Source organism: Miscanthus floridulus, chromosome 16, assembly GCF_019320115.1.
Source record: "Miscanthus floridulus cultivar M001 chromosome 16, ASM1932011v1, whole genome shotgun sequence".
In the NCBI taxonomy this organism is placed as follows: Eukaryota; Viridiplantae; Streptophyta; class Magnoliopsida; order Poales; family Poaceae; genus Miscanthus; species Miscanthus floridulus.
The window spans coordinates 76,422,166-76,494,070 of record NC_089595.1 but is presented as its reverse complement, the minus strand read 5'-3'; the positions used below and the strand labels follow the sequence as shown (position 1 = coordinate 76,494,070).

At 47.0% G+C, this 71,905-nt stretch overlaps 3 protein-coding genes across 3 annotated transcripts; 2 read left to right on the top strand and 1 right to left on the bottom strand.

Annotated features, from left to right (window-relative positions):
* Nucleotides 1–3,477: 3,477 nt before the first annotated feature.
* On the top strand, nt 3,478–4,949 carry LOC136510863 (uncharacterized). The gene is made up of 4 exons (XM_066505175.1): nt 3,478–3,636; nt 3,722–3,884; nt 4,065–4,344; nt 4,427–4,949. Exons 1-4 carry the CDS (start codon nt 3,478–3,480, stop codon nt 4,947–4,949), a joined length of 1,125 nt encoding a protein of 374 aa, XP_066361272.1.
* Nucleotides 4,950–37,626: 32,677 nt separating this feature from the next.
* On the top strand, nt 37,627–41,135 carry LOC136512980 (uncharacterized). Its single transcript, XM_066506976.1, has 8 exons — nt 37,627–38,317; nt 38,483–38,577; nt 38,821–38,924; nt 39,025–39,125; nt 39,604–39,704; nt 39,800–40,237; nt 40,335–40,466; nt 40,690–41,135. The coding sequence occupies exons 1-8, from the start codon at nt 38,009–38,011 to the stop codon at nt 40,847–40,849; spliced, it is 1,440 nt and encodes a 479-aa protein (XP_066363073.1). The 5' UTR covers nt 37,627–38,008; the 3' UTR covers nt 40,850–41,135.
* Nucleotides 41,136–42,708: 1,573 nt separating this feature from the next.
* On the bottom strand, nt 42,709–56,794 carry LOC136512979 (squamosa promoter-binding-like protein 9). The gene is given in 11 exon segments (XM_066506975.1): nt 42,709–43,399; nt 44,457–45,017; nt 47,041–47,139; nt 47,141–47,216; nt 48,289–48,424; nt 49,445–49,562; nt 51,592–51,699; nt 51,773–51,847; nt 51,989–52,266; nt 53,604–53,776; nt 55,720–56,794. Coding segments are annotated over 11 exon segments (2,592 nt in total). The 5' UTR covers nt 56,388–56,794; the 3' UTR covers nt 42,709–43,099.
* Nucleotides 56,795–71,905: the final 15,111 nt, after the last annotated feature.

The window sequence follows — 71,905 nt, the reverse complement described above, 5'->3', positions numbered from 1 at the left end:
CGGGAGCGACGGGTCATTGACAAGCCGGCCTCGAGCGATGCGGGGAATAGCTGCCTTATTCGAGGCTGTTCGCACGGGGCCTCGGGCGAGACGGAGATTGGGCTCCTTGCCGAGACCTCTCGCGAGAGGCCTCGCGCGAGGCGGAGATTGCGTCAGGGCGTCGAGACCTCCTGTGCGAGGCCTGAGGCGAGGTGGAGAGCCTGGTGGGCTCGGACAGGGCCGGTGATGAACCCACGGCTTACCTTCTGGCTTCGTTGTAGATGAGATTTAAGTGACTCTTAGTGTATGCTCGGGGTACCCCGTTCTATGGTACCCGATAGTAGCCCCCGATCCTCGGGGGGAGTGCGTGCACTCTCCCTGAGGGTTTGTCGAGACTTGGCTAGCAGCCGCTCCTATAGGGATTGTGTTTTGCTTCTTGAAGTTTCGGTGGGTGCGCGCGAGCGCACCCGCCGGGTGTAGCCTCCGAGGCCCTGGAGGAGTGGAGTCATTCCTCTAGGGGCTTTTTTCGTGTTTTGAGTGAGGAGTTTTTATCGTGTTCGTCCGAGCCCACAAGTACGAGTTCGGGTCGCGGGGTCTCGGCAAGGTTGCAGGAAGAGCCCCCTAGCCTCTGCACGGAGCAAGACGTCCGTCAGGGATTCCCCTGGCTTTTTGTACGACCCTCGCGCGTGAGGGTTTGTTTGCCGAGGCCCCTTTGGGCACGAGCCTAGGTCACGGGGTCTCAGCAAGGTTGTAGGAAGGGCTCCCTAGCCTTTGCATGGAGTGAGAGGGCCGTCGGGAGCTCCCCTGGCTTTTTATATGACCCTCGCGCTTCCTTTTTGCTCAGAAGGAGGGGTGGAATGTGCCAGGCTACCCTCGGTGGGCACGAGCGTTGGCACTTTCGGTGAGCTGTTATCGGGTAAGTCCGAGTGGAGGCCCATGCCCCGTTCGCTAGGGGATGGCTGGCGGTCCAGAGACACACTCCAAGAGTACCAGAGGGCTTCTCTAGTGGGTGCCGAGGCCGTTCGCTGGGCCTCGGTGGCTCGGCGCCTCCCTACGGTGGGATCCCATTCGAAGACCTCCCTGCCGGTCTCGGACACGACTTAGGACGCACCAAGTGACTGTTTGCTCAGGCCTCGGCCATTCGTGGGCACACCCATAGTCATCCCTGACTCTGTTGCCCTAGGGCGGCTATCGAAACCTCAGGGGGCCCAGCCTTCGAACCCCTAGACCGTAACGGGCTCGGTGCCCTTTATCGTATTTGTAACGAAACTTCTAACGCGGGCTTAGGTTGTTTGTCTTTGTCTTGGGTGCAGGAGGAGCCCCTGAGCCTCCGCCCGGAGCGAGAGGGCGGTTAGGGGTCCCCTAGCTTTTTTGTTTGACCCTCACGTATCCTTTTTGTTCGGACAAATGGGTTGTTTGCTGAGCCCATTCGGGTGCGAGCCGGAGCCGCTGGGTCTCGGCAAGGTTGCAGGAAGAGCCCCCTAGCCTCTACATGGAGCAAGAGGGCCGTCGGGAGCTCCCCTGGCTTTTTGTACGACCCTCGCGCGTGAGGGTTTGTTTGCCGAGGCCCCTTTGGGCGCGAGCCTGGGTCGCGGGGTCTTGGCAAGGTTGCAGGAAGGGCTCCCTAGCCTCTGCATGGAGCGAGAGGGCCATCGGGAGCTCCCCTAGCTTTTTGTACGACCCTCACGCTTCCTTTTCGCTCAGAAGGAGGGGTTGTTTTGCCGAGCCCATTCGGGTGCGAGCCGGAGCTGCTGGGTCTCGGTAAGGTTGCAGGAAGAGCCCCCTAGCCTCTGCACAGAGCAAGAGGTCCGTCAGGGATTCCTCTGGCTTTTTGTATGACCCTCACGCTTTCTTTTTGCTCGGAAGGAGGGGTGAAATGTGCCAGGCTACCCTCGGTGGGCACGAGCGTTGGCACTTCCGGTGAGCTGTTATCGGGTAAGTCCGAGTGGAGGCCCATGCCCCGTTCGCTAGGGGACGGCTAGCAGTCCAAAGACGCACTCCAAGAGTACCGGAGGGTTTCTCTAGTGGGTGCCGAGGCCGTTCGCTGGGCCTCGGTGGCTCGGCGCCTCCCTACGGTGGGATCCCATTCAGAGACCTCCCTACCGGTCTCGGACATGACTTAGGGCATCCCAAGCGTTTCGCTTGCTTGGGCCTCGGCCCCGTATGGGCTCGCCCGTGGTCGTCCCTAACTCTATTGTCCTGGGGCGGCTGTCGAAACCCCTAGGGGCCCAGCCTTCGAACCCTTGGACCGTAATAGGTTTAGAGCCTGGTTCCTTCATTTGAAAGGAATGGGGCAGGGGGGAATATCTTCCCCATTGGCTCGGCAACGGCTGGCACGCCTTTTGAGGCAGTTTTTTGGGGGAGGCGGAACGACGCCTACTGCCGCAGTGGTCAGGCGCGACGTGGTGGATGGGACGTAACTGTTCCCATAATTAATGAGAAGGAAGGTGGGCGCGTGGGCGGTAAAATCGGATCGTGGTTAACCATGCCAGATCGAGGGGAAACTTCCCTGATTTCATCACCTGTCCGTTTCACCTTCTCCCTGCATAAATACTCAAAGAGCCTCGCCCCTCCTCACCTTACCTTGCCTACGTTAGCTCTGCCTCCATCGAGCCGTCGCTAGAGCAGCGGGTGCCGGGAAGAAGAAGGGAGAAGAGCGAGCCAGGGAGAGAGCGAGAAAGAGAGAGAGAGAGAGAGAGAGAGAAACTCACCGCCGCATTCGATCCCTCCACCGCATCCATGGCCGGCGACATCGTTGTCATCGAGGCGGACCCCTAGGATCCATCGAACGTCACCGAGGAGATGCTTCAGTCGCTTGTCGACGGCGGACTCCTTCGTCCGGTGATGGACCCCAACAGGCCGGAGTGGATCGCTCCATTGGGCGAGCCGGAGCCGAGGCCTTGCGATGGTTACGTTGTGAGCTTCGTCTCCTTTCACGAGCGCGACCTCGGCGTCCCGGTGGATCGGTTCATGCGGGCGCTCCCACACTACTATGGCGTGGAGCTCCACAACTTCAACCCCAACTCCATCGCACAGGCGGCCATCTTTGTTGCCGTCTACGAGGGGTACTTGGGGATTGCTCCCCATTGGGAGTTGTGGCTCCATCTCTTCCGGGCGAGGCATACCACTAAGCCAACGGGCACATCGGGCATGAGGAAAGCGACGAGGGCCCGCGGCTGCACTCTCCAAGTGCGCCAGGACCGCCAGCACCTCTACATCCTGGCCCAGCTCGCATCATCCAATTGCCGATGGTACACGAGCTGGTTCTACCTTCGCAACGACAATGGAGGACTTCCCCCCTACACTGGGCAGATTGTGGGGAGCTACCCGGAGAGGTGGAAGTATGGTGTCCCGAGGGAGGCTCAGCCCAAGCTGCAGCTGCTTCTAGAGGGGCTGGAGAGGCTACGGGGCCATGGCCTTACTACGGTTGTGGTCATGGCTGCCTTCCACCGCTGGAGGGTGCTGCCGCTGATGGCTCAGCAGCGGTGACTGTTCGAGATGAGGCCGGGTGAGCCCAATGAGGGCATCCAGATGTCCTCCTCCGCCCTTTTTGATGAGGAAATTCTTCATCGGGTGGGGGAGATGGTGGAGGCAAAGCTGAGGGGCGGCAACCTGACCCCCATCGCGATGGGCCTATCGCGGGGGTTCTTCTCGCTGGTAAGTCATGCGCCGCTGTAGCCCCCAAGCCTCCTCCGTTTCTCCTACTTCTCGTTCCCTTATGCGCGTTCGCCGTTTCCTACAGGGGATGAGGGACATGCGCGCCTCTCCGCCGCCCGTTCCCGAGGACGCGAGGTGGCGGGCGACCAACTGGGCGCATGTCGAGGCACAGAAAAAGCTGAAGGACGCCAAGGCGGCGAAGCGCACGAAAAAGATCCTCGCGCGCGAGGAACTGGACAAGCGCCGCCGTCAACAAAGGAAGGATGGCCTCCCATTGGAGGAGTCCCCGTCGCCATCGATATCGACGGATGCCTCGGACGGGGATGACGAAGACGAGATGGGGCGAGGTCCCCTGGACCATCTCCCTGACGTAGTGGAGGTGGTGCCTGGGGCGTTGGCAAGCAGCCTAGCACTCCTGGGATGAGGAGGAGCGGACCTAGGGTCGGCAATTGCCCGTTCCAGGGCCGAGGCCAACACGCCCGAGGCACGGGCATTGGACAAACGCGCCGTCAACCCGGTGGGCTTGGAGGTGGTGGTGGAACAAGTGGCGGCGGAGGCGACGCAATTGCCCCCGCAGAGGACCGAGGGGGCACCGGGGTCTATTGGGGACCAACCGACGCCGATGGACACAGAGGCGATGCCTCTACCGCCGCCACCGCCTTTGCGGACGAGGGTCGCTGTAGCGAAGCGGTTGCTGCCCCGCTCGAGGTAGGTGTATTTTTGGTGGGGGTGCAGTGCCTTCCATTCGTTCTTTTGTCTTGTACTGACCTTGTGATCATCTTGTCCTTAGCCGGAAGTGGCCCACGGAGGTGCCTACCTTGGCGCCCCTTAAAGCGCTCAAGGTTAACCCTGGCTCCACCGCCCACTGGGTGGCGGAGGCACAAGCCGCCCTACATCGTGGCGCGGTGTCGGCGAGGGCCGACCTGATGGAGCCGGCCACTCAAGGAGGGGCTGCTAAGGTGGCCCTGACACAGGAAGGGGAGGCAGTGCCTCTGCCCCGCGATGGCGAGGCCCGTGGGTCGGATGCGGCCGAGGTTCCCTTGGCCGCTGAGACCATCGGGACCGAGGTCCCCGGGGTTTCACAGGCCAGGGCGACGGAGACTTCGGCGCCCGGGACCATCGAGGCCGCTGTGGCGGGCACCGAAGCCCTCGCGACCGCCGAGGCCACGATGGCGGAGGCCAGAGCCCCCGAGACCACCGAGGCCACGATGGTGGAGGCTGGAGCCCCCGGGACCACCGAGGCCACGATGGCAGAGGCCGAAGCCCCCGGGACCACCGACGCTGATGTGATCATGGCGGGGCTGCTAGCCTAGGAAATGGAGATGAAGGCGGCGGAGGCCTTGGTGGCACCCTTGGTTCAGGGCCCGCCGCCGTTGCGAGAGAGCGCTCGGGAGGTGGAGATTCTTCTGATCTCCTCCGATGATACTTCTCGGGTGTAGGAGATGGTCGACGCCGAGGTGGCCAGTGTCGTGGAACAGCCGATTCCAACCCCCGGCGAGGGAAGCTCAGCCCTCGCGCAGGTGTGACCCGAGCCCCGTGGGTGGAACCACCCATGTGTCCTGTGGCAAAGCCAGGATGATCCTGAGGCAGAGCCTCTATTTGCCCTCAAGGACGCGGCCGAGGGCAGTCGCTAGGACACGTTCAAGCAGTACCGCCAGCTGGCGGAGCGGTCTCTACGGATGGCGTTGTCCGTGGTGGCCAACGATTTGCTCGGAGTCGCCTAGGTTCGTGCTTTCTTTTCCCATGCGGTGGTCTTTTTTCATGTTTTCCTTGTAGGGATTGACCCCTGTTTTGTTTCCCCCCAGGAGCTCGAGACCCGATCTCTTGGGAAGTCGGTCTTCCTCCGCTGGGAGAGGGATGTCTGGGACCAGCTTTAGCGGTAGAAGGGCCTTCTTGCAGGCACCAATGAGCTCCTATCAGCACGGAGCGCAGAGGTGGAGGACCTCCACCTTTGTTGTGCCGACATGAAGGTCGAGGCGGCCATGGCCCAGGAGCAGCTCGCCCCTCTGGCGGCGCGGGTCAAGGAGTTGGAGGAGGAGCTCACCCGCGCGGCTAGTGATCAGGATGCCTTCGGGGCTCGAGTCGTAGAAGCTACGGCCTCGGCCATGGCTCTTGCTGGGTAGCTAGGGGTGGAACAAAATGCGCACCAGCTGACAAAAGGCGCTTTGGATGAGGCCCTTGCTGCGGCTGAGGCCTCGCGAACCGAGGCTGTGGTTTGGAGGGGGAAGGCCGAGGGTGAGTCCTAGTCCCTTCATTTTACTCGCTTTTTCTTATGTTCGTTCCCTAACTTCCTCATGTGACGTAGAGCTGGGGAGTGAAGCTTCCAGGGCGGCCGAAGCTTCTCGGGTCGAGGCTCAGCGCCTGAAGGAGAAAGCCGAGGCTTTTCGGGTCGAGGTCCGACACTGGGAGCTTAAGGCCAAGGGTGAGTTCCGTAGGCTTCTGTCCCTATTTAGCTTGTTTTTTCTCTCGCTCAACCCCATTCCGCTTTCCATGGTGCAGAGTCAGAGGTGGAGGTTACCCGGGCAGCTGAGGCTTCCAGCGCGGTGCAGACAGTGCTCGAGACGGAGATCGGGGAGCACAAGGTGCTGAAAAGTGCCGCTCGTGCCGCCTACGAGGCCCTAGTGGTTGAGGGGGTTTAGTCAGGTAGCTCCCTTGGGAGCTGTCTGATTGCGCTGAGCGGTCAAGTGCGTGAGCAGCTCCGAGGAGCGCTGCATATGGGCGTCAAGCGCGCACTGGCCGTCATCGCCTCGCACTACGTTGGTGTTGACCTTCAAGCCATTAGCGATGGCTACATCTTGCCCAATGATGATGATGAGGCCGACGAGGTGGTGACAAAGCTATTGGAGGTGGCGGAAGGCCCTGGCACCGCGCTGACTACGTTGTTTGAAGAGGAGGTGGTCCCTCCCCCACCGTCTGCCGATGCCGGAGGTGCTGAGCCCTGACCTAGGCCCAAGCGGCCATGTAAATAGAGTAGGAATTAACTATGTATCGTAACGTTTGTGGCCGTGGAGGCCTTTCTTTGGAAGTATTCGTGTTTCTTTAATCGTTTGTCTTGTATTTCCGAGCCTCTGCCCTCTAGTTGTCTCCGATCTGATTTCTTTGCAAAAAACCTCTTTGGAGCCTAAGCCGTCCCTGGGACGAAAGGTGGTGAGGGAGCGCCGTAGCCTGGAGGCTTAGGCCGTCTTGCGACTCAACCGACCTTCTGGCCCTGAGACGAGCTTTTGGTCCTTGGGTTTTCCACAACCGATTCGTCAGAGTGTGCTAGAGGGTTTGGCATAGGAATTTTTTCAAAAAATGACTAAAAATGGCGCATGGGACTTTAGGGGGAATCCCCCATCTAGCCCCTGAGGGAGATTCGGTTCTGCGGAGGCAGAGCCGAGTCTCCCTTATAGTGTCATCGTGTTGCCGAGACCAACGATAGGCTCGGGGAATTTCTCGAAAAATTAGAACAACTAAAAAACGGGTTTCAATTGTATTCTGAGAAACAATATATACAATGCTTGGAATTTTAAGGATAAAAGCGACGTAGCTATTCTATGTTCCAAGCGTTGGTGAAGATTTTACCCTTTTCGTTGGCTAGCTTGTAGGTCCTAGGCTTCAGCACTTGGGCGATGATGTATGGTCCTTCCCATGGCGGGGTCAGCTTGTGGCGGCCCTTGTTGCTCTATGCTAGCCTCAACACCAGGTCGCCTACCTTCAAGTCTCGGCCTCGGACGTGCCAGGCTTGATAGCGCCGTAGGGTCTGCTAGTATTTAGCCGAGTGTAGCAGCGCGACGTCTCGAGCTTCCTCCAGTTGGTCGAGGGCGTCCTCTCGGGTGGTGCGGTTGCTTCGTTCGTTATAGGCCTGTAGCCTTGGGGAATCGTATTCCAAGTCGGTGGGGAGGATGGCCTCAGCCCCATAGACCAGGAAGAAAGGCGTGAACCCTGTGGCTCGGCTTGGGGTGTTTCTCAGGCTCCAGATGACCGATAGGAGTTTGGCGAGCCATTTCTTGCCAAACTTCTTCAACCAGTTGTAAATTCTTGGCTTGAGGCCTTGTAGTATCATGCCATTGGCATGTTCTACTTGGCCATTGGTCCTTGGGTATCCTATGGCCGACCAGGCCACACGGATGTGGTGGTCGTCGCAAAATGTCAAGAATTTTTTACCGGTGAACTATGTCCCGTTGTCGGTGATGATGGTGTTAGGGACCCCAAACCTATGGATAATGTCAGTGAAGAACAACACTGCTTGCTCGGATTTGATTCGATTGATCGAACGAGCCTCGATCCATTTGGAGAACTTGTCGATTGATACCAGTAGATGGGTGTAGCCCCCGGGGGCCTTTTGCAAAGGCCCGACCATGTCGAGCCCCCACACGGCGAACGGCCACGTGATGGGGATGGTTTGGAGGGCTAGGGCTGGGAGATGTGTCTGTCGAGCATAGTACTGGCATCCTTCGCAGGAGCGTACTAGCTTGGTGGCGTCGACGACCGCTGTTGGCCAGTAGAACCCTTGGCGGAAAGTGTTTCCCATGAGCGTCCGAGGCGCCGCATGGTGCCCACAGGCCCCTGCGTGTAAGTCCCAAAGCAGGGCTCGGCCTGCCTCGGCGGTGATGCATCGTTGAAGGACGCCGGAGGGACTTTGCCTGTACAATTTGTTATTGCAGAGGACGTAAGTCTTGGCTCGGCGCGCAAGCCATCGGGCTTCGGTCCTGTCACTAGAAAGCTCCCCCCGATCAAGCCAACCAAGGAACGGGATTCACCAATCCACGTCTTGGTCAGTCTGGGGAGCTTCGGTGTTGACTTCCATGACCTCGGGCTTGGTCGAGAGAGTCTCAGCAGTAGAGGGGGCGTCGAGCCCCGTCGTGGGTTCGACAGGTGGGCCCTCCTCTGTTACCAAGGTGTAGTCAATGGAAGGTTTGTGGAGGTCCCTGGCAAAGATGTTCGGGGGGACCAGAGCCCGTGCCGAGGCCATCTTTGCCAGTTCATCGGTGGCCTTGTTGTACTTCCGCGCGATGTGGTTTAGTTTGAGACCGTCGAACTTGTCTTCTAGGCGACGTACCAACTTGCAGTAAGCCTCCATTTTGGGGTCGAGGCAATTTAACTCCTTCATGACTTGATCGACGACGAGCTACGAGTCGCCCTGGACATCGAGACGCCGTACCCCAAGTTCGATGGCAACTTGCAAGCTGTTGACGAGGGCCTCGTACTCAGCCACGTTGTTGGAGGCGGCAAAGTGGAGTCGCACCATGTAGTGCATGTGTACTTCGAGGGGCGAGATGAAGAGGAGACCCGCGCCTGCCTCGGTCTTCATTAGAGACCCATCAAAGTACATGGTCCAGCATTCTATCTGGGCTTGAGCAGGTGGTAATTGGGTGTTGGTCCACTCAGCCACAAAATCGGCCAAGACCTAAGACTTAATCGCTTTCCAAGGCGCAAAAGTCAAGGCTTCCCCCATAAGCTCGATGGCCCACTTGGCTATCCTGCCTGAGGCTTTCCGGTTATGGACTATCTCTCCCAAGGGGAAAGACAATACCACAGTCACTGGGTGAGACTCGAAGTAGTGACGCAGCTTGCGCCGGGCCAGGACTATGGCGTAGACCAGCTTCTGGAAGTGGGGGTAACATGTGTTGGTCTCGGAGAGCACTTCGCTGATGAAGTAAATAGGTCATTAGGTGGGTAGAGCATGCCCCTCTTCCTGCCTTTCTACTACTACGGCAGCGCTGACCACTTGGGTCGTTGCGGCAACATAGAGTAAGAGGGCCTCGTCCCTGGCCGGGGGTACCAGGACGGGAGGATTTGTGAGCAGTGCTTTAAGTCTGTCGAGGGCTTCTTTGGCCTCGAGGGTCCAAGAAAAGCGCTCGGATTTTCTCAAGAGTCGGTACAGAGGCAAGCCTTTTTTGCCGAGGCGCGAGATGAAGCGGCTCAGGGCCACAAGGCATCCCATGACCCTCTGCACTCCTTTGAGGTCTCTGATTGGTCCCATACTAGTTACGGTCGAGACCTTCTTTGGGTTGGCTTCGATGCCGCGTTCTGAGACTATGAATCCTAAGAGCATGCCTCGGGGGACCCTGAACACACACTTCTCGGGATTGAGCTTGATGCCCCTCTCTCTAAGGCACTTGAAGGCTATCCTCAAGTCGTCGACGAGATCCTCGGCCTTTTGGTCTTGACCATGATGTCATCCACATAGGCCTCAACGGTTCGCCCAATGTGGTTGCCAAAGACCTGGGTCATGCACCACTGGTACGTGGCCCCCGTGTTTCTGAGGCCGAAAGGCATAGTCACATAGCAGTACATGCCGAATGGGGTGATGAAAGAAGTCGCAAGCTGGTCAGACTCTTTCATCTTGATTTGATGGTAACCAGAATACGCATCAAGGAAAGACAGGGTCTCGCACCCCGTAGTGGAGTCAACGATCTGATTGATTCAGGGTAATGGGAAGGGGACTTTTGGATAGGCTTTATTCAAACCGGTGTAGTCTACACACATCCTCCATTTCCCATTTTTCTTCCTAACTAATATGGGGTTAGCCAACCTCTTTGGGTGGGACACTTCCTTGATGAACCCAGCCGCCAAGAGTTTTTGCACTTCCTCACCAATGGCCCTACGCTTTTCCTTGTCGAATCAGTGCAGGCGTTGCTTCACCGGTCTAGAGCCGGCCCGGATGTCCAAGGCGTGCTCGGCGACCTCCCTCGGTATGCCCGGCATGTCCGAGGGACTCCATGCGAACATATCGGCATTCGCATGGAGAAAGTCGATGAGCACGGTCTCCTATTTGGTGTCGAGGGTGGCATTGATCCTCAGCGCCCGGTCATCGGGGCAGGCGGGGTCGACCAGGATGAGCTTGATGGCCGCCACAGGCTCGAACATCCCTGCATGACGCTTGGAGTCAGGCGCCTCGCCACTAAGTTGGTCGAGGTTGGCGATGAGGGTCTCGGCCTCCGCGAGAGCCTCGGCGTACTCGATGCACTCGACGTCGTAGTCATATGCATGTTCATACGTGGACTCAATCATGATGATACCGCTGGGGCCTGGCATCTTGAGCTTGAGGTAGGTATAGTTGGGGACTACCATGAACTTGGCGTAGCACGGCCGCCCTAGGATGGCGTGGTAGGTTCCCCTGAACCCGACCACCTCGAAGGTAAGGACCTCCTTGCGGTAGTTGGAGGGGGTGCCGAAGCAGACGGGAAGGTCGATGTGCCCGAGGGGTCGCGTGCGTTTCCCCAGCACGATGCCGTGGAAAGGTGCGGCGTCACCTCGGAGCCTCAACCGGTCGATTTCCAAGAGCTCTAGGGTGTTGGCGTAGAGGATATTGAGGGCGCTGCCTCCATCCATCAACACCTTGGTGAGTCGGGTGTTGCCGATGATCGGGTCGACAACAAGTGGGTACTGCCCGGGATTCGAAACATGGTCGGGGTGGTCATCTCAATCAAAGGTGATCGCCTCCCGAGACCAGTCGAGGTACCGGGGAGTGGCCACCTTGACTGAGAAGACCTCTCGGCGTTCCTTCTTTCACTGCCGTGCCGTAAGGCACGCCGAGGGTCCACCGAAGATCATGAAGGCATTGTGTACCTCGGGGAACCCGTCGTCTTTGTCATCGTCCCGGTCACCAGTGCCCTTCTGCTTGGCGTCATCGTCGGGGAGCCCGAGCCTAGCGTAGTAACGCCGCAACATGGAGCAATCCTCGAGGGCGTGCTTTACTGGACCTTGGTGGTAAGGGCAGGGTTTCTTAAGCATGTCGTCGAAGGGTCTGGGGCCCCTGGGGCCCCAGGGATTCTTGTGTTCTACGGCCGTGACCAGATCGGCCTCAAGGACGACCCACTTCCCCTGGCGATCCTTCTTCTTTCTTTTGGGGAGGCGGGGAACTAAGGCCTCGGGGGCCTCATCCCTCCGCTTCCCCTTAGCGTTGTTCTCGGCGAAGATGGCCCCTACAGCCTCTTCGCCTGAGGCGAAGTTGGTGGCAATGTCAAGGAGCGCGTCACGTTCTGGCCTAACTCTCCAACCAAGTCTTGGCAGGTGGTGCCGGAGAGGAAAGCCTGGACGATCTCTGAATCACCGACGCTGGGCAACTCGGTGCACTATTTAGAGAAGCGCTGGATGAAGTCTCGGAGAGACACATCTGGTTTCTGGCGACAGCTCTTAAGGTCCCAGAAGTTTCCAGGGCGCACGTATGTGCCTTGGAAATTCCCGATGAAGATCCTAACCAAGTTGCGCCAGTCATGGATCTGAGAGGGAGAAAGGTGCTCGAGCCAGGCTCGTGCCGAGTCTGACAAGAGCAAGGGGAGGTTACGGATGATGAGCAGGTCATCGTCCGCGCCGCCTAGCTGACAAGCCAGGCGGTAATCGGCGAGCCAGAGCTCGGGGTTGGTCTCGCCGCTATACTTTGTGAGGTTGGCTGGCTGGCGAAACCGGGCTGGAAACTGAGCGTTGCGGATGGCTCTGCTGAAGACTCGGGGGCCGGGCGGTTTGGGAGAAGGACTGTGGTCCTCCTCACTATCGTAGCGGCCACCACGATGCGAATGGTAGCCCCAGGCGGGCCCCTCACTGTCTTGGCGTCGTCGTTGGCCGACCACCTCGTGGTCACCCTACGCCTCGCGTCGGTTGTTGAGGCGGTCATGGACCGGGGGGATCCTATTGATCATCGGCGCCCGAGCAAGCTCGGGATGAACCGAGGCCTCCCTATTCTGTCGATGTGGTGCTGAGGGGAGGTCCGAGATGGCTCCGTGCCGCCAAGAAGCAGAACTCTCTGCCTGCTGTACCGCAGCGGTCTCAAGGAGATCCTAGAGCTCACCGCGAACCCGTCGCCCTTCCGTGGTAGAGGGCTCGAGCATCGCGCGCACTAGCATCGCTGCCGCCATGACATTCTGGCTAGCGCGATTGAAGATTGGGGGAGGATCGTCCCCTTCGTCGTCATTGATGCGGTGGTGTACATCATGAGCCTATCGCCGGGCTCCTCCACCGTCACTGCAGCCCTACTGCTCCTGCTCGAGAGTGTTTTGGAGTTGTTGCAGAAGGAGCCGATCTTGCTCAACCTTGGTCTGAAGCTCACGGAGCTGCTCCAGGTCCGGGCGTTGAGATTGCCCGAGGGCAAGGTTCACGTTCCGTGCTGCCGGTGGGACAATGCGTGAAGGCGTGGCATCGCCCGTTCCCTGATGAAGCGAAGTGCGGTTGGCTACCCTCTCGTCCTCATCGCCCATGCTCGGCATCCCAAGTCCGACGTGGAAGCACTCACGGGAGGGATCGTAAGTACCTTCATCGTCAGAATTGGAGTAGCCAAAGCAATAGTCGCTTGCGGCCAAGAAGCGACACATGGTTTCATGGTCATGGAGGTCGGAGAAATCTGCTCCGGCCCATGCCTCGTCCTCCTCTGAGGAGTTGGCGTGGGTGTGAGTCGACGTGATGGTGTCGAAGTCGAAAGCGAAGCGCTGACGGCGCTCCGAGAGATCCACGTGAGCGGAAGCGTAGGCGTAAGCATAAGAGGCGGCGGCATTTCTCAACCCAAAGGGGTATGGAGAAGGTGCCATCGCCAGGCTCTGCTTCATCGGGGTTGGCTCCTCAGAGAGTGGTGGAGCGGAGCTTGACGTTGGGGCGTCGCCGGGTGCCATCGGTGTTTTCCCTTGTCCAGGCTCAGGCTAGACAGGTCCCCAACCAGGGACCTTGCGCCAACAGCTAGCCATGGGATAGCGTCGGAGAGCGGTGAGTCGCCCTAGGTTCGTGTAGCATCAGGGTGATCCTGCTTGCGTCGCGCCCGGCGAGCGTGGCGAGAGCGGCCGCCCGGGCGCCGCCTACGCCTAGGCTGCTGGTGCGTGATGTCATCGTCGGCAGGCGGGGCTCAGGGTGTGAGAAGTACCATGTCATACTCGTGCTCTAGAGACATGAACTCCAGGCTCCCAAACCAGACCAACATGCCAAGACGCAGCGGTCGTACGGGGTCTGCCATCCGGAACTTGTTGGGATAACAAAATTGACACGCAGCTGCCCCTACCTGGCGTGCCAACTATTGGTGTTTTGGACCGGGGGTCCTCAACCAACTAGTGAATTTGTTCTGCGTGTTCCTGATTCTGGAGAGTGATGCAAAGAGACACAAGGTTTATACTGGTTCGGGCGATTCATGCCCTACGTCCAGTCTTGGAGATTGATCTTGTATTCCTTGCACCGAAGTGCTTGTAGTAGGGGGTTACAAGCTAGGTGAGAGAGGGAGCTAGTCCCAGGTCTCGGCGGGGAGTGATGTGGGCTACTTGAGACATTGCTCTCAAGCGGCAGGGAAGTGTGCGTGTTACAGGGTATTGTTCTTCGTGAGAACCTATCTTCCCCTCGAAATGGCCCAAGTCCTTTCCTTTTATAGTTTGAAGGGAGGACAAGGGTAGTACATGTGCTAACTATATGGTGTCGTGCGAACAGAGGCGGCGTGTTCGAGCCCTGTAGCCCATTCCTGTGGCGGGGTGGTCGTTGGAGTGGTCCATCCTTAGAGCGCTAGGGTGACGTGCTGGTCACATCCGATCCTGTGCGTTATGGGAGCCCTAGGGCTGCCTCGGAGCGGGTGCGGCAGTCAGTGTGTGGTTCGCTGTGGATTGACTGTACGCGAGACCAAGGCTCGGTTGGTGCCGAGGCCGAACCGCGGTGGGGGGTCTCGGCAGACGTGAATCCCGAGATAGCCGAGACCCTGGCGAGGGGAGGGATCTGGTACACTGATTCGGAGGTGATGATGACCTAATCTAGACTTCCCATGCCGTGTTGTCTTTGGGGTGGGAATTGCGGGGCACAGTGCGGTGCGAGCGCTGATCATGTGCACAACGCCAGAATACAGTGGCCAGTAATCCCCGCCGTGCCCCGTCTCAGCCGGTATGGCGCTGATGCGACTTCTTGTCCTGTCGGCCACTCCGTAGTGTTGAGCCATCGTCCAGCTGAGATTGTGGGAGTGGTTGACACAATAATAGGACGTGACATGCTGTCGGGAAGACTGGTCGAGGCAGTAGCGACGGGTCGTTGACAAGCCGGCCTTGAGCGATGCAGGGAATAGCTGTCTTATTCGAGGCTATTCGCACGGGGCCTCAGGCGAGACGGAGATTGGGCTCCTTACCGAGACCTCTTGCGAGAGACCTTGCACGAGGCGGAGATTGCGTCAGGGCGCCGAGACCTCCTGTGCGAGGCCTGAGGCGAGGTGGAGAGCCTGGTGGGCTCAGACGGGGCCGGTGATGAACCCATGGCTTACCTTCTGGCTTCATTGTAGATGAGATTTAAGTGACTCTTTTGGTGTACGCTCGGGGTACCCCGTTCTATGGCACCCGACAGAATCATTGGACAAGTGGAACGGGTTAGAGGCATGGCAGATGATAGCCGACGAGTCGTTCGACGCTTTGCTTCATAGGATGAGCACTGTAGCGGACCAGGTCGGATCGACGACGGCGCGGATCGCACAGCTACAACAGCGACCTCCACCACCAGCACCAGCACTGCTCCCACACTGTAACAGAACCATTCAATTTATAAGAGCATAAGTACAATAGCAAACATCGAAACGGTCAAACCGTCATACTTGAGCCCATATAAATCCGGTCGTCCGAAGAAATCATGAAGGGTCTTAAATAAACCAACATACAAACCAAGATCGTACATGATTCAACACAATCAGTCACATGTTACATCACAGTTCACAAATAGTTCACAAGTATCTCACATACATCGGAGTTCACATAGTTATTACAAACCAAGTTCAAATAGCGGAAGCAAAGTAGTTTGACATCAATATCACCCTTAGTTCAAATACATGCCAGTACCACGGTCATTTCCAGCAAAAACAGAACATAGGGGATAACTTAGGAGTACCATGCCCATGGTTTAGCCCTCATCCACAGCAGGATGAAGGCAGTTCTTACAGTACCCAAGATACATCATGTCATCTACAATAAGAGAGAATAAACCCTGAGTACGAGAATGTACTCAGCTAGACTTACCCGTCATAAACTAGAAATAATATGACACCAAAGAGTATACAAGGCTTTATCAGTGGAGCTAGCTTGACAACATTTTGCATAAAAACTTAAATAACATAACTTGGAGATTTAATATCTCTAGCATCAATTTGAATACCTATTCAATTATGCATCTCTAGATTAGCACCTGTACTAAAGCAATCATTTGATTAAGCTAACAAGCATTAGTAACCATATCTTGTATAATAATTTGAGCATCATCATAACCATCAAGTTCCATCAATTAATGCTACATTGCCGCTGCTCAGTCAAGTTCTCACTATTGGGGAGAAACGATGATTCGAATTGATTCCTACCCAGCTGGGGAATTATTCCTAACGCAAACCCATACTTTCCCCGTTAGGGTCACATCGGGTCACCTTTGGTATAATTTAGGAACCAACTTCATGGGTCTGATCAGTGCCGCACTCTCAGAGATTCTACCAGTTTACTAGAAAGTTCAGGCCCGACCTACCCTTGGACTCACGCCACTAGTTGTCCGCACATCCTTACTGTCTCCAGTGTGCACACTTTTACTTACCGGGGCCTGGCCTGAATTGAGCTACTCGACTTCACGGTTGGAACAACTTATTCGACAAACTAAGTGCTAGACATGCGTTCAACATGACATAAGGACGTACAGTGAATCGGTCCTTAACCAATACAGACAGGGATAAATAGGCATCAAGACCTCTATGCCTTGTGCTTCTCCATCACAATCCCGCCCTGTCCTTTTTTTATTCATCAACACATGGTTATTTCCACGATAGCAATTATAGCCAACCGTGATAAGTTATCTACCTATATCTTTTAGGTGACAGGAAATCACCTGACCTCTACGGACTAAGAAAGGCTAAGCATATATTCGATCCAGGATCTACAAAGGATTCAAAATATATTTGTCTAGACAAGGATAATATATGCGGCAAGGGTTCCCAATCAACTCCTATAACATAATGCATCAAACATAAAGGGCGCAAGTGATATTTGTAAAAATATAGGAGGCATATAATGGTCTGGGGCTTGTCTTTCAACAACGAGAAAGGTTGATGGTCAGAACACTCAGGAAGATCTTCCAAATTGACTCCTTCTGCTTGAACCTCCTGCTCTTGGGCTGTCTGTTGCTCCTCCTGATGCTCGGGTTCGAACTCGAGTAGAGTCACTCCTTCCAGGAAACCTATTGCATGCATATGCACAAATGAGTATCATGAATGCATAAGAGATGAGATGAGATGATAAATTGTATATGCATGAGCATGGTTATCCACAAGATGTATGATAAGTTTAACATTCATCGACCAAGTAGTTGTATAACTTTCTTCTAGTTGACCGTTACTGAGTAGGTGCATATCTCTTCTATAATACAAGAAATATACACTCATCAAGTTCTAGTAACCTAAGGTACATTTATTCATCATCAGTAAGAGGCTTAGAACCTACTGCTAACAACTAATCTCAATTAGCCTAAGCATCTACACAAACATCACACAAGACAACAATTACAATTGACTTAGTCATTTTCTGCCGTAAACATCAGCTACTTATTTTGGCCATAACTGGAGTTATACTCCATCAAATACTACGATCTTGAACTTTCTAGAAATCTTATAAAACTGCCTACAACTTTATTATAGTCATCTCAAGATGATTCAATGGCTATCAAGGTCAAACAAAGCAATTTCCCAGATATGTTCACAAATTCCAAAGAATATGTATTTATGGAGACCAACTTCTAACAGCCATAACTCTCAAACCATTTAGCCTATTGCCATAAAAATTTTATAGAAGTAAGATAAGTAAGTTATCTACAACTTTGTTATTGGAAAGATTCACCGCAAACATCATTTTACCCATGCAATTTACTTAACAATAAAAATTGTCCAAACAGTCACTATAATTGAATTATAGAGCAATTAATATTTCATTGCATACAAGCAATCAAATTTGGGCACAACCAATGGTATCAACAGTTCATAGACATCATACACACTCTAGAAAACATAATGGTCAAGCCCAAATAAATTATTTAAATGTCTTTATTAATTTATTTGTACACTAAGGTGAAATAAGGAAAAATATATCAAAAGTGTACAATAAATTCTTAGAAAATTACAGTAGCCTACATATGACCCTAAAAGTCTATTGTACAATATTTATGCCATTTGGATAAGTATATCCATCTCTATAAAAATGACAAGTTGCATAGCCTTATTTGAGCCAAAATAGTTTAGCCGAGTGAAAAGTGTCAAACAATAGATTTCATATTTTTCTTACATTTATCCTAGCACCATAACACTATGTAAAACTTTGCATGATCATTAGTTATGTATTTTTACCCCATTTATTTTCACTAGAAGCTAGCAATTATTTAAGATTAAATAGGAAGACCATATTCCAAGTTTTCTTATTGTAGGTTTAGTATTTTTATTAACTAGAGCATGTCAAAACAAGATCAGCAAAATTGTAATTACAATTTTATCACTTTTCTAGCTCAAGTTATGCATTTTACAAAATTGAAAACAATTTGAAAGCACTTATCTAGCTCAATTTAATTCTCCTAGAAAAATATCCCAAACAGTAGGTTTCATACTTTTAACAAATAGTACACTTCATGATGAATCCAACAAAATTTGGTTCACTCAATTTGGACACTTCTAGCTCTAGATATGAATTTTTGAAGCATGCATTCAAATCTGTGAAAACAAATAACAAATCAAAGAACACACATAGACTGACAGATGGGGCCCGTAGTCAACGGGACCCGCTTGTCAACAAAACTGAAATAGAGGACGGTGTTTGACCGGCGACAGTTCACCGACGGCGAGGTCTCCGACAACGAGGTTACCTCCATCGTGTTCCTCTCGTCAACCCATACCTAGGGGTACCCCAGGTTGGGTCGGTGGCTCACTGGAGCAAGCTCACCGACGAGCATGGCGGACGACGGTGGTCGTGCGGTGGCGCGCCAGCCATCTCTGGCCATGGCAGGCTCCGCGCGAGGTTGGTCCTACCTCTATGGTGACCTAGCACAGCTCTAGAGCAAGATTTGGCCACGGTGAAGCAGTGGGGAAGCCTGACCATGTGCACGGCAGCACGCCGGCGCCCAGTGCACGGTGGCGATGCTTGCCGTTTCGACGACCTGGCGGCGATAGGTGGGTCTCCATCTTTGGAAAAGACACTATGGCTTTAGGTGACACGATAACAGGCACCAGAGCGATCTAAGGACAGCCGGTTTAGGTCGGCGGCGGTGAGCTCGTGCACGTGGCCATGGCGGACGTGCATGGCCCGGTCCCGTGTTCCCGCGCGGCGGCGGTGGTAGCGGTAGTGGTAGCGGTTAAATGGATGGTGGATTTAGATTCTAGGACCTACGACGAAGACCAGATGAGGGAGAGAGAGAGAGAGCGGAGGTGCACGGGCTATGGTTGGCCACGGGCGAGCTCGTGCTCAGCGGCGCACCGCGGCCATGGCGGTGGCGGCAACTCGAAATGTGGCCTCACCTAGGCTCGAGCGGCTACAATGGCGGGTCGTGGTGGTAGAGGAGGTAGTGGCGAAGATGTGGGCGAGATGGATTGGATGGAGGTGCTCCGTGCATAGGTGAGCGAGCACGATGGAGGCGAGGGGCGATGGTGACGGTGGCGCTGCTGCGTGCGTGGGGGGGGGGGAGAAGGCGAGCGAGGGTGAGAGAGCGAGAAAGAAGGGAGCAGCAACGTCGCCTTAGTCTTCACTCCGCTTCTGCCCGACCGGCCGAGCCAACGCCGGCGTACGGCCGCCACACGGCGCACGTGGCCTATGGCTGGTCGGCCACTAACGGCGCGGCTGAAAGGTCCTAATGGCTAGAGGGGGATGAATAGCCTATTAAAAATTCTACAACAACACTTAACAATCTGGTTAGACAATTATGAGGCGAAGCAAGTGTTGCGCTAGCCTACTAAAAATACAAGCCACCTACCACAATTCTAGTTTATATAGTTTCTATCCACACAATAGCTATGACACTACACCAAATTAATGTGCTCTCACATGCTAACTAAAGAGTCACACTAACCAAACTAACAAGCTCTCACAACTAGCTACACTAAAGAGCTTGACAACTAGTGTACAGTAAAGTAAAGAGAGTGAGCAATATGTTTATACCGCCGTGTCGAGGAAGAAGCCAATCTGATGAGGACATGGCACCTTCAGATACGAACAATGATTATAAGGTGCGCTCGTTCCTACATTTGCATAGTGGCTTTGGTTATAATTCACTTGGTTCCACATGTACATGTCACTATTTGATTGTAGGTTCAAATGTGTTTCATAATAGAAGTTCATCAAAGTTGAACTTTTGGTTCGTCGGCAGCCCGACAGTGCCTCATTGGGAAGGCCATAACTCATCCATCCGGAGTGCGATCGAGGTCAATGAGCACTTGATGGAAAGCTTGTTTGATAAGCTTTCAAATAAATCTGGTCCCATCTCAATATCACGTCAGCAAGGCCTCCAAATTACCAATATATTCTGTCACTATTTCTGGCGGGAGCTACACTGTCGTCATGGACTTGTTAGACATCCTTGGGACCCAGGCCCAAGTTGGAGCACGCCCCAAGAAGATGGAGAACACCTAAGAGATGGCCTTGGACGTCCTCCTCCTTGGCCACCACCTTAGGAGGCCAGCAAGGATGTCCAAGCCAAGCCAGAGGCCCAGTCCAATCCGAGTTCGAGTCTGCCTCGGCTATCAGGAACAGTCTGCAATAAAACGGACGCCCAAGACGCATCCGAACTCTGTTTTCGATGATCCACATATGGATGGAAAGATAATTTAATAAGGAAGCCAATCCAAGTAGTTTCACATCAAAAGCTCTTCAAAATCAATGGGAATCGTCGAAACAAGTCAGCATCCAGAATCTGTCAGGGTGCTGCGACACCTTCTTTTGGGCCGTTGGGCCTTGTAACGTGTTGGGACACCTTTAGGACGTGAAGAGGGATCCTTGGACGTCATTTAGGCTATATAATCAGTAGCCACCACCTACTTTAGGGTTTGGATTTTGCTTAGATTATTCTGTCAAGAAACAGTTTCGCCGTTTTTCGGTTTGTGAGACCCCAACTCGTGAGATTAATCATACATCTGCAATTTGGTTGCGATCTTTCTTGTTCTTGCTTGTGTTCTTCGTTGCGCAGGCAGGGATTAGCCTTCTTGGCGAGGTCAACCTGTTCCATGACTCGGTTGATAACCAGAGGAGCTGTGGTGCTAAGATTGCAGGGTTCGATCTTTCGATCTGAAGCCGGATCGGTGTGTTATTCTCCGCCACAACGATAGTTACCATCACCTGACGGAAGATCGGGATCCCCGTTCCCATTACAATCAATCACAAGAATAAATACCAATGAAGACCAATCACCTCGAAATCAAATGATGAACACAATGATTTTTTACCGAGGTTCACTTGCTTGCCGGCAAGCTACACCTCGTTGTGGCGATTCACTCACTTGGAGGTTCACACGTTAATTGACATCACATGCCAAACCCTCAATAGGATGCCGCACAACCAACACAAGATGAGGCTCACACAAGCCACGAGCAATCCACTAGAGTATATTTTGGCTCTTCGCCGGGAAAAGGTCAAGAACCCCCTCACAATTACCACAATCGGAGCCGGAGACAATCATCAACCTTCGCTCAACGATCCTCGCTACTCCAAACGTCTAGGTGGCAGCAACCACTAAGAGTAACAAGCGAATCCCGCAGCGAAACACGAACACCAAGTGCCTCTAGATGTAAACACTCAAGCAATGCACTTGAATTCTCTCCCAATCTCACAAAGATATTGAATATATGATGGAGATGAGTGGGAGGGCTTTGGCTAAGCTCACAAGGTTGCTATGTCAATGCAAATGGTCAAGGGGTGAGCTAGAGCTGGCCATGGAGCTTAAATAGAAGCCTCCAAGAAATAGAGCCGTTGTACCCCTTCACTGGGCACAACACGGGGTGACCGGACGCTCCGGTCAGATTGACCGGATACTGGACCCCAGCGTCCAGTCATGCGATGCACGCCACGTGTCCCCTCTCTTCAAATACTGAGCGCTCGATCTCAACGGTCAAGTGATGACCGGACGCAGCAGCTCAAAATGACCGAACGCTGAGCCCCAGCGTCCGGTCGTTTCCAGTAAGCATCTAGAGACGACTTTTCACGATCGGACGTGTCCGATCATGCTCGACCGGACTCACCCAGCGTTCAGTCACACGATGACTCTTCTATGCGCTGCCAACTGTCGGTGATTGCGTGGCTAGCCATCCGAGGTCTGATTTGGAACGCGCAAAGGCCCCTACCTAGCGCGCCAACTGTCGGTGTTTCGAACAAACACCAACTAGTAAATTTATAATTGTTGCGTGTTAGGCTCGGATGGTGTACTAAAGGACACAAGGTTTATACTGGTTCGGGCAGAATGTCTCTACGTCCAGTTTGCTGTTGCTCATTTTATTAGTACCGAAAAAGGTTCGTAGTAGAGGGTACAAACGGTCGAGAGATGAACGGATACCAAGTCTCTGAAGGTCGAAAGGACGTTAAGAGCTCGGTTGCTGCTTGGCTGTTTGTTGTCTGTCAAAAACGATCGGTCAAAAGTTGGTCCCTTTAGTGGGGTGCCCTGCCCTTCCTTTTATAGACCAAGGGGAAGCAGGGGTTACAGATGGGAGAAAGAGGAAAAAACTAAAGGTAGAGAAGGTCCTTCGGGGGAGTCGGGTCTTCCTTTTTCCCGTGTGCCTGCCCTACTAACATGGCAGACCGTGTCAGAGATGGCGTGTTCGCTGATCCTTATAGGGTCGTGCCCTGGCTTCTGTCAGCAAGTGGGTGCGTCCCATCCTTCACCGGCGGATGGTGCGGCGTGTCAAAGGGCCAAGCTATGACCCTTCGGGGAGTAGGCGGGGAAGTGACCCTACGTCAGAGGGCCAAGCTTAGCAGGTGGTGTGTTTGGACTTCATTGAAGGGCTACCCAAGTCCTCCCGGTTTGATACTATACCGGTGGTCATCGATAAGTTCACGAAGTACGGGTATTTCATTCCCTTGGCACATCCATATACAGCTCTTCTGGTGGCTCAAGCATTTCTGGACAATGTTTACAAGCTATATGGTTTGCCCCAGAGCATTGTATCTGACAGGGATCGCATCTTCACCAGCACAGTTTGGAGGGAGTTCTTTCGGTTGACTGATACCCAACTACTGATGAGTTCATCTTACCACCCTCAGACGGATGGACAAACGGAGCGATTGAACCAATGCTTGGAGACTTTCTTGCGGTGCGCTGTCAACTCCTGTCAAAGCAGTGGAGCAAATGGCTCTCAGTTGCGGAATTCTGGTACAACACTTCGTTTCATTCAGCACTTGGGCGCTCCCCATTAGAGGTATTGTATGGACATAAGCCAAAACAGTTGGGCATTATCAACCCTGCTGATAGTCATTCTGTAGAGCTGGATCAGTGGCTTTATGAGCGAAACATGTTGAATGAAGTGGTCAGAGATCATTTGCAACGGGCCCAACTCAGAATGAAGCAACATGCTGATAAGAATAGATTGGAGCGCCAATTCAAAGAAGGTGATCTCGTATACTTGAAGTTGCAGCCGTATATTCAGAGTTCAGTGGTTGCACGCTCTAATCAGAAACTGAGCTTCAGATATTATGGTCCGTACAAAGTCTTGGCACGGGTTGGACCAGTGGCATATCGTTTGGAGCTGCCTTCTGATGCCCGAGTTCACCCAGTAGTTCATGTGTCACAGCTCAAGCAGCATGTGGCGCCCACAGTTCAGGTACAGTCTGATCTTAGTGACTTGACTGTTGATCCTAATCTGGTTGTCAGTCCAGTGGCTTTCACAGACTCAAGATTGGTTCTGCGCGGAGCATCGATGATCAATCAGGTTCGGGTGCAGTGGAATGCCGCAGAACATCCGTTAATGACTTGGGAAGAGCTGAATGGTCTCAAACGCCGTTTTCCAAAAACACCAGCTTGGGGGCAACCTGATTTTCGAGGGGGAGGAAATGTCAGACACCGAAGGAAGGAATGCAAGGTGAGGTGACCGCCGAGGATGAAGGACGGGTGGCTGTGTACGCCGTCAGGTTTCTACCGTCAGTCTTTGCTTAGGTGTAAGTTGGTTAGACGGTCTATTAAAGAGTCATTAGCCGGCGCAGTTTGGTAACTGAATCGGCCGATTGCCTTGGTCTATAAAAGGCGCGGTCTGTAACTGAAGAAACCATCGAATATGGAATAGAATAAAACTCGGCCCCGAACTCAGTTCTTTCCCTGTTCTTCCTCGCGTTCCTCTTGCGATTCTTGCTATTTCTTGCTATTGCTCCCCGCGAGCCTATCTAGTTCCAGAATACAGTCAGATGCTTGATCCGGGGCCTGACATTATACTACTCCGGCATGATGGGCGCGGGTCGCGTGCGCCACGAGCTCTGCGCTCCCCGGCATGCACCGCGTGTGATAGCAGCTTGTGCGCTTGGGGGTTGGGGCTTGGCTAGTATGGTAGTAGTAGCAGTGTAGAGCCATCTTTCCTGTCTGCTGACTGCTGAAATTGATCACGGTGTTTGCCTGTTTGGCACTTGGGCTAGTGTCTCGCCGGGACGAGATGAGATAGCCCACCATGTGTTATGTCGCTTTGTGTCCATGATGCAAGGAAATTGCTTTGTCCCCACGCATGAATATCATAGATCAGTTAGGTTTACTCACTGAAATCCGCAAGAGTTTCGGTGAAACATTTACATGCAAAATAGCACTATAGCAGCACCTGCACGGCACCACGCGTTGCATATTATTTCCAACCGATCTACTACTCTACCATAAACCATATAGGCGTTCCTCAGGGCCAGAGTTAATTTGCGAATTTAGAGATTCGACCACAACACTCCTAGCTTAGAGTCGTCCTGACTAGCAGTGTAGTAGGCTTAGTCAAGAATGTATTTTTTTTTAGCAGAGCAGATAGCCAACAATGTAGTGGCCTGGTGCGTCCATGCGTGGACGTAAACGGCAGATCGGTACGGTCCACGGCTCGTGGCAGCAGTCAGATCGATCAGTTTGTGGCCACCGATGCAAGCCACAAACTCAATTCCGGACGGTTCGGGGAACGGGAGAAAACAAACGTGCACGCATGCAGCAGGCCTAATAAGTTGTTGACGTAGACTGCGTACCAACCCGGCCGGCTCTCTATCTCATCTCCCTGTCCATGACCATGTGACGAGAAACCACGGTATGGGCCGCCCGGGCACCCAATTATCTGCGACTAGGCACGCCGTGCCTCACAGGGTCACGGGTCTGGCCTTCGGCCCAGACCCTATGGGTCTATTTTCGTGCTGAGCCAGTTCACGAAGCACGACCAGAATCACGGGCCGTGCCAGCTCACGGTCTGTTACCTTTTGCATTCACAAACAGATAACAGTTCACATTCACAGTCACATATCACAGATTCAAAGTTTCATAATTCATACATTCACAGTTCACATCATCACAATTTCTTACATTCACAAAATCAAAGTCCAAAACTCCAAATGTTCGATAAAGTCATAGTTTCATACAATCACAGAATCGAAGTCCAAATGTCCGATACATTCACAGATCACAGTTTCATACATTTACAGAATCAAAGTCCAAAGCCGACAGACAACAAAAATAAGTTGTTTAGTGCAATGCTGCCTCATTAAAAACCTTTCTAGATAAAACTCACCCTTATGAGAAATTCTAGAAAGAAAGAAAAAAAGAGTACAACCAGCTCTTAATTAACCATTGTTCAAATGATAGACAAGTCTTTTACAGTCACACACCCTTTCACAGTCACAGATCACACACACACTCAGGAATCAAGTCTCAACCTCAGTACATCACTAAGTATCAGGAGCACCACCAGCAGGTCCATCTTCATGAAGGTACAAGTTCTGGAATGAGTCTTCAAGCTCTTGGTTGTCAACAGCATATTGTTCCTTTTTTTCTCCTAACTCCCAGTCCTTTAAGCAGGTCAGCATCTCCATAGTCTCTGGTGACAAGCGTCGCCGTCGTTCCTCAATTATCCTACATATCAAACTGAAACAAGACTCCAAGGAGACAGTAGATACAAGAACTGATATGATATCTCTAGCCATTATAGACAGGATTGGAAAGGTTAGCTTGTGGTCATGCCACCATAGAAGTAGGTCAAAATCATCATCATAAGAAGTGACATTGTCACTGTCTAAGTAAGCTGATAGCTCACAAACAACAGAAGTAGATGAAGATAAAGTGACAGGGAGAGGGAAAGGACCAACAACACCTGATCCACGGCCAAAGATTCTTCCTCGTGCCCGCTTTTTTCTTACCTGTATGATGTGATGGTTGTACAACCCTTTGAGACCTAGCTGCACCAAACTTGCTCTCATATTTGTTAAACAGTTTATACAATTCAGTTTTGACATCAACATAGTATGAACTGTACTCAAAACTAGTGTATTCACTAAGTAATTGCAGCACATTAAAGAAACCTCTCATTTTAGCTCTAGGATCAAGAATGAATGCATATGAATATAACAAAGGTATGTCTTGCCAATATTTAAGGAACTTAAGCTTCATAGGATATACAATAGCTCTCAGATTATGATCTTTTTCACATGCATGTAAATGAGAAGCAGTCTCTAGGATATGGTGCAGAACAAGTGGACTTGTAGGATAATAAACACCAGACACTACAACAGTGGAGTCATAGAAAAGTTCTAGGAACTCTAATAACTTCTCAGCAAAATACCAATGATTTATAGTCAATAATTATGAACCATAATTGGAATTAATAAACACAGAAAAGACATTCTTGTACGGAACCAAGTGTTTAAGCATCAGGTAAGTAGAATTCCATCTAACATCCATATCCAAGTCAAACTTTCTAGGTCTAACACCCTTAGCATTATAGTATTCCTTGAACAATGCAATTCTTTGATTAGAGGAATTTAAGAAGTTAATTGTAGTTCTAAAATCTTTTGTGTAAGGTTTTAACCTCTTTAATCTAGATTTTACAATGAGATTAATGATATGACAAGCACAACGTTGATGTACAAGACTGTACTTACGGTTACTAGGATCCAAAGGATCAGGTGAAGGATCAGGACCCAAGTAACAAACAAATAGAGGTGTCAAAGTGTTCATAACCCTAGCATTAGAAGAAACATTGTCTAGAGTGACAGAGGAAATCTTGTCAATCAGACAATACTCCTCAACCACAGCAGCAATTCTTTCAGCAATGTTTTCACCAGAATGTTTAACCTCAATCAGCCTATGACCAATAACCCTTTTCTGTAACTCCCAATCAGCATTCATATAGTGAGCAACAACACTAATATAGTCCTCCTTAGCATTACTAGACCAAATGTCTAAAGTTAAAGCAACAGAAGAAGCAGCAGGCAATACAAAATTCTTAAACTTATCACAGCGTTTAGTAAACACCTTACCAAGATCTCTAGTGGAGATCTGTCTAGAAACCTTGGCAAACCTAGGGTTATGAGCAAGAACAATGTAATCCTCCTATGCCTGTGACTCACCTATACCTAATGGAAGGTCAAGCCTAGCAATCAACCTACACAACTCAGAGCGAGCAATAGCAGGATTGTAGTCTCAGTTATGCACAGATCCATCAGGATTATAAGAAAGCCTAGACTGAACCTTAGCAGCATGATCAACCTTTTTCCTACAAGATTTCTGATGCCTAATCAAATGGCCAGTGCCAGCAGAAGATCTAGCAGACAATTTACTCTTACATATTTTACAGATAGCAGCAGTTCGAACCTTTTGACCATTCACAGTGTCATAGATCTCATCAAAATCAACGCAGACACTAGATTTACGCTTACCAAGGCATGAGGTACCATCTGTGCTGTTGGAGCCGACCGGTGTACCTGTCGCCGTCGTCGACGGCGTTGGCTCTGCCCCTTCACCACCGTCGTCACCGTCCAGATCAATCGAAGCAGAGCCGCTACCGATATCGATACCCAACAACGCACAACGTCGTCACAGATGTCGTCGTCGTCCTCTGGGAGCAGCCCTGCCGCGATCAGGTCATCGTTGCCGGTGAGTGGATAGATGACATCGTCGTCATCCGCCATGGCGACCTTGACCGCGGACGACTGATCTCTAGCATAGTTCCTCAATGGTGCGCGCGGCCACCGTGCCCGGTCTATGCCACAGGAAGAGGACGACGAGGCATCGGCAACCAACCTGCACGGAGGAGAAAAACAGAGTCAAAGAGATAGAGGTATAGATCTAGAGTCAGTGGAAGAGACACAAGAAGTGGAGAATACAGATCTAGGGTTAGGGTTAGGGTTAGGGTTAGTGGAGTACCTACGCAACCGGAGCCCGGTGCCGGAGATGACGAGGGCCACCTAGAGGAGAAAGACCAATTAGAGACGACGATGAACGACGGAGGAGGGACGGACGAGAACATGGTCACGAACTCACATAGTTCACCGAGAGCGAGAGAGGAGAGAGGGAGAAGGGAGGAGAGTGGAGATAGGGTTAGATAGGCGGATCGAGGTCACCGGAGTCGGGGATGACGAACGAGATCAGTAGATCACGAGAGAGAGCTCAGATACGCCAGATCGTGGATGCTGCCGATGCGGGCGAGAGAGAGCAGAGATTGCGCCGCGGCGAGCCGGTGAGCGAGTGGGGATTAGGGTTAGGGTTGGGAGCGAACTACGGAGCCGACCGTCGGCGAGACGGCTGGGCGAGCGGGGCTCGGCTGTGCCATGGCAAGCGAGTGGGGAACTAGGGATTTGGGTTAGGGTTGGGAGCAGAGAGCAGAGCGGACGAGGAGGCGAGGCGACTGGACTGAGTGCGACTGCGGACTGCGGAGCGGGCGAGGAGGCGAGGCGACTGGGCGAGCCGCTTATATGCAGGGGCAGGGCGCGGCGCGGAGGGGGCGCGGGGAGGCCGGGAGGCGGCAGGCCAGGCCGCTAGCGGGCCGGCTGCTCTGTAGCAGGTCGTGCCGTGCCGGCCCATGTGCCTGGGATAAGGCCTAGGCACGGCCTGCTCCTCTGGGCCGAGCCAGCCCGGGCTCGCTAGCCTCGATGTCGGGCCGTGCTTGGGCCGGGCAAAAAAATGGGCCTTAGGCCGGGCCGACGGGCTTGGGCTGCATGGCCACATCTGGGACTTTGGGAACCAGGCCAAAAGACTTTACAGTTGCTTTCTATCTTAGGCCTTGTTTAGTTTCTCCTCCTAAAATTTACTTCTTATACCATCGAATGTTTAGATATATGGAATATTAAATATAGATAAAAAAATAACTAATTACACATTTTACGATTAACTTGTGAGACGAATCTTTTAAGCCTAATTAGCCCACGATTTGACAATGTGGTGTTACAGTAACACATATGCTAATGGCAGATTAATTAGGCTTAATAAATTTATCTCGTGGATTATCTGTAATTTATTTTTTTATTAGTATCCGAACACCCTATACGACACACTAGTAAATACCCCAAACTTTACACCAGATTTAGAGAAGACCATTCTCGTCTCCATCGGAACAGGAAGAAGCCTGCACTTAACAAGAAAAAGGAAAGTTTGCTTGTAGGGTGTACAGTAGTCCGTAGACTGGAGTGACGTTACCGTAACCTGTTCATCCTGACCCTGCACTAGCTAGCTCCAGAAGCTCATAGGAGTAATTTGTACGTGTGCGAGAGGGGATCGTCACAGAGCTTTTAGGCGTCCACACAGCTGCTGGTAGCTCATCAGTGATGAGCATCAGTTACTAGTACAATTATTATTGGAATTGGAAGTGGACAGCACTGCTGGCTATGGTTTCACATCGAAAACATTGGCGCACGGGCAATCGCAACATACGGAGTACTCCTCCCAGACGCCAATGATCAATATTGAGAGCTACTCCAGTACGGTTTCACATCGAAATCATTCAACCGGGCAGCTCCCATCAGATCAGAGTCGTCAGATCAGACGCTCTCACCCTCGCGCGTCGATCCCTCAACACCTGATGATTCCTCCGGTACGCTGAAAAGCGGCAGGTGACAAGCGTTCCGCGGGTCGTGATGAGAACGGTCACCTTTCGTTCTCTTCTCTAGTACGTATAATCCACTATACCAACCAGGCAACCACACTGAGATTCTTGGTGTCATGCCGGTCACTCACATCGTACGGTAGGATCGATCGGAGGAGCCCGGGACAGCACCGCCGGCGGCCGGTCCCCGTCCTGCTAGCTGCGGCTTCTACTGGCCGATCTTGTCGGTAGCTGCGGCTTCTACTGGCCTCTAGCTTTAATTAATTAATTTCATCCCACTTGTGTGGATTTACTACGGCGTGCGCATGAGATAAGATGATCGGCTGCTCCAGCGCCAGCGGAGAAGACCACCGCCTCAGTTGGATGTTGCTCTCGCGGAGATCATGTCGGGGTTCCCCCATGGATGCCACAGCCACGATCCGGGGAAAAAAATTCCATGATCTGTTGTCCCGGCCCGTGATACACTGACAATTGATCGAGCCGCGCTGCGATAATAAAAAAAAAAAGTTAAAGGTTAGTATGATAGATGTTGTGGTCAACACATTGCGGCCGCAGTCCCTTGACGAAAGTTTCTCCGTTGGGCGTCGGCCACGCCACGCGTAACAACAAGAACAAGGCCCATCCGTCGTCAAACTAGCTATGCGCACGGGCGACTCACTCAAAGGAGGACGTTGACACTCCAGGGCAGCAAGCACTGGGTGTCTGGGTGCACCAGTCACCAGCGCACCACGCAGCTAGCAGCCTGGCGGCGGACGCTCGGAGGGCCGGGAGCACGTCAACCCCTAGGTAGCGGGCGTCGTGTACTGCCCGCCGCAATGCTGAAATTGGCATCGTTTTTGCAGTCATAAGAGACGTCGAGCAGGACGAACTGGCCGGAGTACACACATCAACTGCCTGACAAGTCCAACACAACAATGCTGTGTTGATAATAAAAGAGGGCGAAAATAACTTCGTTTCCTGATCGGTAGACCGACCCGGCGACCCGCTCCACTAGCAGGTGGCGTTTGGTGGGACCATCGGTCCATTTAAGTAGTGATGATCACTCTGTTCGTTTCGTCGTAAATGATCGTGAATTATTTACTGCTAGCTTCATTTCGTCGTAAACGATCGTGAATTATTTACTGCTGGCTGGTTTAGTGTGAGAGAAAAATACTGTTCCAACTTATAATCCACGATCGTATACGAGCAAACGAGCAAGTCCACGGAATAGAAAATGGAGCATGACTCGATATACTATCACAGAGTTTGGATATTTATGTGGATTGTTGGTGTGTGCCTGTGTTTACATGTGGAGGTTGGGAGATGAAAGATGAGGCTTCTTCTGCTCCACTTCAGTCCTGGGCCGCCGCCTTTCAGTTTTAACGCTCCTCTGGCTGGGTTGGTTCAGGGATGCTGAACCGGTTTCACCCGCTGGGTTCGCTGGTTGACACATCTGGATGGGTTGGTTCGCTGGCGAATGGAGAAAGTTTGGCACTGCCGGGCCGGCCAGAGATCTCGCGTGATCGATCCACAGCAGCGGTCAAAAGTCAAAAACAAGAGCGCGTGCGTGCGTGGCCACTGACGACAGAAGGAAGCCTGTCCGGAATCCTGGTTTCCTAGATCGCGATCGCGAGGTAAAAAAAAAAAAAAAACTAGAAATTCTTGCACCGCACTCGCACGCTTTCCATGTGTCACTGGCTGTGGACCTACGGCATGTCTCGCAAGCACAAGATACCACCAAAGCTGCTCGCAATTCGGCGACTCGAATAGACGCTCGGTATCTCGTCAGCGACACATCCCAAGGCCGTGAGCGCAACCGCAAGAGGATGGTTTTAGAGTAAGGCCCTGTTGAGATTCCAAAAATTTTCAACCCAAAGTGTCACATCGAATCTTGCGGTATATGCATGGAGTACTGAATGTAGATGAAAAATAAAACTAATTACACAGTTAGGTGAGAAATCGCGAGACGAAACTTTCAAACCTAATTAGTCCATAATTAGATACTAATTACCAAATACAAACGAAAGTGCTACAATAGCCAAACAGTAGCCAAACCCAAAAAATTTTGGGAACTAAACGCGACATAAGGGCTTGTTTAGTTCCTAAAATTTTTCACTTCAAAGTATCACATCGAATCTTGCGGCACATGCATAGAGTACTAAATGTAGACAAAAAAAAAAACTAATTGCACAGTTGGGTGAGAAATCGCGAGACGAAACTTTCGAACCTAATTAGTCCATAATTAGACACTAATTGTCAAATACAAACGAACGTGCTACAGTAGACAAAACCAAAAAAAAATCGTCATCTAAACGTGGCCTAAAACACAATCACGCGCGAATGGGATTTTTAACTTTTTGCCATCTACGGATGGCACTCCTTCGTTTGTCAGCTTCGTACGTGCCCCTACATATTTACCATCACAAACAGTAACCCTTCTACATTTTTATCATTTTTGCTAAGGTGGCACGCCAGCGTGACAGGGAGCCTGGGATTCCTAACTTGACATGCGAAAATGACCACACTGCCCTCGCCTTCTTCTTCTGACTTTAGCCGGCCCAGTCCCAAGTCAAACCCAGTCCACTCCCCCTTCTTCCCCACTCCTGGCGACGACGACGGCGGCTGTGGCAAGTTCGATGTGCTGTAGTGTTTGGTGTAGTTTTTGGGAGCCCGTAGTATTTTGGAGTTGGATGTCTCCTAACTCCACATGTTTCTTTATTTGTTTATGATTATTGTCAGGATTGATCCTAGCAATGTGTTTAGAATTCACGTTAGCGTTGCTAAGTACACAGCCAATGTTGATTATGGATCTGTCGAAATGGATGACCAAGAGCATGATGTTTGGATTGATCTTACCAGTCACTGCTCTCTGTCTAAATTTGTGGATGAAATGGCTGGAAAGATCATTTGGGGTAGTGGGCAACAGCTAGTTGTTTGGGGTCTGGACAAGGAGAGTGGGACATAATAGAAGGTAACTACTGCAGTGCAGTTCATGGAGATGGTAGAAGCTAGATGGGATGAGAAGGAAATGGATGTCAGCTGTGAAGTACTTGACAAGGACAAGGTATCATCCAGACAGAACAGAGATGCAGCAGCAGGAAATGTGCCAAATGAGCATAGTGTTCATACCACATCCGGTGTAACAGCAGAGCAAGGAAATGTTGAATGTACAGATGATGCTTGTAGCAGTTCAGAGCATACAAAATCAGATGATGTTGTTATTGATTGGTCAGCTTTCACAATATTACCTGAGGAAAACTTAGATGGGGATGCTACTATTTTAGTGGATGACGAACAAATCTATGAAGCCATGGGCTTCAAAGCTGTAGATGAGGGGATAATAGGTGTTGATGGTCACCAGAGATTCCAGTGCTAGAGATTCCTCCTAAGGTGGAACAAGAAATGGAAGCAGCAGTTGATGACAATGAAGCAACTGAGCCCTTGTTTTTCTATGATAGAGACAATCCTGACATGTCTGTAGGCACATTGTATCCATCAATGCCTAAATTCAGATTGGCAGTTAAGCAACATGCTATAGTCAAAGAGTTTGAGTTGGGCATTGAGAAATCTGATCCTAAAAGATTTAGAGGATTTTGCAAGTCAAAAGGATGCAAGTGGATTATTAGAGCTAGGACTCAAAGAGATAACAGTGTCAGGGTATATATTACTAACTATTTTTTGTTCTAGAACATGTCACTATTTTTTATCTAGTTAACCTGTTGTTGTGTGGTTTGTATGAAACTTAGTTCATAAATATAGTCTAATGTTGGCTTGCTTGCTTGTTTGTTTGTAAATACAAATAAACTTTAATGTGCATACTTGTGCCTCAAGAAGGAGAGTTTTGAATAGGATGGCATCCCAGGCATGGATTGCAGAGAGAGCAGTGCCTCTGCTTAAAGACAAACCTCAGATGGGGGCAAAGGAGCTCAAAGAAGAACTTGAGAAGAAATACAAGATCAACATAAATTACCAGACTTGCTGGTATGGTAGGCAGAGGGCTGCAGATAAGCTTTTTGGTAAGTGGGACGATTCATTTGATTGGTTATTCAGATTCAAAGCAAAGATAGAGCTTAGGTCCCCAGGTAGTGTTGTTGAGATAGACACTATGAAAGTAGGCAAGAAGGTTCATTTTAGTAGATTTTTCTGTGCATTCAAGGGTAGTATAGATGGCTTCCTAGAGGGCTACAGGCCATACATTAGTATAGATTCCACTGCTCTAAATGGGTAGTGGAATGGACACATGCCTGCAGCCAATACTATAGATGGGCACAATTAGATGTTCCCAATAGCATTTGGTTTCTTTAATTCTGAGACCAAAGAGAACTAGATTTGGTTCATGAAGCAGTTAGGCAAGGCACTTGGTCCATTAGATAAACTAGCTGTGTGCACAGATGACTACAAGGGTCTAGAGGCTGTAATTAAACATGTATTCCCAAGGATAGAGCAGAGGGAATGCTTTAGGCATTTGATGGACAACATGAAGAAAATGTTTTCTCAAGGGCAGGGTAGTGGTTCATGGTTGGGTCAATACATGTGGCCAGCAGCTAGAGCTTACACAGAGGAGAAGTATGAGAGGCTCATGGCCAAGGTTGCTGTAGGTTCAGTAAACATCTTACCTTGGCTAAATGAGCATCACAAGTTACTCTGGACTAGAAGTAAGTTCTCAGCAGACATTAAGTGTGACTACATTAACAATAATCTTATTGAGTGCTGGAATACTTGGATCAAATATCTCAAAGACCTGCCACTGAACTCCCTTGCAGATGCAATTAGGATCAAGACAATGGTCTTGTTTGAGAAAAGAAGGAAGATCTCACTAGCTTTGACTGGTGCCATCCTTCCTGCTGTCATTTGCCAGCTAAATGCTACCAGCAATGGACTAGATCATCTCCAGGTGACTAAAGGGAACCCCCAAGAAGCTGAAGTGATTATGATGTACATGGGTGAGGAGATCAGAAGACATGTTGCCTACCTAGATCTGCAAGAGTGTACATGTAGGGGGTGGCAGGTTAGTGGCAAGCCCTATCCACATGCCCTTGCTGTGATCACCACTGAACGGTAGCCAGACATAGAAAGTATGTCAACGAGTACTACTCAGTGAAGAAGTTACAAGCAGCTTATGCAGGTGTGATACCCAGCATAACTGACAAGCAACAATTGCTTGCAGTTGACAAGGGCTTCAAAGTGTTTCCACCAGTGGCCAAGAAAAAGAAAGGACCTGGGAGATAAAGGAAGAATAGGATTCTTAGCTATTTGGAGAGGACAGAAAAAAGCAACAAGGCAAGTGATATGTAAGAGTTATGGTGAGCTTGGCCACAGAGCCACCAGCTGGAGGTGTCCACTAATAGGCACTAAAAAGGTATGTTTCTTTTGCAATTTTATCAGTTATTGTTACACTAATCTATCTAAGTTACTAACACATCATGTATAGGAAGATGACCAAGAAGACAACCACTAAGTCTGGAAGGAAGAAGCAGAAACCTAGTGAGGATGAACCAGTAAAGGAGGGAGAGGAAACATCAGCTCCCACCACTAAGGCAGCAACAACAAAGACTACAAGGAAGAAGAAGAAAAATATTTTCAAAGAAACAACTAAGGAGGGAGAGGTAGCAACAAAGGAACCTGCAAGGACACCAAGGACTAGAACAGCAGCAACAAGGGAGGCAGCAGCTAAGCAAGCACATAAAGGAGCTGCAAGCCAAGCTGTGCAAGGATCAGCAGTGCAGGTGGATCAAGCACCAAGCATCAAAAAGTTTGTTGCTTCCATTTACATCAACCAGCCACTAATATACTGTGAGATGCACAAGCAACTAACTATTTATTCACTTGCAGAAGGCTGGACTTGTATGAACTAGTGCCACTGAAGATAGTACCAACAGATGAAGCTGCAGTAGTGCAACCAGCAAAAAAATGACCCCAAGGAAGAAACAACTAGCTACTACGGTGAAGAAGGCAACACCAACAAAGACTGGCAACTAAGGCATAACCACTGTTTGAATGGTTGTTTTTTTGTATGTATTTTGGAGACAGGAACTCATATGACTAATTATGTCTGTCTGTCATGGACATGTTATGTATGGGATGGACCAGTTATGTATGGCTGTCATTGCCAATATGGACCTCTTATGTAGGGCTCTCATGTGTCAGTATGGACCTGTTATGCCATGCTCCTTGACGAAGAGGCCTCCGTCCTCTGAGCCATGGGGTGCACAGAGGACGAGGATCAGCCGTCGCCGTCGCGGGGGAAGAATGGATGCGGCTGCTCTAGTGGGGAAGAAGGAGGAGTGGACTGGGTTTGACTCGGGGCTGGACCGACTGGAGATAGAAGAAGAAGGTGAGGGCATCATGGTCATTTCGCGTGTCAAGTTAGGGCTCCCAGGCACGCTGGTGTGCTCATCTGGCGTGCCACTTCAACAAAAATGGCAAAAATGTAGAAGGGTTACTGTTTACGATGACAAATATGTAGGGACATGCACAAAGCTGCCAAACAAATGAGTGCCACCCGTAAGGATGGCAAAAAAGGGGGTTAAAAATCCCTGGGCGAATTGCACAATGTCGGAGGGCGGGGCCTTTTCCATGGCTGATGCCTCACTACGATGTCATTGTCTGTGGGGATTTTCCTAGGCCCGTGTCACCAATTCACCATGTCCTCATCAGAAAGTGAGAGGCTCTGAAAAATTACTCTCGGTGCCTCACCGAAAGTCACACATGACACATTGACACACACACGCACACCACGAGCCATCGACGCTCAATTGAGGCGGACAGTGCCGTGCAGCACGGACAGTGCACTAGCTTCTGTCTGCTGCTGCAGAGTTTGCCTCTGGCCCAGCCGTTGATTCGACCCTTCTAGAAGTCGCTGACCCTACTATTCCGTCAATAGATCTGTGGCGTGATAGACCGTGATGTTGGATGCCTGGTCTAATTCGAGAGAAATACTCCTAGTCACAAAGACAGATGGGTGGATTAGTTACTACCGAACCGGTACGTGGTTATATATAGTCTTACAAAAGTTTTTGGAAAGTATATGAAGCACCGTACGTAGTAAAATTCGTTCGTTGATACGATGACAGGTTCTATCACACCTGTACTTGTACCTCCCATGCGGCGGGGCTGAGCTTGGATTAGGAAGCGGTAACATATGCACCAGAGACCACCACACTATCCTTGAGCCTGCACGGGGGACAACGCTTCACATTGTTCAAGTGGGTTGGATCGGTTAGTCTTGGCCTTTCATTTTGGATGGACAACCTCATCCCGTATCTATGATGAATTTTTGTCTATAGGACGAATTCCATTCCATTTTGGCTCTCATCTAATCTAGGGTTTGTTTGTTTGGTGCCAAGTGCCATACTTTGGCACGTCTAATTTTTTTTGGCAAACTATGAGTATGATAGAAAATGCGATGAGCAAAATCAAACTCACACTTTGGCAAAAAATGAGTCAATGACAGGTGAGCCATGATTATAAAGAAATTAGTAAGTTGTGTTCATCGACCAAGCAGATCCCTAATTAATTGCAATGAAAAGAAAACCTTGGCGTCCTGGACTCCTGATGGTCTTTTCCCTTGGTCCAGCCACGCACAGAAATTACCGGCCGCTGAAAAACGTTCCCAGCGCAGCGTATCCCGAAACGCACGGTGCGGCCAGGACCACCCGACCTAACAGGCCAATCATCCAATAGCAACACGGCGTTTGTGCTGGTTGTCCTGGCCGTTTCCCCCGCTGCGGCCCACAACTGACGACCCGATCCTCTACTCCACCTCTGCCTGCCACTGTGCCACACTGATGCCCAGGCAGAGGACAGGACGCCCGGCCGCCAGCGCCTGCCAGCCCACAGCGCCACACAGAAACCGAGCGACCCGGCGCCCTGCCCATAGGCATACCCTCCCAGGCCCAGCCCGGCACAGCCCCGCGCGGTCTCCCTCTCCCCATAAACACCGGCCAGGCCCAGGAGGCCCGAACGCGACGGTCTCGAAACTACCACCGCGCCACGACGCCGAGGCACACACCACGCCCGCCCCACCCCACGCCCGCCGGTTATAAATACCCAAGCGTACGACTGGGGCCAGAGACAGAGAGAGACCCTCTCCTCCGCGGCTCCGCCCCCACGAAACGACCAAACTGCGCGAGCGCGACCGAGCACGGACAGCGCAGCGCGGCACCGAGCCGCTGCGAACGAGACCGCCCCGCGCCGCCCGGAGAAAAGGCAGACGCGGCGGCGGCCCAATCCGGAGGGCGCGACCGGTCCGGTCCGTTTTCTGTCCGTTCCTTCCTTCCTCCGTTCGTTCGTTGGCCTCCTTCTCCACCTGTTCCTCTTCTTGGGGCGGCGGCAAGAAGAGGAATAGAAGAATAGCAGGAGAGGAGAGGGGAGCCCCGAGCCACAGGGCAACGTCCAACGGCACGCCGCCGCCGCTCGGGCTGAGGTCGCTGCTGCCAAGACAAGACGATGGCGCGGTTCATCCTGAGCCTGATGGAGCTCGGGGTCAGCGCCACCGTGCACATGCTCTTCGGCCTCTACGTCTTCAGCACGGCCGTCGCCGCCGACATCTTGCAGGCGGCCGCGGCGTCGAGGTGCCTCCTGCTGCGCCGCCCAGGGGCGCCTCCCGCGGCCCCAGGCTCGGCCGAGGGCGCGGCGCTTGTCGACGTCGCCGCCGCGGGGGAGAGCGACGAGCGCAGGGGCGCCGCGCCCGTCATCCTCGACGCCTCGCCGCCGCCCATCGTCCTCGTCCACGGCATCTTCGGCTTCGGCAAAGGGGTACGAACGAAACCAATCGGAAACTCTGAAACTCTCTCTCTCTCTCTCTGTTGGTTCTCTTCCGGCCGGCCTTCCTGGCGGGGGGCGGCGAGTGTTTGGTGAAATGCCGCGGCGGCAGCGTCCTCACGTGTTTTCTTCCTCTTTGCTCTTTGCTTCCGCGCGCAGAGGCTCGGTGGCCTCTCCTACTTCGCCGGCGCCGAGAAGAAGGACGACCGCGTGCTCGTCCCGGATTTGGGGTCGCTCACCAGCATCCATGACAGGTGGGTGGTTCGGAAAAGAACTACTACTAGCAGAGATACTTCTTTGATCATTATCATCATAATAAAAAACCTGCCAAATATTCCCGTTTGGTTGTTGCCCGCTGCTTTACCTTTTTCAACCACCTTTATTTGTAGATTATGTTGCTTATTATGATTTGGTATCTTCTCCGTGACTGTGAACAAGAATGATTATGTCCTCCTGAACATAGATCGCTGGAAATTTAATTGTTCTTGGCGTTGCAGGGCGCGCGAGCTGTTCTACTACCTCAAGGGCGGGCAGGTGGACTACGGCGAGGAGCACAGCAAGGCTTGCGGCCACAACAGGTTTGGGAGAATATATCACACAGGTAGAGATTCCGAAGAACACAATACATGGCCATGGCCTTTCAGAAATTTCATTTTCCATTAGTTCTTACATGGCTGATGGCTGTTCTAATTTTGGTGCAGGGCACTATCCTGTGTGGGACGACCACAACCCGGTGCATTTTGTCGGGCACTCTGCCGGCGCGCAGGTTGTGAGGGTGCTGCATCAGATGCTTGCCGACAAGGTACACAAACAGGAGATTTTCAGTTTTACTCACAAGTGGTAGCTGTTTATTGCTGCTGGTGGAATTAGTCATGCCTATCATGTGCTTTCAGAGGGATGGTTCTTGTGACTTGGAGTACATGATTAGAGCACCCAATTTAGGATCACTTTACGCCAGTTTTTGTTAACTTGGGCCTCTGTTAACGCGCTTTTGTAGGGATGGTCCAATAATCTATTGTTAGTATGGCCAAAATCCGTTCTTAGTTTATCCTTTCCCCTACTTTATGTGATTTTGAAGTGCGCTTTTGACACTGAATTGAGCTTTGGTGTTTGATTGCATGACCCTCTATGGGCTTTACGCATGTGGCATGCTGGTCTTGCTTGTTGCATGTTGAGCCGGCAGCTTGCTGGCATGCTGTAGTGTTACGAAACATGTGAACTTTAGCACTTTGTGGATATACTATATATAATTCTAACACATACCGTGATACTGATCTCAGGCTTTCCCTGGACATGATACTTCTGAAGATTGGGTTCTGAGCCTGACTTCCTTGTCTGGTGCACTTAATGGAACCACAAGAACTTACTACGATGGCATGCTGTAAGTGCTGCTGAAATAAATACAGATAAGATAAATGGACTCTTCTATCTTGGTGCCAGCCTCCTTATTGTTTTATACTTTTCTCCTATTTTCAGGGTTGAAGATTGTAGGTCCATGAAATCTATCTGTCTTCTTCAGCTCTGCCGGCTCGGAGTTATTGTCTATGATTGGCTAGATATTCCTTGGCTGAAGAATTACTACAATTTTGGTTTTGACCACTATGAGATGTCACGGAGGAAAGTAGGCTTTTCAGGTCTAATTAATCTGCTTTTGGGGCACACGGGCCCATTTGCCAGCGGAGATTGGATTCTACCTGACCTCACAATCCAAGGATCCATGAAACTAAACTCTACACTTAGGACCTTTCCCAATACATTCTACTCCAGTTATGCTACAAAGAAAACAAGGAAATTATTTGGAATTACAGTGCCTTCAAGTGTTCTTGGAGTGCACCCCATTCTCTTTCTGAGAGTCCTCCAGATGTGTATGTGGCGGCACCCTCAAAATGCACCTCTGCCTTACAAAGGATACAGGTGAATCCTCTGCTCTGAGGCAAAATACATCTCTTGAACAGAACCTTCACTTGTAATTGTTTGGCATGCCTTTAATCTTGTTGCCCACATTGTGCAGGGATGAAGATTGGGAAGACAATGATGGGGCTTTGAACACGATCTCTATGACACACCCCCGCATTCCCATCGAGCATCCACACCGTTTTGTAGTGGACGATTCTGACTGCCATCCTTTGCAACCTGGGATATGGTTGGTGCTATAATTCAGACTTTTCTGTCAAACTTTTAAGTTGCTTGTTTCTTAGTTATTTCATGAGAAGTACACCTGTTGTGTCATGAATTTGCTCTCATGATAATACTTAGCAAGTTCAACACTGAATCCAACTGGTCAACTGTTAGGCTTTCAAGTGACTTCATTTATTTACTATCGCTCTTCACTAACGGAAACATAATTGCTCCATTGATTTCTGCAGGTATTACAAGATTATTGAAGCTGACCACATTCTATTCATTGTGAATCGGGAAAGAGCTGGAGTGCAGTTCGATTTGCTGTACGATGGCATTTTTCAGCGCTGCAGAAAGCATGCCTTTAGGAAGAGCCCACCTACTGTACCAAACGAAACAAGTCAATAGCAGAACTAAGCCAAAGTATTTGTAGGTAGTACATAGGAAGAAGAGAAACAAGGTGCCACAGCATTTTCATTAACTGTAAATTATATTGTTGATTGAACGGGAATAGCATATTTGCTTCTCCAATTCTTGGAACGGGGTTCATGGAGACTGGGAACTTGCATTCTTCCTTGTCAGATACTCCGACTGCCAAGTTAATGCTTCGCCATACAGTCTAATGCAAGGAGATTTGCCTTGTGTTGATTTACCATGAATGGACAGGAGACGATGGATCCATTGCAGTTGCCTATGACCTGACTGTAGCTATGATAAGTTCACATCCGTCCAAAAAGTGATATGTAGACATAGATGGTTCTACGGATGGTGTAACATTGTAGAATTGTAGTAGTTGCAGGGTTTGGTGAAGAAAAGTGGTTCATGAATTATGATTTCCATTCGGTGGCAATTATAAGAATTGGATATCTTTGTTTGCCAGGTGTCTCCTGGCGGCCAGCTGGAAATGCAGGTATAAGTATCATCTATGGTTGTTACCAGTAGCACCAAACACATCTTTTTCCCTTCTCGTGTGATACATCATACATTGTGTTTTCTTCTTTGCCTTTCGTTTATTGCAAGGCCTTCAATGATAGAGATGTCTCGTCAGCTCTCAATCATGTTAGGCAACTGGATGCTTACAGTTGCTGTGTTGTCTGTCGTGACCGCATGAACACTGACTACTTGATGTCGCTCGATCGCTCCCTGTCCTTGGATTTTCAATTACTCCAACCATTCTAAATTATTGTTCACTTTGTCTTTAACTTTTATCAAGGTTTTAGAAAAAAAAATGTTATTAACATTGAAAAGAAACTAATTTGATGTTGAAATAAATTTGACTTGGGAGAAAATCAAAGTGGAACGGATGGAGTACTAGTACTTAGTTGTGGGCTAAATCACTAGAAGTGGGAGGTGAACGGGGCTTTGCAGGGAGGTCGCGGCATTTGGAGAGTGAGAAGCCTGGTTAACGTGTGGCAATAGAGGGTGGAGCGCCTGGAGAGAGAGATGTCGAGGCCTCGGTCAGTCGGTCCTGTATCCGTGCTTTGGCCAACGGAACGTGGGAAGAAGGCAAGAAGCACTTAAGGCCAACCGAGACTTGTAGAGAGACAGGCTTCAAGATGCTAGCTGAGGCCACGGACAGAACACTGGATGCCGTCCACGCTGCAGATCGGACGGCAGTAGGCAGACGATGATGTGGCCGTGCGAGACTATGTGCCGAATCTGGTATAAAAAAAACAAAGACTACTATGGTAGATTTCTTTGAAGAAAGGGTTTGTGTGGCGAATAACAGTCGTCCATGGATTTTCAGTATGTTGAGGAATGAGGACCCATGGGGGCATGGGGCCATTGTACATTGTTGGAATCACGGTTCCACAGTATTGCCCTTGCACCTGTGTCTATCACGATCGCAACTTAATGCTGGAAACCTAGACAACAGGAATGACATGCTATAATTTTATTGCCCGTGCGACAAGGAGAAAGGGGAAGCACGTAATCTGGCAGTACTTGAGGCATTTCACGAAGAACCGATTTTCATTTTCCAGGCTCATGTGTCGGTTACAAAATCGAGAGGTGGCTCGTCAGAAGAAAAGAGCTGAGATAGATCCAGCTGGTGAGAGCTAGGGATGCAAGCGGGCTTTGGGTTGCCAGGATTTGCATCTAGTGAGAGCAGTCGATACGCATCCCTGTTCTTTGAGACCAAATCTTTGGATATACGTTTCAAACGAGATACATAACATTCTCCGAGGCGTATGCCAATAAAACCAACTGCAGTGAGAAATGAGAATAGCACAATTGTATGCCAATAGTTCGGACCCACTCTTTGCAGCAATGCAGCTATGTTCCATTAACTGATGCACTATTTTAGCAGTTTACACACCCAAACATTAGCAGGTCAGAACTTCCGGCGCCTGTACTTACAGTCTGAAAAACAAACGATGCCAGTTATGCACAGGTGGAAAAGCACCTGTGTGTTGGTTCCCTTCCAAAAGAATCAGATGCACAAGCTATGCCTCAACTTAACAACGCGCATATGATACAGAGGAGAGCGGCACGGGAAATTCGAATATGGGCCCCGTTCGCTTCACTGAAAAACAAGCCGAGACACTGTTCCGGCTGATTTGTCGTGCGAGAAAAATACTGTTCCGACTGATTTGTCGTGAGAGAAAAATACTATTCCAGCTGAAAAGACAAGCTGAAAAGTATCTGATCTAACATCAACTACGATGCGGAGTCACTCGACAAGTACCTCTTCACTGGAGCTGCAAGCACCCCTACCCCATGCGGATGGAAAAGAACAAGGCAAGCTGTGAAACACAAAACAGCCGCAACTACCACAGTCATGACAAGTCGCATTCTCGTGGCACCACCAGGATAAGTAACAATAAGTGAGGGCTTAAGCCACCTAGCAGTCATATCAGGCTGGCAGCATTGCCGGTGTGAGACATCTCTAGTCACAAGTGGCATAGTTTCTTCCTCATCAGCTGAGTTCAACTTGTTATCAGCACCAATATCAGTGTTCTACAAAGAGTTCCAAACATAAATTAGTTAACATGGATACCACAAAAATGAAGAAGCTCAAAACAATACTGGGATAATATAGCATGAAATCAATACTTCCATGAAAGGAAAGTAGTCTCTGCCATCAGAATCTGGGGGCTGTTTGGTTCCTTTGGGTGGGGGCAAGGAAAGGTGGTGCTTTTTGGTTCCCAACTCTATCTTCTTCCCAACAGAATCCAACTGCAGTGGTTCTAGCACTTGGGCGCCTAGCTATGGATCATAAATTGTCCGATTAATTGAACTCAGGTGATAAAACAGATATTGAGCCCAGGGGCAGTGCTGCGAAGGCTGCAGCACCAGGCTTGCCGGTAGAACCCTTAAGAGAAATATAAGCCTATAAAATCATCCCTAGGAGAAAATAAGACTAAAAATCAAAATTCAATCTATTTTCAATCAATCCAGCACCCCTTGTCTAGTCCACCCCCTGTACAACTTATATGGCTCCACCACTGATCGAGGTTACATACCCAACAAACAAATGCATCTGCATACCCTACCGCATTAATTTTGTTCATGGTAGAGTGTATTTCGAGCATAAACAACTAAAGCTTTTGAATAAAAGATAAAACTCGATACATTTTTCTTTTTCTCAAGCTGCGCCTTTGATGTATTTTCATATGGTGACAGATGGCGAAAGGGCACAGAGGTAGCTTCATATCATGAGCAGGAAATATGACATGATTATATTTCTCACGGGCAGTCACCATTTCCCAGTTCGTCACTCCAATTTCTCTTAATAGCATGAATAAATTAATTAATAGCTGTTTGATAGATGCTTTGGCTGACTTGGAATGTCAATACCGAGCTGGGGGGCAGCTGGTAAAATCTTAGGCCAAAAAACTGGGAACGAACCTTGAGTTATGACAGTAGGTTGGCATACGGAAATGTTTCATTGAAAGTTTCTAGTTACTTATTCATTCATAAAAGTCAAAAGAACGATGCACCAAAGGTGAAGCATCAGCCTATTTTACATTTTTAATTATCACAAAAAAAATCTTTGCAACATAGTAGCACTTACTTCACTAGCAAGTGGCAACGAAGCGCCTAAGCTTGGCTGATTTGGAGAATTAACACTAATGCCTCCTGTTTCAATCTGTGTTTTCTCATCATGGTTAGCTCTACGATCAACAATGTTCCGAGCATGGCTTACATATCCAAGAAATGCTGTTACATGATCTTCCAATCTCCCGCTTTCCAAGTTTGAAAGAACCTCTGAACCCATGATGCTGTCCATTGACTTCACAATTATTTCCAGAACATTGATAAAATCATTTTGTATCAAGAACTTCAAGATGCATATCCATCTCTGGATATTTGTTGAACTCAGCACATTTTTAAATTCGTCAGGAGTAGGCTTCCTGATAAGCCATCCAATGTCTATCAGGAATCCAGACATCACAGAACTATGAAGTTTCCGACGCTCATGAGGATCAGAAGAAGCACCAAGTAACTCACCAAGTACATTATTTTTACTGTAAGAACCACAAAGAGCATCCTGTATCCTCTCTAGTTCAGAACACAACTGTTTGCTACCAAAAAGGATAGGAACAAAATTTGATAACCCAAATATGTTTTCGACCTGCAAAAGAGAATCCATATAGTCTAAACATTAAAAGTTCAGTAACCATATACAGCAAACATAATTTGTTAAATTGACAGTGGACCATTGTCATGTAACCAGATAAATAATTGCTGAAACATTGTTAGTTGAAACTATGGAACAACAACAAAGTATTAGCTTGTTGCTTCTGGCACTAGACAGTTAGCGACAGAATGAATCAGTCTTGTATCCCTATCCTGATGTTCAAATGTTTGGATAAGGATGATGCAAGACACAAACAAATTTCCCAGTAAAATAACCTAACAAGTAAACTTTGATGTGAGGTCCTCTTTGAATTATGTATTCGGAAGTGTTGTTCTACTATGAAATTTTAGTTACACAGACCTCCACTAGAGTACCTATGAACCTACTGGATAAGCTGAAGTAATCACCCCATTATATTAGATTATAAAGAGAATCCATCATCTTTACTGAAATTCTTTCAGAAAATCCAAACTACACATCACTGACAGCTAATCTGATATGGATACATTAAACAACATTCAAGGGTTGGGGGTTGTGGTGGTGGTGGTGGGGGGGGGGGGGGGGGGGGGGGGGGGGGGGGGGGTTATATTAAGTATTAAAAGGTGTTCAGTTATACTTCTTATTGTTTTATCATCTCGTATTCCTCCTTCCATCACAAGGCTCTTGGCTACATTAAAACCAATTAAAGTTAAAGTTATATGCAGACATATATAGAACACTGTAAAAGCTAAGAAGTCCTTTTAAAGCATATTCAAAATGCATTCTGCTCATGCTATGAAGTAGGCCTGCTGATGGGGTTAAACCCGCTCCAACCCATTGTTCTAACATCTGCTGCAAACCCATCCCCACCCAAAATTCTAATTAGTGAACCCACCCCACCCTTTGCCTTCTGTCAGCCCGCTCCACGCTTCATCTCCTCACGAATCTTATCAGAGCTGTTGTTCGGTTCCTTCTTCTCACCCATACGGCCAACACATCTGCGATGATGCAGAACTCGCTGCCACCACCGTGATCGTCCAAGCCGTCCATGCCAAGACACATACCATCCCACCACAAGAAGCGCTAGGCAGCGGCGATGACGAGGTGGATCCCATCGATCCCTCTCTATTTTTTGGGTACATCTGGTGGAGAGAATGGAGAGACTGCAGCCTCGGAGTCCACCAACAAGCCACTTAACATATCAATCTCACCTCTTTCTCTGTTTTTTGGTATGACAAAAATCTTGTTGGCAAAATTTTGGAGATGAAATTAATAGCAGATTTTGTTATGAGTATAGATGGAGATGCCCTCCCTATACCTGACACCTCTGTTTTTCTCATTCTGTGCGCTGCCGCCACCCCTGCCGTTGTGTGAGCTCGCCGATGTGTTCCACAACCACTGGTGTGTTGATGAATCACTCATCTACTTTCCCACCCGAGAAGCGCTTCAGCTGGGTCAGCGCCTCAACCCGGCAGTGCATCCACGACCTGCTAGGGTTGGGAGCTAACAACGACCCGCGTGTGCAGCGATGCACGTCTACACCCATTCCAACCAGCATATGCAGTAGACCTAACCCGCCCCAACCCACAAGTTCATAAAACACGTTTCCACCGATCCAAACTAACCCCATATTCGAACCCAATCCATAAAACCCACTTTGATCCGCCCTGTTAGCAGCTCTACTATGAAGTTGTGTAAGCTTAATTTAAGGCTTTTTCTTTGTGAATAGCTTAATTTTAAGATTAATCAGGTTAACCAGAACGCTTCTATTGTAAAAGATAAATCTACCTGCCACATGTTAGTATTGTATAGAAAATTGGCAAAGAAAAATCTTGAACTCATTGTCATGTTTCAGTGCACACTTTGTATTTTATCTTTAACTTGGATCACAGATTGAAACTAGATTCTATACAAGTTAATAAAACTAGATTAAAACTTAAAAGCATCGGATGGAGAAAAACATTTAATAAAATAGGATGCTCCAGACTATAGTTAAATGATGAAATTGGTCAAAACTGCCAATGAAAACAATACTTACTTCCACAAATGCGGGTCCATGAATATCTGGTCTTGATTGAGTGATCTTAATTCGGAAAATTTCATGTTCAGAATCAGGAATAAGATCACCATTCTCGACACTGGTCAAAGGTATCATGAGATGTTAAACGGTAGCAATCATGCTTCAAATAGTCCCCATCAAAAGACAGAAGTGACCTACCATAAGAACAAAATTCAATAAATTCTACATTCTTCATAGCCACAATTCAAGCAGACAGCTGCCAGCTAAGAAATAGATTCTATACAGGAAAAAAAATATCACAGATTGATTCACTTTATACAGACTAGCAAACATATCCATGTGTATCAATTTTGCACAAGTTTCATAGTTGGTTATAAAAACAAATTCAACAATAAGGATGTATGGTGAATAAAGTATAGCTACACTTGTTTTATTAAAAGAAATCAAATCCTTTTTGCTACATGCAGATTGAGCATAACCACATCCAATATAACACATTATACATAGGTATTATGTATATGTAAAACCAGACTATAACATAAAGAGTGCCTTTGTTGCGTAGAAGCCAAATATAAGCATCGTTTCAACTTCATGGATTATCCATATGATTCGGACAAGGAGAAGACTGGCTACTGCTGGTGATTTTGGATTCAAAAGGGTGGCATTATGCTTCTTACATCTCACAGGAATAAATGCTGTGCTAAATCTCGAACATTCATTTGCTACAAAATTTGGAATGAAAATCATGAAAAGAACAAACATTAAACTTTTGGTAATTACTTGTTCTATTCCATGCAGAAAGCACCAATTTCTAGACATTTTGTGCATGAAATATGACCAGATAAAATAAATTGAGCATTGCTGTTATTTAGCACTCAAATTCATTTCAGTGTTTCTTCAGATTGATCAGAATAGACTGGAATCCGAGAGCGTTATTGTAAAATTTGATCAACTACACATGGTTATTGAAACAATATTTTTGTTTTTCCAACACACTAAACAGCACAAGTTTGCCTTTGGCGCATTCATAGGTATTTCGGTTGGGAAATGAAATTAATACAAGTAAATTTATTCCAATAAAAAATAGCAATAAAATAAAAACACATAAGTCAACACCAAGATATGTCACAACAGATATTGTCAGATATGCTAGTAAAGTTCAGCATAAAACAAGGTTGTCCAACACCCAAGCTATTTTGTAGGGGTTCAAGTGTTCAACAGATACAATGGCTTACTGTTTCAAAAGGATTACAACAGAGCTTGTACCTGAAGTTCGGTTGGTCAAGAGAACTTCCATAAAGGATAAGATCGACAGGTTTCCCTGCTTCAAACCATGTTGGATGAACATAATCAATCCTTGGGGCTTGTACATCTAATCTGGTACTCATCAATGTTGCTCCATCTTATGTGCAACCGATAAAAAAAACAGATTATTAGTCAGGTATTTATTTCATGGTAATAATGGAAGTGCAATAAGCTACTGAATTTAACTATACAAGTTCCCTCATCAATTCCAGTTAAACATGAGATGAATTGATATTATGACAACCTTATGAATATGAACATAGTATGATATTCACTATGCCAAAAATGCAAAAAGAAGACACTTAATTCGGTGTATCTAACTGATGCTTGCTGTTCTATGTAGGGATGAGCTAGCAACCTCTGTCAGTTCTTAAATTAGATGGCTGCAGTAGGCTTTGGTTTTATCATATTAGCTCTTCAAGCCTTTCAACGCTTTGGATGTCAGGTGTTTCTTCTCTTACCAAAGCGTTTATGTTGAGATATTACTGCAATTTATTTGCTATGCAATTCTCTAATCTGTTATGAGCACCAGATCTATTTGGAATCGAGTTATTATGAATAATGATTAGTCTTATGAGAACAATAATGTGCCTGTAAGTATAGGTCGCAAGGAGTCTTGCATCCAACAGTTGAAGAAAAAATAGATTGTAGTCATGAGATAAATAATAATTTGTGTTGGAGGGCAAAGGTCTCTGAGCAGGTACTACCGTAATAGCAGAGATAAGATGCAAAAAAATGTTTTTCCATATGCACAAAGCACAATTAAAAACTTCTAAGATAGCATATATTTACAATAATATACTATGCATGTCACTACAGGACGCATGGAGCTTTGCATCCAAATATAGGAAAGTAAATCGGCTATCTAGTAATGTGAAATAAATGACCATTCTTATGTGCTGAGGAAAGGTTTTTCGGCAAGGTGTTTGCACATAATAGCAAAGAACATTAATTTTCATTGGTATAACTGAAATCCGAACTTCTTCTAATAGCCCTGAGCCTGTGATTGATCCAAGGCAATGAATATTCACGGTAATTCAGGTACCATGTAGAATCGATATAGTTACAAGCACAAATTATTATGTCATACCATAGTAACAAGTTGCTGCATACACACCTTTTAGTACTTGAAATAACATGTTATTGACATGAATGAAGAAGGCCCCTTTACCCAACAGAAGACTGTTTGGGGAATTTACCAAGTTTCTAAGAAGATCTGCTGCATCATCTGATAACTGTAAAAAATTATGCAATTTATTAGCAACACATGGTTTTTGTTACGATGCAATCATAAATTGTTAACAATACAAGTGCAAAAAAATAAGAAGAAAAGAAAAACTGCAAGTGAGAGTTCATCTACACAATTAGCACATCAATGGGAAAGTCTGGGAAATCCTTGTGCGTGGTTTGAAGACTATGATAGGTGTTTCGTTTTTAAAGGGAAAAAAAGGGACACAAAGAAAACAAATTTCTGTTTAGAACTTCAGCTTGGTGCCTCCCCCGCTACTTCAACAATAGTTTCTTCATTAAACCCTGCCCTTTTTCGGGACACCAACAACTCCAATGCACCCATTGAGAAACCTAACTAGCGATTTGCCCATGTATTTTTCCACTTTGCATGGTGGCCGCTATTTTGGTTGAGCAATTGAAGCCACTGTCTTCCCCTACTGTCAAATGCTGTTAGTTTAAGAAAATTAAAACAGATGGGAAAACATACCAGGATTTTTCAATAAATGGTTTGGATATAAAGCTAAAAGTGAATAGAGCTTGAAGTAATTTTTCATTAGTACAACTGACTGAGTTCTTTGTTGTACAATTAACTACCTATTAAAGTCACTTCCGTTTACACAGTTCTCTATCTATTGCTTCAACCTCCAAATAAATAAGCAATAGAATGTGTACCAGGATTTTGGAATTGCCAAGTTTGAATTTTAACCAACGTGCTGTAGGTTAAAGTTTTTGGTGTATTACTTCTCACGAGCTTGGGATCATCAATATCTTGTGACGCTTAGGATCATCAATATCTTGTGACAAAAACAATACAAGTTTACTTTTGGATTTTTTTAATAGTTTGATACTCACTGTTACCTCTACCATAGCACAGCATGATTGGCTTAAGCTACAGGGGTGTTTAGATTCCTCCTTGAGCTTGCCTAGCAAAGCAAGGAGAAGCTAGCCTATCTCTGGAAAGCAAGGAAAGTAAGCTCGAGGGTCTGGCAGCAAACTTTATCAATGCAGAACAACTTATTCAGCTCTCTGGAGCTTGCAAAGGTTTTCTTTGTTTAAGCAAGAGATGCCTAGCACTACCAGTGAAAGTTGTTGCTGTTACAAATACCAAGAAATGCTTTTTGAAAAGACTCCAACCTACAGGTTCCAGATAAACATTAACAATGGACGAACGATAGATCCCAGGAACATATACTTCAAACAAACCAATCAACAGTGAACATATGACAACTGATAAATGATGACTGGCGAACTTCAGTGAGAATAATAATATATATCCATATGCAGGCAAAGTAATAAAATTAGAATACTTTCATTCTGATTTCTGCATGGTATGCTGGTAAAATCACAAAAGTAAATAGTACGCTGGAATTTTTTGCACCAAATATATACTCCCTCCGCTCACAAAAGGATGCAACTATGGGATTTGTCCCAATCAAATTAGCTTAACTTTGACCAAGTTTATAGTAAATAGTATTAAAACTTATGTCTCCAACTAGGTTTACTATGAGAATAGATTTCATAATTAATTTGATGATACTTATTTTGTATTACAAATGTTAGTACTTTTTTTATATAACTATAGTCAAACTTCAAATCGTTTGATTCCTCAAAAAATGAGAATTACATCCTTTTGTGATCAGAGGTAGTACTTCACTTTTCAAGTTGTTAATTAAAACATGTTACTAGTCAGAAGTGGCAGGTGATGATAGTACGCATGTAGTAGGAACATCTGTAATCTATCTGGAATGGGGCCACTATGACAGATTTATAGCAAGCCATTCATAACTGATACTCCCTCTGTTCCAAATTATAAGTTGTTTTGGCTTTTCTCGGTACATAGCTTTTGCTATGTATCTAGACATAGTGTAGTATCTAGGTGCATAACAAAAACTATGTATCTAGAAAAGCCAAAACGACTTATAGTTTGGAACAGAGGGAGTACATGGTAAAAGAAAATAATACAAAACTATTCAGCATCTGTTCATTTGACTTGAAAAGATAACTGTGTTGTGTAATAAAAAAAATATGGCATACCTTGTTCCACATATGCTGCGGCATTGCAATAAATACAGTTAAAATAGTACAACCCGGACGAATGTAGCCCTCCAATTCAACAGGCATGCTAGCCAACCACTCGAAGATCTACACATTCACATATAGCATCCCTTCAAAACAATATAGTTCTATGTTAAATGAACTTATAGCAAGACTATACCTGGTGTCGTAGGCGTCGAGGAAATTCTGCAGGATTCCAGTCATACAACTTGAACGAAATGCGCCCTGTTGGACACTAGAATGGATGGCATAACATTACTACAACCATTAGAGTGGAAGGAACGAAAAGCTCCATCAAACTAAACAGATTGCAACTGCAGAATCATAAATATTAATATAAATAAACAACTTCATGAGAACAAAGAAAAGGGCCTACCGAGGATGAATAGGCACTCTTGGTGTCATGCATTGGGGAATTGGCAAGTTTTACACTTTCCTGCTTTGCACCAATGCAGGCTTCAACAGAAGCTGCAAAAGTCACTACACTTTTACTTTGGTCATTTTGCAAACTTTTACTTTGGTCATTTTGCAAACCAGGTTGTGTACAGGTTGGTGAACTAAGCACATCTTCTGATCCCACAGGTGTTTCTCGGTCCAACACCTTGTTGCTAAGAACAGTCTCAAGCATCTCACTGGTTGTGCCTTCCATGTTCTCTGCACAAAATTAATAAGTCAACAAAGACATCGTACACTGGACAACACAAACTGCAGAATGATCAGATTAAACTACAGTATAATAGGCTGTTTACTCGGATAAGACCATAGATGAACCCACACTATCAGTATAGTATCCTAACCAAATCATAAGTATTGACTATTGAGTTGGACTGGACTAAGGAAACCCATGTTAACCAAATACTCATACCCTAGCTAATAAAATATTATATAAACAGTGAAGCCATTTTCACGGGAAGTAAAATACGCTAACCATATCTTTGCAAGGTATTAACATCGAAAGATTACTTTCCTTTTCTCCACTTTTTTTTGAAGCTTCTCCACTTATTTTGAATAGTAAGATGTTGCTGTTATACTTAAATACAGAATATTCTGTTGTGGGTTTGTGGCTAACCTATACTTAGAAATGGGAAATGTATTTGTGATATTTGTGACCTATTGATAGGTAAACAGCCATGAATTGTTCTTTTTTCAGTGTGCATGTATAATCAGATAAACAATATGATAGGCAGCTATCCTGCTGTTTTTTTTTTTTAAGAAAAACCTAATAGCTGCAATATTCCTAAGGCGGCAAGTCGAGATGTGGAGACTAGGCACTTAGGTAAGGTGGTAAGGTTGGGCCAGGCGATGCCGTAAACTATATTCTTGAACCCTATATAGTATAGTAAAAGATTAAAAAAATGGAAACAGACTGGGCCATCCCAAAATATCCAGCTCATCACCCTTGCTAGACCAATGAAGCCCAGCAAAAGCCTGACCCAAATACAACCCTCAACAGCCAAGAGCCAACACATGTATGTTCCTCCAAGGCAACCCCTAGTCGCACTGGCTCATCTAGCAGTGCCACTTAGATCTCCCCAACCACATCAAGGAGCACTTCTTCCTCTATCCCCCTTGCTGCCACCACCACTGAAGGAAGCCTATCTCTGCATATGATCCCCTACCAAAGCCACCACTGCTGCCAGCTACTCCAGATCGGCTGCCGCCGCCAACTCTATCTGAAACAATTGCCACTGCAGTTGACTGGAGGGCTGCACCAACCATCGCCACCAGAGCCAGCAGAGATGCTAGAGGCTTCTGCTACCAGGCACTGCTGATTCCCTCCGGCATTCCCTCCGGCACCTCTTTGTATGTGAAACTCTCTTCAACTTCCCTCTCTCACTGATTTCAGTAAGGCGACAGTGGCACCTTGCTGCCTAGGTGACACCTTAAAAAACCATGAATAGCTGAACCAATGATAAAAGTCACGCTAAGCACTAAATAGGTAAAAATAACTCTTTTTCCTTAGCAAATTTGAAGAAATTGAATGGTATCACCTTCTCTAAGTTCACCATCGCCACTAACATCTCCTAACAGATCCAATTGTTCATCTATTTCTTTATCTAATGTTCCTTTGGAATCAGGTTTTCTTCGTCTTCTTTTGTTGTGACGCTCCAACTTTCTTCTACAACTTCTTTTATCTTCATCAAAATCTAGTAATACATGGAACCTGAAATGAAAATACATTTTCAAAAGGAAGCTAAGACACAAGATTATTACAACACACCATAATTCAAATTATAGCCATGACAAATTTATCAAATTGCTGTTAAAGTACCACTATGTAAACTGATCCAAATAACATCAAATGCTCAAAACAAGTCCTGCAGATATTCATTGGGAGTTGTGGCACTGGACGCCATCACAGTGACCCATACACTAGAGAAGCAACATTGTCAGGAGGAATTAGTTTAGTTAAGGAGACCTTCTATTATGGTTTAGTCTGTTTCAGAAAAGTTAGGATATCAATAGTTTATACTCTAGAGTCTGGAATCCAATATGTTAGAATCGGTTAGTATGTTGAGGGGATCCTCTCTAAAAGTAGAGGGGTACCAATCTCAGGGAGAAATAAACCAGCACCTGTATATAGATTGCTCTCTCCCCAGCATGTCTATTGCGCCTTCCCAGAATACACTTATCTAAACAGTTACCTGATTTGTGGTTTGCAGCATGTCATTTCATGGAAGTGATGTTCCCATGGGGTGTACCTTTTAGGTATGTAAATTAGTTATGGCCTTTTGGGTTTCATCTCCCCCTGTACGCCTATTTTGCATCCCATACCAAAGAGCTACCTCATTTGCTGTTTGGAGCATGCCACATCATGAAAGTAAGGCCATCAAGAAGGTATACCAATTTAGTTCGTGAATCAGGTACAGGGCCTGCAAACCTAGTAATTAACTAATTATGGTTCCCAATATGGTAATGCCCTACTCACACATGTACAATAAAAGTTCATAAACAACTTCAAGGAAACTTTTTGCCTCTTTTGTGTTTTGGCCCTATTAAAATTTACCCTAAGGGAGTATACATGCCACCAACCATAATTATGACTAATGTACAGTTCGTCAGCCATGCTCCTTCTCTCTTGATTTCCTTTTGTTCTTTGTTCAATTTGGGTTCATTAACCCCCGCCAAACAGGAGTGTATAAGAGCAACTGGGTGTACAGAGAATCAAATCTTGCAGTCAATACGAGTGTGTCATAAACTAATAACTCCAATCTTCTTTAGTGCTCTTTCCTGTTGTTACTGTAACCACACACTCTATCTAGTATCGTCTTCCTTAACTAGTACCCAATCGTGTTCTAATTCCAACACACGGCATAAGGATAAACACACATAACACTGCAAAGTAGTCAATCCAATGGCATTTCTGCATTACTATGTTCGTTAAGTGACCCAACATCCTTGTTGCAACACCATACACCAATGGCATTTCTGCATTACTATATGTTCGTTAAGTGAGCCAACATCCTTGTGCCAACACCGTACACCAAAAGAATAAGCACCAAAGTGCACCATCGCTTTTCAAAATTAACAAGAATGAACGATGAGTTTAATCAGTGAATACTGCACAATATTTTGGTTACATCTTCATCAGCCAAGTGGACATGTATCAGTAACTAATTCGTTCTGCTTGGAAACAGGATTTAGTAGATTTGCGAACTATATGGGTGCTGAGAAATGTATATTCTGCTACGATCTATTGTCAAGAAAAAGCTAACACTAAGACTAACCTTAAGTAAAGATGAGTTCTGAAAATACACCACAATAGGGTATGCCCCTAAGGAAAGACTAAGAAGGAAAAAAAAAATTAACATTGTACCATAATGTCTTGATGCAATCTAATCAACAGGAGCATTAAAAATCCATGAAATTCTAATAAAAAGAAAGCCTCTGAAAAAACACAAAGTTTGTACTTATCTTTGGATTAAAATCCAAACATCACATATGAATTCTGGGTCACTTTTGGATAAAAACGAAAGGCAATCAAACAATCACAAACGAACTTTAAACTGATACGAATGTGCTAAGCATGCTTGTGTATCCTACTGATACGAATTTGTTTCATGCCGATTAATAAAAACAGCTAGGAGTGGAGAAACTAGGGCTTACTTGCCGCACTGCTGGCAGTAGCGCTTCTGGACGCCATCGAGCATGACAGCAGCAGCGTGCGCGCAGCGCAGACACACACGGTGCCGGCGATGGTATCCTTTCAGCTCCCGTATGTCCGCCTCACATCCAGGCACTTGGCACTTCATCTCCGCCACCGCCGCGCGGACGGTTCCTCCTCCTGCAGCTCCGGCGGCAGCACCCGCAGCTCCCGCTTTGCCACGGCGAGCAGCAGCAGTCTTAGTCTTCTTCCGCGCGCCAGCCAGGAACTCCGTGGCCACGTCCTCCACCTCGGCAGCGGCGACCATCTCGTCCACCTCGGGGCACGCGCACGGGACCCTCCCCGCGAGGTAGTTCGGGCACACGAGCCGCGGGTCCCGCTTCCTGACGCGGCGCCCGATCCCCTGAACCCGAAGAGGGGGCGGCGGAAGCACTGGCCCCGGTTCCGGCACCGTCTCCGGCTCCGGCTCCACCGGCTGCGGTAGCGGGGGCGAGGCGGGGAGCGGTGCCGTGAAAGCCTCGGTGGGGTCGGCTGCTGCTATACCGGCGGTGTCATCCCACGGGAGGACCAGGGAGTCGTCATCCTGGACGACGAAGTCGAGGAGATTGCCCCAGTCCCAGATGGGCTCGCCGGCATCCGCCGCGCCGCCGCCGGAATCGGGGGCGTCCATTTCCGGAGACCGCCTAGCCCTAACCACCGCGCGCGTGCACGGCAGGATCAACTCCGACGATTTGGGAGGGAACCCCTCACGATTCCGCGGAGGCGGCGGGAAGGGAGAGGGAGGGGACTCGCGGTCGCGGGGTGGAGCGAGAGCGAATGGAATTGGTCCTGGCGTCCCCGTCACAGTCACAGCAGGTAGGTGGGCGGCGCTGGACGACCGGGGCTATCCCGCGCGTGCTCGCTGACGGGAGGGCCACACCACACCAGACTGGTGTGCGGTTGTTGGCTGGCTGCGGGTGCAGTGGGATGGTTGGTTGATCAGGTTGGGGAATCTTGACGCCACAGCGACATCCAGACGGGGCCCATGCGTCAGTGCGGACGCTGTCTTGTTGTTGTTGGCGTCGGGGTGGGGGGCCGGTGCGGTGGATATCCGACTGCCTGGAGTCCTGAACGGGAGGCCGGCGGCCGGCGGCGCTTGGTCCCGTGAGGGGATGGCGATCTCTGGGCTGGGACGCGGACGGGCGGCAGGGGATGGCGCCGGGCTCGGTCCTCCTGCAGTGCACTCCTGCTGGCGCGTGCCATCATGTCGACATGCGACAGGAGGACGACGTGGACCTCGTGGACAACATCCAATTTTGCGAACCACTGTTGCTCGGTAGCCTACGGTGAGTGGGCAACTGGTCATGATTCTCTCATTTCCTTTCCTAGTCCTCTTTCCCGTGAGTTGACTCTGCTCCGGTGAGGCCGCGTGCAATGCATGCACAATAGGCTGCAAGGGAGAGAAAGGATTAGTAACTCATTCTGTTAAAAAAACACAGATTCTATATTTAAAAAAAGTTTGACTAGACTATCAATATTTGTATCTCTAAATATGTTTAATATGAAAATATATTTTATTATTAATCTAGTGATACTTACTCCTACTTATCATAATTGTTAATGCTTATTTCTATAACTCTAATTAAACTTTAAAAAATGACTTTGTAAACTGTGGGAGCAGCTAGTAGCCTAATACTCCCTCTTTATAAGACGTTTTGGTTTTTTTAAATCTGTTATTTTTACTATGTATATAGACATAATGTATATTTATGTGTATAGTAAAAGCTATATATATATATATATATATATATATATATATATATATATATATATATATATATATAGAAAAGTCTACGTCTTATAATTTAGAATGGATGGAGTACAGATATACAATTTCTAGGCTTTGTCTCAACCCTGTCCAAGAAATGGTGGCGACACAAGCTATTCTCGAATTCTCAATCACAATTATTCGAGCTACAAAACAAGACATTGGTAGCAAACTCATTGTATATGCCTCTATGCCATGTCATGTCTTCTTGGGATCTGATCAGTGCTAACAAGCTCGATGGTGACGAAGAATAAGTCATGGTCAATGATACATAACAAGGTCATGGCTTTTGCATAGGGATGGTAGCGAAACTCTAGTGAGGACCGAATTTTTAGGCCCATTAGAAAAACGAGCTAACTAGGGTTACAAAATTGAATTTGCTCAATGTAAGGAAGTACTCCCTCCGTTCCCTTTATCTAGCGTGAGAGGAGAGTTTTCAGGTATGACACTCCTAGAAATATGGGCTTCGTATTTACTGTCCCTCGCGATTAACACTGTTGAAAGGTCCTTGTTTGGTTTTGGTAATTGAGTGACAACTTAGGTGGACTAATTGTGTTTAATGTGAGATACACAGGTGATTAGTCCATAGGTACATGTGTGTGAGCAACATATGCCATAGAGGTGAAATGGCTTGGAGATGTTGCAAAGCTCACACATGTGATGAAGGAGCTTATTGCATATGAGACATGACATAGAGTCATGTGATCAAGGTGGAGAAGATCAAGACAAGACTTGGCTCGATGGACTGGTTGCAAGTGTGAAGGGCAAGTTGAGTGATGACTTGGTGCCGATGGACCGAGGCAACGGTGAAGAGCAAGTGAAGTCAAGATTGATGAACCAATATGGTCACATGATGATATGAAGTGGATCATATCATTTGGTGATTGGTTGGTGCATGTGTTGCATCAACATTGAAGAAGATGTAATGGAATGCGCAAGGCAAAGGTATAACCTAGGGTATTTCATTTCACCAGTCATAGGTGTGTAGAGAAGTTGATGATCGGGTTTAGGATAGATGGCCATACTATCAAGAGGGGCAAATTTATTTGCATATCGATCATCTAGTGCTACTTGAGCGATCTAACTTTGCATACGTGTTAAGATTGAGTGACGTGGTAAATTGAGTGACTAACCCTTTGGGAAATATTTATGAAAAGCTAACACACTTGCACATGGTGGTGTACACTTGGTGGTGTTAGCACATTTGCAAAGGTGAAGAAGTTGGTAAAGAAGAGGAGGCGAAACCGGGCTCGGAGTGCTGCCTGGGTGGCACCGCCATCCCCTATCCGGTGCACCGCCACCCCTGTGGCGGTGATCGGTTGGGAGGCCAAGAGCAGCATGTTGCCCTGAGGGCACCGCCACTGGTTATCTGGTGGCACCACCACCCCTAGGGTAGTGCCCACCTAGAGTTGGCCGAGCGCAATAGGGGCCGAGGTGGTTGTTGGTATTTCTTAACGCATACAGAAATAATCCGTAAGCGCATGGAATTACCATTGTAGCATTTCACCCGAGAGTATTTAGGGTATCGTATTTCCACGATGAACGGAGGTGTAAGAGTCTCTTAAGATAGTCCACCTAATGATAACAAGAAGAATGATAGCTCGGGTAGCGAGGTTTTCTAAGGATAGAGATCCTAAGCTAAGATAGCGTTGCCTTCAGGCACCAGAGCATGCCTGGTCTGCCAGATGATATCGGCTTGTAGCCTACGTCGAACCTGGACGTGGGGGAGTACGAAGGACAGACATGGTTGTCACCACCTGCCGCCTACCCCTCAACCGTAGGGGCAAATGAAGATAGCCTCTAACCTAGACACCATGTCTACGCTATCGACTACTACTCTAGCATTGATTAGAGTTATCCGTCTCTATCAGGGCCCTTTACTAGAGTATTCGTCACAAGGACGAACGACGGACTCGCAAGTAAATAATGAACAAGACTAATTTAAAGTAGAACTCATCACCAAAGATAAACACGAACCTTATACTCCAAGTAGTATTCGAAACATAGAGGTACAAGTGGAGAGGAACCAACGATTCTCAGCATTCCTTCTGCTAAGTGTACAAGGGCCCCAAGTACACAAGTGGAGGTAGCCGACAACTCCGGTACTTTTCCACTCTTACTCACTCACTCCCTACACTAGAACTAGCTAGAGAACTAAGATATGAATGGAGCTCTTCTCTTCTTGTCACATTGTGACTCTCTTGTGTTGTGTTGTGGAAGCCCAAATGGTGTGTGTGAGAGAGGAGGGGTACCCCTCTACTTATACAAGGCTCTAAGGCAGTGCTCTGGCTATTCTTGGTGCGAAGCTGTAACAGAACCACCCAATTTATACAAGGTCAAGTCGTCTGTCCCCGTTTAGCACGTTAATGAGCACATACTTTCACTTATATAAACCCGGTAGTTCGCTAAGTGTCACGAAGGACCTTGGTAAATCAACATCACAACCAAGATCGCTTGATTAAGCAAATACACATCACATACACAGGGTTGCAGCGAAAATAATATTATAAATGGGTTCACAAATAATAGTATAAGTTTGAGTTTCAAAACCGCTTAGTGAAAACAACATAGCTTTCAAATGATTACATTAATATAAGTTCCAAATACATTGCTAGCATAAGTGACATCCTCAGACAAAAGCATATAGATGAGAACTAAATATAGAGTCACCGAGCCCACCGGTGGTTAGCCACCATCTTCAATAGGGCGAGAACTTCACCTACAACATGGTGGGATAAACCCTGAGTACTCGAATGTACTCAGCTAGACTTACCCATCATAAACCAGAAATAAAGTGACACCAAGGATTATGCAAGGCTTTATCAGTGAATCTTGCTGGACAACCTCTTTGCATAAAAGCTTAAGTAATCATTAGCATTATTAACCTGTACTATCAGTGACTTTTAGCCATTTCCTACCATCTATATTAGCACATGTACTAATCAATCACTTGATTAAGTTGCAAACAATAATAACCATATCAGGTATTTCATGGCTCATTATCATTATCATTATCACCACCATTTAACCATATCTTTAAATTTAGTGAATCTACGTTGCCGCTGCTCAGTCAAGTTCTCACTATCCGGGAGAGACGGCGATTCAAATCGACTCCTATCCAGCTGGAGGGATATTTCTAACATAAACCCTGCTTCCTCTGTCAGGGTCACAATCAAGTCACCTTTGGTACAACTTAGGAAAAAAAAGAAAAGTCGTGGGTCTGGACAGCGCCGCATTCTCAAGGGTGACACTCTGCCAGGAAGTGCAGGACTTTTAAACACCTGACCCCTTAGACTCATGCCAATGTCCCCAAGCACATCCTTACTGCCTCCATAATGCGCACGACCCCCCGGTTCCTAGCCTGAGTCGAACTACTAGGCTTCGCGGTCGGAATGACTTATCCGGCCAGCTAAGTGTTAGGCTACGTTCAACATGACATGAGGACGTACAGCGAATCGGTCCTTAAACAACATAGACGGGGATAGATTCATACCCAAGACCTCAATGCCTTGTTGCTGCACTACCGTCATCCCGTCCAGTCTCTTTTCATTATTAACACATGGTTCTTTTCCACGATAGCAAATATAGCCAACCGTGACCAGAGCTCATACTATATCTCGCAGGTGACAGGAAATCACCTGACTTCTACCGGTCTAAGCATAGCTAAGCATCATTCAATCCTACACTTAATTAGGGTTCATAGGATTTTATCTGGACAAGGTAAGGATATAATGCAACAATTGGTTCCACCCAATTGCTATACTTAATGCATCATCAACAATAAAAGATACTCAAGATATTTATAAAAATATGGGAGACTTAGAATGCTCCGGGGCTTGCCTGGAATCCAACACTAGGTTAGTGTTTGTTAGACGACACTCGCTTAGTGAGCATCTCCTGTCCAGGCATGTACTCCAAGGGTCCTTCCATCTTTGGGTTCGGCTCCAACATCCTGTCCTTCACGTGGTTCATCTAGCGTACCTAGATGAAATGCAAGATGCAAGTGTATGAATATGAAGAATGGTAATATGAGATGCATCACATAATAGCATTCAAGGCAAACATAAGACTATGCAAAACATAGGCACCTAGAGTTATTTAACTAAACATCACACAACCTATTATAAAGGGATAGTAAACATATTAGGCATAGCACACAAGTGAACTTAAGTTTAGATATTGCACACATGCATTAATCAAGAACTAACCAACATGTTTAGCCAAAACAAGAGCAAGCTAAGGCAATCACCTAGCACATGTATAGAAATCTAGATAGCAGCACAACAATCACTTGTTTTATCCATAACTGGAGATATAAGCATCCAACAAGGGTGACCCTAGACTTTCTGGAAAGCTAATGAAATTTCCTACAATATTGTTATTATCACCAAAATCTCATTCCAAAGCTAACTAGGTCAACCATGCCAATGTTTTAGATCTGCCTAGAACTAGGACAGAAAAGTAGTAGTACTTTCAAAAATGTAAAACTAGAGTTATAGACATCAAACAAGCATGAACCTTAACTTTCTAGAAATCTTATTAAATTATCTAAAACATATTTATTATCACCACAAGGTGATTCTACCATTAACAAGGTCAATCAAGCACAATTGAGCACCTCTATCCAGACTTGGACAGATTCTGCCATGCAACTTCACAAGCTTATAACCGGAGCTCTACAACACCAAAAGGGATGATCTTTAACAATTTGGAAAGCTCATGAAAGGTACTACACTTGTTCTATTATCTCTAAGATATTATTCAAAGTGTAGCTAAGTCAAAAAAGACAATCATTTAGATCTCTACAGAGAGCATGCAAAATCTGACAATGAACTTACAAAATCTATAGCTCCTAAATTATCAGGCCTATGTCCATAAAATTTGAACACAAGCAATATTATGAAATTATCTACAACTTTGGTATTTACTACAACCACAGCAAACATCATTTACACCACAAAAATGATTGCACAAGCAAAACTACAATGCAACCCAACAACAGTGGTACAGAAAACTGATAGGAAATTCAGAGAAGCATAACTAGAGTTGTAGACCTCCAACAATCATGAATCATAACTTTTTGAAAATATTATGAAGTTACCTAAAACTTTCTTGTTATCATCTTAAGATGATTCTATAGATAACAAGGTCAATTAATTCAATGAATGCATCTCTGTCTAAAACATGGACAGAAACTGACATGCCACTTTAAATAGATATAACTAAAGTTATACATTTCCAATAAATATGGTTATGGACTTTTTAGAAAGATTAACAAATTCTAAACAACTTTGTTATAAACACCTAAAGCTAATTCTACTATTAAAAAGGCCCCACAGTGCCAACAAGGAAACCCTCTCTGGGTTTGGGCAGAAACAGCCACAGAGATTTAAGCAAGTATAACTCAAGATCTACTTAACCAAAAATCATGATATTTAGCTTTTTGAAAAGCTTAATAAAAGTACTACAACTCATGTATTATCATAAAGTCATGATTCATAACTTAACCAAGCCAATTAATTTAAACATGTAGGCCTATTTAGAATAGGAGCAAAGCAACACAGGGCATTTGTTATGTTTGTAGATCTTAAACTATCAATTCTAAACTCCTAAAATTTTTACCAGGCATCAATCATCACCTGATTAGCACTCCATAAAAAAAATCATATTTATTTAAGCAAAAAACTATAGTTATAAAAAAGACAAGACACAACTAGTATTAAGAACCTAACTGCATAAATCTCTTTTTACAGCAAAAGATTTAAACTAAAACATGCCATATTATAGATCTACTGCATAGATAATTTCACAAGGATTCTAAAAAGTCCTTATTTACTATTTATGATTTTTCTACTAATTACTATGAGTTTTCAAAGTTGATAATCCAAATCTGCCAAAATCAAAAGAAAAGGAATGTAAATCTTGCATCAGGGACCCTGTAGTTTTCAGAAATTAAACATGAATAAAAAGATCCTTTCTGACACTATTCATCTGAGTCACGGCTTCTCACTTAGGCCCTCCAACTTCTTCTAATTCATGTGTGCAGTCCTTCGCTCTCTCTACATCACAGCAATGGAGCAGAGCATAGAAGAGGCGCCGGGGAGGTCGTGCTCCGGGCAGCTGACGGCCAGAAGTGACGAGGAAGGGGATGGCTAACTCTAGCCATGGCTAGCCATGGCCATGCCTGGCCGGCTATAGCCAGCAGCTGCTCGGCAGCGGCAGGATGCGGCGGCTGATGGGCATGGCCTCGGCGGTGATGCATTTCGGCTTCACTGGTTGGGGGATGGCACGAGGAGGCGCTGGAGGGGCATGGAACTGGGTGCTCAGATGGATGGAGGTGACGAGCAGTGAGGGTGGATGGGGCAGGGCCTTGCCATGGTAGCCATGGGCGTGCTCGCCATGGCGCTAGCAGTAGAGTGGAGGAGGAGAACAGAGAGGGCAGAAGGAAGAATGGAGGATGCTCTGCTGTCTAAGATGAGGAGAGCGAGGCGAGGTGGTGCTCATGTGACAAGCGAGGCCAGCCACGCGGTGTTCGGTCCCTGCACATAGTCCGCCATGAAGCCACACATCACAGTTCAAATTTTTAATTCTACCTCAAAAATACAAGCTGAAACTCAATATTCGTCCCTTCTTAACTCCAAATACGTTTAGTTTTGGCACAAATTGTAGTAACAAATGGTGTAGAGCTACACGAAATCTCCAACATTGCTTAAAGGCTCAAAGTCTAATTCGGCCTGGTTGGAGAGATACAAGGTTCCAAAGTGGGGTTCACGAAACTTGAAAACTAAATATTTTAGTTCCAACACTTAGCCGATTTTTGGAGCTTCAAAACAACACTGAGTTGATTCTTTAAATCCCTAATCGAGACACTTAGGAGTCGAATCAAGCCTTGATCCAAAAATAAAGTTTGTTCTACATAACATGGACTACAACTTTTTATTTATGTTCCACTGCCATGCAAACCCTCTAAGCCATAGTTCAAACCAAGTCAAAGTAGCATCACGATAAAGCTTAATTTAGAGATTTAGGCCGATTGAGGCATTTTTTGACTTCTACTCAACATGAACCCTTCATGACTTTTGTTGTAGAGTTCAATTAGAGTCATTTGGGCAAGGTAGTAAGGTTTGGTTGATGACCCATAATTCCATTCACTTAATAACGCAATTCAAGCAAGAATGTAACTCATCATTTCATGTGACTTTTTAATTCCAAACTTCATGAAACTTTTCCAATCATCCATGTGGGTGGAAAATTGATGTGAGGCACATGAAAGAAGCACCCTCAACATTACTTAGGTGTATATCTAAAAAGGGCCAATATGCAAGCAAAGGTGTGTTGCCCAAGTTTACATTGGAGCTCACTCTTGTAGATTTGATCTTGACACCTTCATTACCACTTAACATGCCATGTTTGAGTTTAAACCCATTGCTTAACTAGTGACAAACACCTGGGGTGTTACAAAGCCCTAGGCTGCTCCACCTTAGCATGGAGCTATGCCACCGCCTATTGAAGGTGAGGTGGAGGAGCGCCAGCAGGGGGCCACCCGCCCCTTAGCTGTGCCGCCTCACCACCGCCTTTGCGTGGCATTCCATGGGCTAGACATGGTTCACTGCTCCATGGGGTTTTGCCCCAATTGAATTAATTTGATGGGCATCTCCCTTGTTCTTTTGCGCAAATCAGCATTGAAAAGCGCCTTTCAGTGATTTATTCCATGTATTTGTGTTTGTGACCTGCAAAATAATGTTCTCCAAATACATGTGGAACTTGGTTAATAGTAAATGCATATGTGATTAAGATTGCTAATTTCTCCCCTTTTATGTCTTAATTGGCGGTCGGATTTGGCCGTTAAGGACCACCAATAGTGGTCACCGGAAGTGACAGTGTACACCACCATGGTGAGGGTGGTGCACCACTGGGTGTTGTCCGGTGCCATCATCGCTTTTCAGCAGAGAGCAAGGGAAGCAGGGTTTGGTCACCGCCTAGGCATCGTCGTGCCTTGGGTGGTGCACCGCCCTATTTTTCCTGAGGGCAAGGGTTTCGTGGGGTTAGCCTGGGTGGTCACCGCCACCCCTTGGGCGAAAAGATTATGCGGTGCTTCGGAGGAAGATTTGTGAGGAGGATTGTGCTCACCCCACGGGGATCATGAAGAGCAACTCTAGTTGAGTGTGTCATTGAGCTACCTTCACTTTTAGGGTAGGTTCTTGCGGTGCCTGACGTGCGGGCTTAGCGGGTAATGCCAATTAGCCACCAAACCACCAAGTGAGCAGTTGATACAATGGGAACATAGCTTGGTAGAAACCAAGTGAACCTTGGGAGAAAATCACTGTGTCAACATTGTCTTCATCATCTTCTCGGTGGTTTGCATTTCACAAAACACAAGCTTGTTTTACTTTCATTTACATTGTGCTTGTGTAGGTGCTCTTGTGACTAGCTTAGCTTTAGTAGCTTGCTAGTTGCCTTCTTGCTTGTGTAGCATAGAAGTAATTCACTTGAGTGGCTAATTTGGTTTTAGTAACTTTATTAGTCACATTGCTTAGTTTGTGTAGCTAAGTAATTTACGCTCTCTAATTTGGCTTGTGTAGCCTCGTTATTGAGCATTGCTAGTGAACTTAGGGGCTTTGTGCTTTTGCTTGCTAGATTGTGTAGGAGCTCCCTCGGTTGCTAAAGTACTAGTTGCATAGGTTTGTGTGACCTTGCAAGCTATAATTGTTTGGTGAGCCCTAGCTAGCCTGACACCTTTGTTGTCTAATTAAGATCTTTATAAGGTGATTGTGAACTTAGATAGAGGAGTGTAGTCTTGGCTAGACCGATAGTTTTAATTAAGCATTTGTTACAGTTAGCTGATGTGATTAATTTTAGAAATGACTATTCACCCCTCTAGTCCGCCATCTTGACCCTACACGTGGTATTAGAGCTAGGTCTCTCATTTATGGTCTTCAGTGACCCAAGAGGTTAGCGTCTAGTGGGCTAGATGATTGTGAGAGACATATTTTTTATGGCATAAACTTTGCATATTGGAAAAATTACTTGCTTGATCATTTTTGTGTAAATGGACCTAAGTTTTGGTGGATTATCACAAGTGGTCTCACTCATGTCTTGGACCATAGAAATCTCACCAAAGCTCAAAGAGTTCTCTATGAACTTAATGCACATGCTTCTTGTTATCTAATGGATGCTTTGAGCTTTGATTTGATGAAAAAGATAAACTACATGTGAACCGCTCGTGAGATATGGGAATTGTAAGGAAAATGGACACTAGACCCATTTACTTTGAATTTTGGTGTCTGATGACCAACACAACCAAATTGGACTAATGAATTTACAAGTGATTGTTTTGTAGTCCAATAGGATGCAAGACGTGACTTGGATGAAGGCGACATGATGATCCAATGATCAACACCATAGGCAAGACCATAGAAACACAAGAGAAGACCCAAGATATCAAGCGAAGTCCAAGCATGAAGATAGGAACCAATCCATACGCAAGATCGTAAAGAAATGAGCTCACAGAAGTGACCGGACGCTGGACCGGATGCTGGAGGAAAGTGATCAGACGCCCAATCAAGAGGCTCGACAACAGGCATGGCCGAACGCTGGACCGAAGACTGGTGGCAGATCGACCGGACGTAGGACAGCAAAGTCCGGTCGAGTATAGAGAGGTTCCAGAGCGGCGAAAACATGACCGAACGCGTCCGGTGGCATGTGACCGAACACTTGCAGCGTCTGATCAGTTGATCGCAGCTCTATTGGTCGGGACAACCGGACATGTCTGGCCAGGACGTGATCAGTGTCTGGTCAGTAGCAGAAAAGTAGGATTTCATCCCCAATGGCTACTTTCTTAGTGGGGCTTATAAATACAACCCCAACCGACCATTTGAGTAAGGTGGAGCTGAGGAAACATACCAAGGGTGTTGATACACCATTTTAGTGATCTCCACTTGCAAAGTGCTTAGTGTTTTATTAGGTGATTAGCGTAGGTGCTTTATGAAGTGCTTAGGTTGATTAGACCACTGCTTATGCGCTTGCTCTAGGTTTAGGCCTAGTGTTTAGTGAGGTTTGCATACCTCTTACCACTCGGTGCTTGCGCACACCATTATTGTACATTGGAGGGGCTTGTTGTCTTGTGAGATCACACCAACCACGGTTGTGGTGTGGCCGCCACCGTGTACTGGAGGGAACATGGCCCATGGCATTTTGGTCGAAAGCTTGATATTGAAGACAGCAAGGAGCATCCGAGAGAGGCTTGCCGGAAGGCACGTCGGAGACCCACTTGCGCGTGGAGAAGGCCCGAGGCTATCCATGGAGTTACCGACCAGGAGCTTGGCCCTTGCGAGGGATTCCTTGCAAGGGGCTCCAACGAGAAGTAGGGGGAAGCTTGCGCGCTTTTCGATACTTCGGTAAAAATATCGGAGTCATCGATGGGAGTTTGTATATCTCTACCTCGCTCTTTAGCTTCTGCATTTATATTGATTATATTACTCCTTTTGCGGTAGAGATGACAACACACTAGCAAAACCATAGTTGCACATTTCGATAGTTTATCTTTTGCATAGGTTTTGCTAAGGTTAGAAAAAGAGGTCATAGTTTAGGAGTTAGATTTTTAAGTTGCCTAATTCACCCCCCTCTTAGGCGTCATGGTCCCCTTCAATTGGTATCAGAGCCGGTTGGCACAATTTAGACTTTTGGCTTTACCGCCATTGAGCTGACACTATTTAGAGTGGTTGGGATGGATACCTCTAGGCCTCCGCACTTTGACGGCACTAACTTCCCCTATTATAAAGCTAGAATGGCTTGCTATCTTGAGGCAGTTGATTTGGGTGTTTGGAGAGTCATTCATGACGGGATGAAAACTATTAAGAATCCCGATAAACCCACAAAGAGTGAAGAAAAGGAAATTTATTTCAATGTTAGAGCTAAAAATTGCTTGTTTGAATCATTTAGTATGGACGTGTTTAACCAAGTGTTCACTTTAAATACGGCACATGAAATTTGGTTAAAACTCCAAGAGCTCCATGACAGCACATCTAATGTTCACGAGCAAAAACATTGTCTAGCTAAATAAAATTATGATTCCTTTACAATGAATGATGATGAGCTTTTTCATGATATGTATTCTCATTTGAATCTAATTATCAATGAGCTCCATTCAATAGGACTAACAAAGCAAGATGATGCAGACATCATGAGGAAGATCATCTCCATGCTACCACAAAAGAAATATGCAAACATCATCACCATCCTTCACAACATGGAGAACTTGAGCGCCATGACCCCGGGCATAGTCATTGGCAAGTTAGTGGCATTTGAAATGTCATGTAAGATGGGTCAAGATGAAGCCTCTTCATCGAGCAAAGGCAAAGCTCTCACATGTAGCGAGAAAAGAAAATGAAGAGCAAGCAAGTTGAGACAAGCTCAAGCTCAAGCTCCTCAAGTGAAGAAGAAGAAGAAGATAAGGATGATGATGATGATGATGATGATGAAGATTCAAGTGAAGATGATCAATCTTCCTCCTCCACCTCCGACCTTGATGAAGAATCAATCAAACTAATCAACAAGGTGGAGAAGATGATCTAAAGGCTCAATGTCAACCGCCCATCCAAATCCAAGATATCATCTTCACTAATCAAAGAAATGAGCAAAGAAAGAGAGGATGCTATGGATGCAGCGAGTTGGAGCACTTTATGGAAGTTTGTCCAAACAAGCCCACACCCAAGACAAAGAAGAAGGCATGCAAGAACCAAACCCTCACTTCAATAAGGTCATGGGATGATTCTTCAAGTGAAGAAGAACACCATCACAAGAGGCGAGGGCGCAAACACTCATCATCAAGCTCTTCTCATATGTGCCTTATGGCACGAGGTAACGAAAGCTCATCCTCTAGTAAGAGTGATATTGATGATGAAATACCTTCTTATGATAAAATTGTGCAACAAAATCTTAATTATGCTAAAGTTTGCACTAGTCAACAAAAGAAGCTCGAATAATTAAAAGAAAAGCTAGATAGTTCACAAGAAGTATACAAAACTTTGCTTGAACAATATGCGAACTTTGCTAATCTCAATGTTGAACTATCTACTAAAATTGAGCAACTTGAGGCAAGTGCAACAACAAATGCATGCACAATCAATGATAGGCAACTTGTAAAGAAAAATGAAAAATTAAAAAAAAAGTTAGCTAGATCACTAGATGCTTATAAAAGTTTGCTTGCTAAAATGGAAACCATATGCAAACATTGTGATGAGCTAACTAATAAGGTTGCTAATGTTGAAGCCGTTGGTACAACCCCCCACCAATGCATCTAAAAAAAAGTTCTATCATTAGCATACCTAAAAAGGATGTCTCTACTTCTTGCAATGATTTATGTTTAGACTCACCCTTGTGCAACCAAGCTTGTATTGAGAAAGTTGTTATAGATACATGCACACAAGAAGTTGCAATGGAGAATGAGCAACTTAAGCAAGAAGTGGCTCGCCTCACCAAGGACTTGACGCAAGTGAAAGGCAAGGCAAAGCAAGCCCAATTTCATCAAGATAACACCATCAAGGGAGTGAAGAAGCTTGATGAAGGACAAACCATGGTTTGCTATGTATGCTACAAGGAAGGTCACAAGTCCTATGAGTGCAAGGTAAAGAATGGGGGAGGAGCAAAGAAGAAAGAGAAGAAGCAAACTAGCAAGCTCTCCAACACCTACACCAACAAGGTGGACAAGAAGGCCTCCACACCTTATCTCTTGAAGAAGAAGAAAAATGACAAGGTGGTGGCCATGAAGGTGAACAAGCAAGCCATCAATGGAGTCAAATGCTTTTGGGTGCTAAAGGAAATTATTTCTAACATGAAGAGCACCAATAAGGTTTGGATCCTGAAAGGGAAGTGAGAAGTCCAATGGACTTCGGGGAATTTGGAGACTTGGCAAAAGTATGGGTGCATTTCATGGGGTGCATCATGATGGACAAAATCATTGCCAAGTGGGTTAGTAAATACTATGGACCCAAATTCCCCTTCCCATGTTAGGTAACTAGATTCAATTTCCTTCAAGTAGTATCGATTTGCATTTCCTACTAGTGGCATCTCTTACAAATTGGTATCTTTAAGCATCTAGTTACTCTTCATGCCTATGTTTGCATTTGCATACTTATATCTTTTGTCATGCATACACTAGGTATATCTTATGGTAGGCTTGCTCGGTTTTATTCTTAACCCTTGGAGCAAACCTACAAGGTTTAAAATTGTTTAGGAGCACGACACATAGCTTGTCTTTTGATTGTTCATCTAATATGTGCCAAAGTCCAAATTATAGATAATTTCTCCCGAATATCATCTTCGAAAATGATTCTCACATTCATGAGAAGTCATCTTTCAAGTGGTATTATTGATTCTAAAATCAATGTGCATGACTTCTACAAGTATCCCACACTTGTGTGCACAAATTTAGGGGGAGGTTACTTTACAAGTTGGATGCTTTGAGACTAACACCTTTGCAAGCTTATCATGTGTGTAGTAGTCTCATTGCAAGGAAAATGGAGTCCCCAGAGTTAAGCATCATACTTCCAATATCCACCACTTATTGCAAGTGGTAGAAATCAAATTGGTTTCCACATGTGGTATTTCTAAACCAATATCATCATATTGTTTTCATTTTGATATTTATATGCTTTCTCCATGCATTATATAGATTAAATTCCCTTGAGCAATAATTTGCCAAATATGCTTATGCCTTGCTTTCTACCATATGTATGCATATATTTAGGGGGAGCTTAATCTATATAATGTGAGTGTCGAATCTAATGTCTTCCTTTTTGGTGTTTGATTCCAAAGGGAGAGAATTTAGAGGACCAAAAGCAAGCATTAATTTGTAGGGCCATAAGCTAGATATTTTACAAGTGGTAATGGTCTACAAGCGGTAATGGTCTGAGAAAGGGATGATAGTGGATTATGGATTAGTCTATGTAATGAGGAGAATTTGTAGGAAGCAAGGCTTAAATCCATAATGCCACATGGGGACATTCTACAAGGGCAAGATAAGCTTTTATGTAGTATCTTTTAGTCTTACAAGTATCTTTTAGCATCATATAACCTTGCCCCTTGCATTGCATTCTAGCAAGTAGATAGTTTTTTTAAATTCCAAATTTTTATTATTTGCTTGCTTTGGTCGTGTTGTCATCAATCACCAAAAAGGGGGAGATTGTAAGGAAAATGGACCCTAGGCCCATTTACTTTGGATTTTAGTGTTTGATGATCAACACAACCAAATTGGACTAATGAATTTGCAAGTGATTGTTTTGTAGTACAATAGGATGAAAGACGTGACTTGGACAAAGGCGACGTGATGATCCGATGATCAACACCATAGGCAAGACCTTAGAAGCACAAGAGAAGACCCA

Excerpts from the sequence above, each read along its gene's own strand:
- LOC136510863 (XM_066505175.1), top strand. The coding sequence starts at position 3,478 with ATGAGGCCGGGTGAGCCCAATGAGGGCATCCAGATGTCCTCCTCCGCC. Across the intron at positions 3,637-3,721 it reads CGCGGGGGTTCTTCTCGCTG|GGGATGAGGGACATGCGCGC; the intron begins GTAAGTCATGCG and ends CGTTTCCTACAG. Across the intron at positions 3,885-4,064 it reads GGAACTGGACAAGCGCCGCC|GAGCGGACCTAGGGTCGGCA; the intron begins GTCAACAAAGGA and ends TGGGATGAGGAG.
- LOC136512980 (XM_066506976.1), top strand. The coding sequence starts at position 38,009 with ATGGCGCGGTTCATCCTGAGCCTGATGGAGCTCGGGGTCAGCGCCACC. Across the intron at positions 39,126-39,603 it reads ATCAGATGCTTGCCGACAAG|GCTTTCCCTGGACATGATAC; the intron begins GTACACAAACAG and ends TACTGATCTCAG. Across the intron at positions 39,705-39,799 it reads ACTTACTACGATGGCATGCT|GGTTGAAGATTGTAGGTCCA; the intron begins GTAAGTGCTGCT and ends TCCTATTTTCAG.